This window comes from Juglans microcarpa x Juglans regia, chromosome 4D, assembly GCF_004785595.1.
Source record: "Juglans microcarpa x Juglans regia isolate MS1-56 chromosome 4D, Jm3101_v1.0, whole genome shotgun sequence".
NCBI lineage: Eukaryota > Viridiplantae > Streptophyta > Magnoliopsida > Fagales > Juglandaceae > Juglans > Juglans microcarpa x Juglans regia.
Genome location: NC_054600.1, coordinates 31,768,489 through 31,834,749, shown reverse-complemented (window position 1 = coordinate 31,834,749; position 66,261 = coordinate 31,768,489). Strand labels below are relative to the sequence as shown.

The window sequence follows — 66,261 nt, the reverse complement described above, 5'->3', positions numbered from 1 at the left end:
CGAGCACAAAAGTAAAGGTTCACAGTCTATTATAAATAATATACCTCGTGAAATAAAAAGAGAAAACTAATGGTCTAACAAAATATAATCTCTTATTCAAAAGAAAGTATAACGACAAAATCAATGTTTTTAACTTTTGATAAGCAAAAGATTCTCCAATCCCATCATTGTGGGATACTACAAAGTAGCTATCCATGCAACAAATACCAAAAAAGATGGAACAAATTAATTTAAACAATTAATTTGTACTAAGTTGGAAACTCCATACATGCATGAGAGCGGCCACTTTATTTAAGTTATATTACATGAACACTTGTGAATAACCCAAAAAGACAACACCAAGATGCAGCCTGAGTCAAGCGTCTTCGTGTGATAGGAGGGTGAACTTGGGGACTAGTTGTTGGGAGAGAGCTATCCAAAGTTGGAGGTAGAGTGCTATCCAAATGAATCATATTGGGCATTGATTTAGACCCAGATGAAGGCATAGCAGCATTAGGTTCCATAGGGTTCAACTGCAATTTGAGATAAATTATGTTACATGAACACCAACATATTTAGATAAAAGATAGAGAAATAGAACTTTGCAAAAAACATCCTACGAGGATGCAACAATGATGGAAAGTTTGGCATGGATACAAAACTAACTTGAATATAAATGGAAAATCTCTCCCTCTCTCTCTATTTTTAATTTTTTTGGGGAGTAAAGATAATGGCATGTATCGTGGTGGGAGATTTATGCCAAGAATATGTGAGTGAATCTGATGAAAGGTATCTCTGGAGGCATGATGATGCTAAGAAAAATTACATGCCAAGACCAAAACCGAAAAGGACCGGCTACAAGGGCCTATATGAATCGAGTATAATAACAGTGAGAAAATCATTGGATACGAAGCTTTCACAGGATGCGTCTTTGAATGTCTGTAACTCAAGATACTGCTAACAACTTCGAATTTAAGGTCACAATCTTTGAAAGTGGTCTAGTTAGATCTTTGTTTTTTACCACTTCTTGGACCTAACTACAATGAACAATGAACATGGCCTTTAATTCTGAGTGCATTATTCTCAAAACTATAAGTCTATAACAAATCAATAGGTAAAATAAAAAACAGGAAAAAAACACAGTCTGATCTATCTTCTATTTTTGGTCGTTGGAAGGTTGAAAGAATACTCTCCCCTGTAGAAAATGTCATTTTTTTAGAGGTTCATGCTGATCTTAAATTAGGCTGTCTCCTCCCTTCAGCTTCTTTTATTTGTCGTGACAATAACAACATGGACCAATATCCATGGAACTATAATTTCAATTCCTCGGTATCACCTCCCAAAGTTATCCCAAACACCATACCCTTATTCAATCAATAAAGACTCAAAATCTTCAGACCACTAAAGAAGCCAAAACGGTATCACACATAGTGCAGCATATTGAAACATAGAGGAGAAAATGTGTATAACAATACATAAGTAAAGCAGTGGGTTGAACTCTTTTTTGGTGTCAAGGTAATGGCTATAAATAGCCAGAGACTCTAGAGAAAGGATAGAACAATGGGACCTATTACAGACATAATGTAGTAGGTATGTCAGATGATTTAAGCTTCGAGTGAGTTATTCTATTAAGATCATTACGCTCACTTGAGTTATTCTACTAACCTCTAGAAAGAAAGAGCTTAAATCAAAATACTTGATAGTGTGGTAAAATTGATACCTGCCAGAGGTATAACGTTGAGGATGTAACGAACTTTTGACAGCGAATTATTGGTTTTTGTATAGGGTTTTGTGGCAGTAAACACTTCGTCACAATAAGGTTTTGTTAGAGTCATCACCTGATTGAAGTATGGCAGTGTGAACTTCTTAGCTTCCTGTCACAACAGGAAAGCACGTCATTGTAAGTAAGAATTCCAATTGAATACCAGTAAATCAAATAGGTTCACCCCAATGCAATTTTACCTGAATGTAAGGATCCACCATCTTTTGTAATTTGATGAAATGTGGTCTTACAGAACTCTTAGATGCATGGCAGTCCTCGAATTTTCTAACAGTTATTGATTAAATATGTGATTTAAGTGGGGTTATAAATGCCAACCATTATGGCATCAACCTTGGCAGCCATTTCTTCACAATAAAAAACAAGTCTATTGCAAAATTATCCCCATTTTAATTAGAACGTTAACAGATCAAACATGTCCAGCAGAGAAGAAAATTACATTGTAGGGATGCATTCAGATCCAAAAATTAGATTTTGGGAAACCCTTGTAGAAAACTCCCACATATTTCACCTTTCCTTGAGACAACCTATTATTCAGCTACAATAGAAAGGAAGAAGGCACAACTCTCCATGAGACTAAATCCCTTCCACTACCGATTTTCCTACTCTGACATGCCAGCAAAGCAACTGCAAGACTAGGCACATACCAAGAGACGCCAAAGAATACAAGTTACTGAAGCAATGTACCAACAACTAGTGACAAATTATGTATGCTTCCCAAATTTTCCTCAGTCAGGATAAACTTCAGAGCTGCAAACAACATAAAGAATGCAGGCTAGGGAAGAAACATAACTAGTGATAAATTCTGTATGCTTCACCAAATTCTCTTCAGTCAGGTTACAATTCATGGTGCAAACTACACAATGAACAGAACCCTTAAAGGAATTCCTACACGCCAAGTGCTCCAAGGAAAGCTACCCTACTCTGGATCATATAGTACCGGAAAGAAGTTTTCACCTCAGACTTATGGCCCCTACTTGACCTTCAACACAATATATTCTCTCAAACAGCCCACCCACGAATGTTATATAAGGGGAACACATGTTCGACTCCAGTTCCCAAACATATCTTAGGAGGTTTCTCTTATTGCTTCATTGATTGCTTTCTAAAATGGGCATAGACCATGTCGGCATAGTAAGATTTCCTACAATTTCTCACCAACTGAACATAGGAGAAATAAACCCAAAGCACCTTTTGAAACTATTATATGGTGTTCCACATTCATTTCAAATCTTAGTATTGAACCTAGTAAGGATTAACGTAGACATCCAAAATTCAAAAGTTCAGTACGTTTTTCCACCAAGCTTTATATAAACGAATACATATCCATATATAAATGAGAGAAATAGAGAGAGATTAAGGCACAAAGGGACCTACAATTGAGATCTTGGACTTGAGGTGGTCGAGAAGAAGAGGAGCTTCTGGTTTTTGATGCTGCGGCTTGGCATGAATCCTGCTTAAAAATGGGGGTAAGGATATGGAAACGGAGAACTAGAAGAAGAGGAGCTTCTGGCCAGCATGGGGTGTTTGCATTGGATTGTGCAATGCAAATTTAATGGGGGTGTTTGATGGTTACTCTAGCATGGTAAAGGGAAAAAAAAAAATTTTTCTTCCTTACTTTCTACCATGACTTGGTTGCAGCAGTTTTTTAAAGATTATAATATTATTAATAATTAATATATAATCAGTAGAATGATAAAATATAATAAAATTAAATAATTTTTAAATTTTTTAAAAATAAATTAATATTATTTTATTATTATATAAAAAATATATAGATAATTTAATGTGAAAATTTAATGTGAATAGAATAGATAAAAATAAATTCATGTAATATTTGTTAAAACTTGAGTTTAAATTTAGCTATTTCAGTAATATTACTCTTAAGAGAGTCATTACGTGTATGATCAGCTCTCAAATTTATATGAGAGAGAGAGAGAGAGAGAGAGAGAGCACGGGTCGGGAAATTGCGGGTCTTTGTATCTTCAGATTTGAGTGCATCCGTTGGACCGTTCGAAAACAACTAATAAGCCTTAAGCCTGAAATCCGATCCGAACGGTTTAACCCAATAAAAATTTTAAGATTTTATAATTTGTTGAGATATATTTTAATCATAATTTTTGTTATAAAAATAAATTTATAAATTAACGTTAAAATTATTTTTATTATAAAATATATATATCCTATTACATGAATTATGTCAATTTATTGAATTTAGATTTGTAATTTTTTGTTTTTAGCTTACCATGCATTTCTCTTCAAATAAAATCATATTCTTTTACACAATCATCAAGGAAAAGTACAAAAGGCTAGAGCTTAGGTCAAAGTACTGAATATTGTTTTTGATGATTTAGACATGAACATTATCATTGTCGTATGAGAAACACTACTCCATAGAAATTTTCTTTCGAAATTTTCTCTTTATTTTTTTATTTGGTTAAGAAAGTATTTTATAATGATTTTATAAATTTTTTTAAATGTTTAAAATGATTAAAAAAATGTGTGAAACTAAAATAAGAGAAAAATAAAAAAAAAAATGATTTACACTACTTCGTACCTAGCTATTCCGTACCTAATTTTCGATGGACGTAGCAGTGCTCTTGTTCTCTCTATATATAATTGTACTAAATTGAATTTCTTTGTCAATATTTAATCTATATATATATATACATATGATCTTCCATATAAATTTATTTATACTCTTTTATCAATATTATTGAATCAAATATTTGTTTAACACGTATATAACGCAAATATTTTGAAAGGCAATTTTTGTAGAAAACATATAATTTCGGAGGCCGGTATTAAGTGTAAGTATACAGTTGCCAAGTTTTCTACTAGCTATTGTCCAAAAACAAAATGTCATTAATGCGAATGCATGGTACTCACGGTAAAAAAAAAAAAAAGTGATAGTTACAGTCGTAAATGTGTAAGCGCCGCATAATTATTTTGAAAAATAAATAAATACGGAACTCACATGAAAAAATTAATTAATTTTTTAATTATAGATCTCACTCTTTTTTAAAATAACTACACGATATTTGCGTAATCTACGACTGTACGTATCATTACTATAAAAAAAAATATCTATTCGAGGATGATTATTTTTCATATAAACATTTTCTATTAATTGATGTATAACATATTATTTAAACTTGACCGATATCATTAAGGAGGCGCGTAGCCGGGCGGCCGGGCGGCCATGGCCCAAGAACACTCCCTAGTACTTGAATTCCGAAAGGGCATGACCAGGAAGGGGCCGGAGGATTATGGCCTTTCCTTTCGGGCCCTCCGTCCATCTCTAATTACTCATTTCTTTAACAGCGGAATTTGCATGACTTGATAAATCGTTGGCAGCAACGTATAGAAACTAACGAGCTCAGTATATATATGTTGATGATCTGAATGTATTCTTACGCTTCTCAAACATATTCGACCAATTAATTCTGTCAGATGTAGAGCATACTGATCTTAATGATGTATTCGGTACGTACGTTGTAATCATGGTAGGCATCACATGAAACGAAGACAGTTCAACGTAGCCAAAAATGAATTGCCGAGAGGCTATACATGCAAACGACTATTGCAATATTGCATGCATGCTAACCATTCGCATGAGTAACGCTAAGCTAGCAGCCGGCAATTCATCCTTGGCTTCATTCTACTATCTTCCTTTGCATGTTATGCCCTACTCATCACATGATCTGATCTTTTGCTTGGCTCTGCATTATTTTGCAGCGCATATTGTCTCATATATAGCCAGAGAAAGTTGAAGAATATTTTTATCGAAAGAACATATTCTCACCCAAGATATGAGCATGCATGAGAGAGAGAGAGAGAGAGAGAGAGAGGGAGAGATTTATATGCCATGCATGCTATCCGGAGGACTTAAAGACTAGTACAATTTATAAACTTCATTGACTTTGTTTCTTATCGAACTAATTTCCTTTTTCGGTCAGCTCATTTGTGGACCCGAAACTCTGATCTGCATGGAATCGTTGACATGCATGTTGGGCGATAATTATGGAATGCAGAATATTGAATTTCGACACACGCAAAGCACAGATCATGATCATAGAGATCAGCAGTAGTACTGGGAGATCAGGAGCTAGCTAGGGGAAAGGAGTGGAGTGGAGTGGAGTGGAGGGGGGACGTAGTACTTTTTCCTGCAAAGCATACGATGCGGAATGATATTGATCATCAGTAGTTCTGCCTTTCCAGGAAAGGTATGGGCGATTGGTTTTTTACTTTCTAGAGGCTAAATTCCATGGGTCATCTGATCACGTACGTGCCAAAGTTAAAGATTTCAAGCTTAGGTTTTGGATTTTGGCCTGGGGCTTTCAAATTATCTTTTGGAAGTGTAAATTATAACTGGAAAAAAAAAAGATGGAAAGACTACTTGAAAAGAAATTTGTTGGTGTTTTAAGGATATGTTTTGAAGTTTACTCGTTTGTTTTTACAACTTCTCACAACTCATCTTATTTCATCTCATCTCGTCTAATCATTACAATTTTTTTAAATTCTTACACAAAATAAAACAAATAATTCAAATTTTTCACATTTTAAAATAACAATAATATTAAAAAATATATTTTAATAATATTTTATTTAATTTTTAATTTTAATATTAACTCATCTGATTTTACCGGCAAAAACAAACCAACCCTAAGCGATTACGTTAAAGATTGGTTAATTTTAATTTGTGCATAAAATTGAAGCTCGCATGGAAGTAATTAGGCCTTTCTTTCCAGAACTGCTAGAGACAGGCACAGACTGTGCGTGTATGCGAACTCCTTTGACCATGTCAGCAATTATATTAAATAAAAAATAAAAAAACAAAAAAGAGGAAAAGGAAAACGGGAAGAAATATCATTCAAGCTTGGAAGGTGAAAACACAGATCTCATGCATCCTCTTTCAGATTTCATAGATATTTTCTCAGTTCTCTTCCTCGGCGTCGCAGAGTTCTCATAATAGATACATAATAGATAATCACAAGCATAACACACTTTCTCCACCCAAGAATCCTTGTACTCCACGATAAATGGATTTCGTAATTTAGAAATAAGCTCCATCTACAAAACCAGAAAATGGATCAGTCCATGTATAGTCTAAAATATACATCCAGAATAACTAACATCAGAGATTCAATTGTAGTCCAACCAGCCAAAATCCCTTCTCCACAATCTGGTCCAGAATTTATAGTTAGTGAGTTCTCAGATGTACTACAACCAGAAGCCGTAATAAGAGAGAATGAGAGGGAGAGCGTCGAAGTTTTTGCAAAATCCTCCTGCCTCCAAGCATATAGGGTCTGTCGCGTTAGGGTTAGGGTTGGGGAACGAGATCGCACAGAGAGAGGGAAGGGGAGGGAGAGCCTGGGGAGAGAAACCGAAATGTAAAACGCACCGTTTCATCTAGTGTATTAGTATAATTTCAACTTCAATCAAACGCACCGTTTTATTTACTCCAAAACAGTGCGTTTGACTCCACGTAGGATACCGTTCGCGGTGCCTTCTCCCTTCTCCCTTCATGCCTGCAAATAGACTTTTTCCTTTCCAAATGTTGGGAGGACCCGAATTTTGACGCCCAAAACTAACACCGCAAAGCATTTTGGGCCAGGCCGTTTCACATCAAATTAGCACGAAACTAGCCACTTTTCCACGTAGGAGTGTAGCTGTCGCCGCAAAACGTCAGATATGCGTGCATGGTTGCTTCATATGTTCATTCACTCTTAGATTTTATTTTATTTTTTAAAAAAATAAATATAAAAGTTGGTGTACAATACCATCTCATCATGTTGAGATGAAAGTAGGATGATACTATGATATATAGAATTCTCTAAATATGATCTATGTATCAAGTACTGTAGTTATTATTTAGCACAAGAAGGAATTTTGGACTGCGAGTAATTATTATATTTTTAATATCTGAAGATTTCATTCGGAAATTACTTGTAAGAAGGTAATTTATAAGTACAAGAAGTAAAAATTAACAAAAAGTTATAGTACTATACAAATTACAATGATACGAAGGACTACTGTAATTACTCAGTTTAGGCTAAGATGGAATATAGTAACAGTCTTATAATATTTAATGATGTTTAGCGTAGATAAACATGAATATTTTAGAGCTTAGGTCACGTTTAGTTACACAAACTATCTCATCTCATATCATCTAATTATTATAACTTTTCTAAATTCTCATATAAAATAAAATAAACATTAATTCAATTTTTTGAAATCCTAAAACAAAAATAATATTAAAAAAAAATATTATAACAATATTACTTTTAATTTTTAATTTTCATCTCATCTCATCTGAGTAATCAAATGAGGCCTAAAGCTCATGTACGTACATTGTGACATCTACTACATCATAGTACTTGAAAAAATAAAAATAAAAACAACTCTGTTCTAGGCAAATGGGTTTAGTATTTAGGAATCGGATTAGAATTTCTGCTGACTTTAAAATGATCTAGAATGAGAAAGTTGGATGCATAATTCGAATAAATTGAAGATAAGATTCTTTCTCAAAAGTAATTATATAATTATATTGGGATGAGCTTGAAGTCACGTCTTGAAACTTTTTTTTTTAGATGGCTTGAATTATATATATATATATTAGAACATAACCCATTGGCATTCAGCTTACAGCTTATAATTAATTAATTATATTAGAAGATATATTGATTAATCCTAATTAATGAATGTTTCCAAATTAATGTTTATCTTCTAAAGAAAGGGAAAACAGAAAAACTCTTTTGAAGTTATGGTGATTTGAAGTTCAATCATGACTTCTAGTGGTAAGCCTTATAAATTAAACTTAGTCGAATTGATCGATTTTCTTTCTTTTCGGTTCTTTTGAGGCGATTGGAGATTCTTGATCGATAAGTTTTGTGTTGTACCGATTCCTTCGTAGACATGGGAAAAAGATTGGAGCATCGGGTTCTTTTATCTCTTATACGTGCAATATAAGTTAAAGGTTGACCTTTGAAATCTATAGGAAGCTGATTCTTTCCTTAATTTCTGTACATGGTCGGCCTGCTGGCTGCTATATTGTACGTTGCTCATCATGATCTTCTCACGTTGCATATTACACATTATATTTATTTTTATTATATTTTTTTATTTTTTTATTTTTTAATTAATTGAATTTTTTTATTTATTATCTATATATTACATATTTAATAAGAGAAAAAAGTTAAAAAAAAACGTGTGATATATAATATATAAAAATGATAAATTGAATATATAAAAATGATAAATAGAATTTTTCATATCACGTTATATGATCATCCCGGTACTATACTTAAAACTTGCACTTGAATTGATGATGATTATGACCAGCTAGCCAGTTATAGGATTTTGTTTTAGATTTTTACTGATCTTTAATTAAGGTACTAAAAAAATTTAGGTGAAAAGACCAATATATGAAAATTCAGGGGTTTGATATTTGATATTCAGGTTTTTTTTTTTTTGTTCTGCATAAAACATTAAAACTGATGGCCAGAGTGAATTTCAGCTAACTAATTATGGAGATAGTTACAATCGTAAGAATAGAAACGTCACGTAATTATTTAAAAAAAAATTAAATAAAGAATCTATATAAAAAAAGTTAACTTTTTTAATAATACATTTTATTATTTTTTTAAAATAATTATACGATATTAATACATTTCATGATTATATATAATATTATAATAGTATTATAATATCCATCTCTAGGACAATGCATATATAACATTATCCATCTCTAGGACAATGCATGCATCTTAAATATGAAGGAAATCGGCCTGATCATCAGGACGCGTTTAGTACGCGTAACAATTATTATTCCATTAGGAAAAGAAACATTAGTACTACTGATCATCATTACTGAGATAAATAGTTATTATATCTTGTTCATTAATGGCGTGGTTGTAAGAATATTAATTAGAATATATATCCTGAATAATTTGTAGTATATATATTCAACGAAGTATACTTTAGGGCATTAATATAAAGATTTTTGTTATATATAAATAAGTTTGTGTACTAATTTGTATATTAATATTGTTGCATTTATATTTTAAAATCTACTTTCTAACCAATTATATTAAATAAATATGCGTATTAATACGTATAATTACTTACAATTAAATTTTTTCTAATGCAAATTTATACGTTGGTCCATCTAATTACCATATTATTATAATGAACGTTCAATTAAATTTCTTAAATTAAAACATCTTAGTAATATGTACAATTCTATTAAGATTTTTATAATGTTATAAATATATATTTTTCTCCACTCCTCACCTAGAAAAACCCTGATCTCTTTTTGGTGAAAATTCATCTAAGAAGATCATCAAACTAATTTAGAGATCATGAATGGTGTACGTAGATGATATATGGTAATGGAATCATCTCATGAGAAGTACTAGATCTATCGAGGTCTCTTTTATCGATGTGCCCAACCCATTTGGTCAGTAGTTGGATCATGGCCGGCTTTGTCGGGATCTCCGATCCTCTAGCTCGTTAGCGACCGGGATGAGCACGTTAGAGTATTAATATTGATCTATACATATATATATATATATAAAAAATTATCTTTTTTGCATAACCACTTTATCATTTAAGGAAAATTTTAACATTGAGTACTTATGCATATTTGAGACAAAATAATAATATTATTTTATTATTATTAATTTTTTGCTAAAATTAATTTTTTATATATATTTTACAATTAGTATCCACTACATACATTTGACATTAATAATACAAATGTAATAATAAAAATTATAATTTTTTTTATATATTAGATTAAAAATATAATAAAATGAAAAAAATATATAATATATTATAATAATAAAATGAATGTGCAGGTGAAGATTTGTTGTGTTGTTGAAAGAGTGAGAAAAGGAAATGATTGAGAGAGAGAGAGTGGGAGGAGAGAGAAATAATGATTAAAATATATTTTGTGGAGTGAATAGTAGTTATCCAAATTTAGATAAATACTGTTCATAACTAGCTAAATATTTGGATATGCATAAGTCAATGTAGAGAATTTTAAGATCATATTATGCAAATATGACTTTGCATATACATATACATAGACCAATATGGATACTCTTAGACTTGCCATGAAACGGTGGACGTCTTTACTCTTTATCTTTTACTTAAAAAGAAAAAAAAATACTTTTTTGTGAGTATTATTAATGTTAAATAAGAAATAATATTTGCAGTTATAAAATGCGTACTAATTTTAAAAAAAAAATGAGTAAATATAAAATTGACATGAGATTTTTTTTTTTAAAAGCCTGCAGTACTTATACAATTCATAACTATATCCAATATTACTGATTTTTGGTCAGTTAAGATGAACTGAAAGTTCGAGAAATATTGACACATGATATAATCACTAAATAATAAATATATATATATATATTCCTAGTGTCGTAATTAACCTGATCTTGGAATTATTATATATGCAAACATACATATATACACTTTAAACTTGTATATCATTAATATCTATCTCATCTTGTTTAAAATTATAAACAATATTCCATCATATTCAATCAATTGATGATGCATGTGTCCGGAAAGTACTGCACAATTAAATATGACAGTATCCTCATTAATACTAATACGTACAATTAGGGGCTATTAATATTAATATTATATACATCCACAATGTCAATACTAATAAAGTAGTACTCAAAGACTCCCGCTTGCAACTTGCAAGCTTATGAACAATTTCATGATCTGCTTGTTGCTTAACATGACCAACCATATATGCATGATATATCCATATATTGTTGCATCTCGGCAAGGAAACTCCAATTGGCCGCGCGCGTATAATCCTCAATAAGATACATGCAGATGCAACTCCAGATCGTTTCTTCAGCCATCAACGGATTTGTGCATGCAGCAAACTGTTCGAGGTGCCCTCATGGAAACCAAGACCTGTATCTTAATTCATTCCCACAGATCGAGCTAGCTAGGAACCAATTAAGCGATCGGTGGTTTATGCTTGATCAATTAGGCCATCAGTACGCAGCCCTCCACATCAATATATAATACCTTAATTGTTCTGATTAACGTCATCATCGGAGTTTTGTAAATCACTCATTCGGTTCTTCTTCTTCCGCAATACGTGTATAGATTAAAACCTTGCAATTCCTTATACCGTGCGAAGAACATGATACCTGCATTAACCATTGCAGTAAGGTATTTTTATAGAGAAAAGGGTCCTAGCTAGAATATGTTCAACAAATTAAAAGAGCTAGAATACTACAACGTTGCAATATTAATAACTGAAAGAGAGACACGATCGATCTGTTTTCTTTTTTGTACAGTAACCGAAACAATATTTATCAAGGACAACTCTGCTGTACACTCTGCAGACATATCATGATGAGGCTCTTATGCCGGCTGATCCGATGATCTGGTTGTAATAACGTTGCGATGATCTGAGTCTCAAATGAGAGAAAAGACAGCGAAGGTGGGCCAAGGATAACACCGGCGTACGTGCAAAATTGCTTTAATTTGTAGCAAATGGATGCCGGCAAGTCATCCTTGGCTCAAATCCACTATCCACTTCTCCTTCATGCAAGACACCCCGACCTGAAAGAAGTCAACTCTGATCGTGAAGTACATATTTTCTTGTAATTCATTCATGTTTCAAATTCCACATAGCTAGCTAGCATATTTATATATAGCAGATCGAGATGCTCATTGACTGGCATATATGCATATTGCATGGGTTTGGGTAAGATGAAGGTGCTGGCCGCCTGATGACATGAGCTTACTGCACGTGGCCCCACCAAATTAAACAAAGCACTGAATCTGATTTTCAATTTCCATGCAATTTGGCATGCATGTGTACGTCTAGTGCAAAAAGGTAACTTGCAATTGCCCCATGCCACTTTGATCTCTTCAAAATTCCAATAATGCAAAAAGGCAGTTGGATTGTTCAGGGAATCGAACATTAATATGTAGAGAAAGGGGAGGAGTGGTACCGTTCTTATAAATTAGTGGCGCCTAGCTAATTGCATGCGATAAATATATATCATTTGTCAACGGGAATTTTTTTTTTTTTTTTTTTAGAATTTTAGGGTTAAGGAGGACAGAAGATCTTGACTCATGTGCATGGTTAAGGATTCTGTATTAATGATCGCAAGAAAATTGTTCCTTTTTTTTTCTGTACACATGATGAATGCAATATTAATCTATTATTATCCGATTACTGATCAGTGGAGAGGTTGCAAATATTGGTCATCAAAAAGAAAGTAAAAACATACGTTTTGTCGAGATAAAGGTTCCATCTTGGTTTTGTATATAGCATTTGAAATAAAGTAAGTTTGAAAAGTTGGATTGGCATTAAATTTAACTTTATAATTTAACATACCACATCAAGTCACATCAGTTTGTGAATTTATTTTTATGTAATTTTTTTGTGGTTCAAATATTTTCTATTATATAATTAATTCCGTTAGATATCCAACATGCATGCAATTAACCAATTATACATCATGATGATAATTTCATCTAAGGTATAATTGATCGCATTTTTATATCTAATGTGTGAATTAATACAATCTCCAATTAATATCATTAAAATTCTCACGTTGTACCCACTACCCACTCTCAAATAACCAAAAATTGATAGAAAACATTATTGTCCAATTTTTAATACTGTTGATATGGATAGAAAGTAGTTGATAGTAAAATGCTAAAATGTACTAAAAAAAATTATAAAAAACTTACTTTTTCACGTATCAGTATTAATTGATTTGCTGAAAATCATGAAATTTGAATTTAAAAAAAAAAACTGACAAAATGTATATTATAAGTAAAATTGTAAGTACATATACATATATATAGTACTTATATAAGTGAAATTTGAATTTTAATAGTTGAGGCCGGTGCGATATAATTCAAGCTTTGAGGGTGGAAAATTTTCTCTCTCCTAATCTGAAACATTAATATTCTTTTCGAATAGATCACGTGAAGAGATCATATAAATCAGTTTCAAAATGACTGTGAGGGAGATTAATGGATATATAGATATATATCCATATATATATATATATATATATATATATATTATACGCAATTGAAGCTTCTAAGAAATTGGCCTGCCGCCCTGCTTTTCCTAAATTGATTAAAACGTGAAGGCCTAACAGGCCAACATACACCGAATCTCTTTAATTATACACACACACACACACACACACACACACACACACACATATATATATATATATATAGTCTTTTTCTTTTCAAACGATTCAAGTTGAAACTTGAGTTGAGTTGATTTTACTGTGCATTTTTCTTACGTTGAATTAATTGTTGGCGAATGATCTCATATATACCGGAGCGCGCGCACACAATTATATATAATGAATTGATGCATTTCAAACGTTGAAACTCACGTACGTACGTGGAAGATTCTTTAGTGAGTTGCTGTAGGATCGAATCAGTCATGATCCTGGAATGCATGCATATATATATATATAGGATAATAGGTTGGGCTACATTCTTGATCCAATTAAGATGATAGTCGTGGCCGGGTGATAAGAATAATCTTATCGATGGCAATTGAGCCTACTTATCGAAAAGCAAAAGGATATAAAGAATAAGGGGGGCCTAGGGGAGGGGAGGGGAGGGGAGGCGGGGCGGACGAGAGAGAATTAAAGATCTATAAGAAAGTACACGATCGAGGAGAATAAAAGAAAGAAATTGGAGCTTAGCTAGCTAGTATTATCCTAAAGCAATTGCAGCTAGCCAGTATTATCCTTTTTCCATTCTTCTTTTTACTTTGTTTTTGTTTTTGTTTCGAAAGTTGGTTTATATTCCTCTTTTTTATCCGTATGCAGTATCTATCTAAGAGATATTGTCCTTTTCCTCGATCCACTTGCAGAGGATAGAGCATATATGACTTCCCTACTGTTTGGTTTTGATTCTTAAAACCCCACTATATATATGCATGGCTTTTATCGAGAGAATATTCATCCAAAAATAGTAAAGAAGATATAGATTAATCAATTTCTTGTAATTTCATCGTAAGAAGTATACGGAATGTAGGCAAGGAGATGATCAATATCTTCTTATAACGTAAAATAAATAATAAAATCTACATATTCTTATCGGTTTAAAGTTTTGAAATAAATAGTGATTTCATATAGTATCAGAGCAGATATCCGAAGGCCAATCGAGCCAATTAAAGTATATAATTTGTTTCATATATATATATATATAGCAAAATGCCGGCAAATCATAACTAGTGATTCAACTCCACTCTCTGTCTGATCTTGATCATGCCAATCACTTAATACATGATGATATTCAACATGCCATGCATTCATCAATATGTCTCATACATATATATATATATATATGTATGTGCCTACATATACTGCCATTTTCATCTACTAAGAGTATTGGTAATGGCTTTTGCATTTTCATATTCATCTTCATAGTTGTATAATATCTTATGCATTTTCAAAATTTTGTATAGTTATGAATAGTATTTCTTCAAATTTGAATAAATACTATTCACTCTAAAAATATTATTTTACTATTTTTTCTCTCTCCTACCATTAAAATCAACTTTGTGAAATTTGTATTAAGATGGTTTTGATATATGAAATTTGTATTAAGTTGATGATATAAAGTGTTTTTTAGTACATATATAATAATATTTATTGATAAAATTGGTTATTTTGATATATGAAATTGGTAATATTTAGATATATATATATATATGTGGAATTAGTATTTTTTTAGCACATGGTACTATTTGTAAATTATATAAAAATAATAATTTTAAGAAAAAATAAAATAAAATAATAATAATATTATTATTTGGTTCAAAGATACATAGTCCAATGTGAAAGTTTTTCTTGATATGCAAAATTAATTTTTAAAAGATGTAATTTTAAAGATAAATATGAAGATGCATGCATAAGTCATTGCCCATGCTCTTTATATATATATATATATATATATATATATATATATATATATATATATATCTATATATATATAAAATTTAATTACATCATGCGCCTGCGGCGCATGTGTCGTGTGTAGGCATATATAATATATGGGTACGGCTACTATGCAGGCCCATCTTGATCGTTTGGCATATATATACCGCCCAATGTAAAAAAAAAAAAAAATTCTCTTTTTTTTTTCACATTTTTTTAACATATTTAAATATATTTAAAAAATAAAAAAATATATCAATACATTTAAAATCACTTTCTTAATCATTAAGTAAAAAAAAAAAATTTGACCAACGATTAAATGGAGGTGTCAAGAGGAGTGGGCATAATAGTATTTTACATAATATATAACTGCATGCAGAAACTTTTCCTTCCCATAAAATAGAGAGCTAGCCTCGATGGATCGGTCATGCTCCTAACTCTTTACCCTTTAGCGCTCTAAACAATCTCACCGCCCCCCATGCATGACTTCCGTTAATTCCCGTGGATCGGGAAAATTCGATCGTTTTGATTAGTCGTTGATCATCGGGAATAGAATCTGGAAGGACGACATTATCAACGGGGATGGGCCACATAATTTGTGACATATATATGTCATCGGGAAATTGTTCATAGAATCTAAAGGATGATATCATTTTGACACAATTTGTAAGAGTAATATTATATATAATCGTTAAGTATGTAAGTATCGTGCAATCGTTTTAAAAAAATATGAGATTTATTATTAAAAAATTAATTTTTTTTATGTAAATTATGTATATATATATATATTTTTTAAATAATTGTGTAGTACTTGTACTTTTATGACTGCGACTATCATTTTTCATATTAAAAGTATACAAAATGACTCAGCTTACATATTTTCCTGGAAGATTAGTTTGACTTTAACATCGTTCCTTATCATGAGGCGTTACGACAACGTAATTCACGCATTGTTAAAGACCATTAATTTCTTGCATACTACAGGAGAATTAATATGCAATGAAATTACTGGTTGACGTACGTACGTATTCATTCTGAATTATATAACTTAATAAATTACTATCTCCCGCCTTCAACATGCAAATTAAATATATCTCTGACCATTCAAGAATTTCTGATTCGTTTGTTGTGAGAATATTATAGGAATCTGAAAATCATAGTGGCAGGCAGGTAGCTAGCTAGCAGTAGTACTGCTTAATTGGGATACGAAATGTACGTACGCCATTAATATATATTGGGGATTTGTTCATGATAAGATTTTGATTCACGCGGTACGTATGTCGAGGCATCTGCATTGATTAATGAAAAAAGCTATTTTTGCCGGCTCAAGCTTACCACTCTACCGTTTGGGAATTTTTTTTTAATTTTTAATTTTTATTTAATAATTAAGAAAATAATTTTAAATATATTAATATATTTTTTTTTACAGAAAATTTTAAATATATTAATATTTTTTTTTATAAAAAATATTTAAATATATTAAATAAATATAAATAAATAATTTTTTTTTACAAAACACACTATCAATGACAATGAGCTCTGCCTTAATTAATGTATACAATTGACAGAGAGATTTGTTTCCTGCCCAGTTCCGTGCATGGCAATATTAGATTTTTTAGATTTTTTTTACGACTTTAGGTATGGTAAGAGAGATCAACATATAAAATAAGGCACATAATATTTATTGATTATTTAGTGTTGTGCAAAAAAATTCACTCGAGAGGGTGTGTCACCATGTGTGTTCTACGAGGACTTTGTAATTATAATTTGTCAATATGAAATTAAAACTCTCTACTCATCATCCTTACATCATATATTATATATAACTTTTTAATTTTTTTATTCTCACCAAATGTGTAGTATATGGATGATGAATAGAAGAATTCAATTAATTTAAGAAGAATAAAATAAATAAAAATAAATAAGTGTGATGTGGAAATGATGAATAGCAAATTAAAGCTCTATCAATATACATTCCCTTATCTTCTGACCACCATAGACTTTAGCGCGGTAGTAGGTCAGTTAGGATTTGTTTGGAGTTACGGTATGAGTCTTAAAAAGTGCTTAAATAACTTAAAAGCTCTTTAATGAAAAAATTATATTATTTGAGTGTTACGTATTAAAGCAGTAAGAGTCTCAAGTAAGCTAAAAATTAGCATGTTTGAGTAAAATCATTATTTTGATACTTTTATTCAAATATGTTTTTTTAAATATTGCGGAATGCAATTCAAATTTTAAAAAGATTGTCAATGGACGGTTCATATAATTAAAACTTTCAAAATTTTAAGCATCTGGTCATAATTTTTAAAAATTAAAATAATCGTCATTTCTATCTCAAAAAATACATTTTTAATTTGTTTTCAAATAAACGTAGTATGTTTGAAAATGCTTTAAATATATGTTTACCAAACAGTAAATAACTTTTTAATAGTAAAACTTATTACTTAAATTATAAATTATAAATTTTAAAGCTATAAAGTATATTTATCACAGCAAAACATGTACTTAGGGAGGGTCAGATATTTTATTATGGATCAGCTTATCTTGTAATTGACTAAGTAATGAGTCGAGGGCCCGCGTTATTTATAGTGTTCTTCCATCATCATTCTCAGCAAAGAGGTGGTGTTTGACTCAGGATTGATTTGGTTGAACAAAATCAAATTATTTTACGTAACTATTATAATTTTTTTAAATTTTTACATAAATTATAAAAATAATTTAATTTTTTAAATTTAAAAATAAAAATTTATATTATAATAATATTTTATTCAATCCGAGCCCAAAAACGAAACAACGGGGGCGGGTTGCCCCCATTTTAGGTATTGCGAAGAACCCTATGTGTCCACTTCCTGGTAATGCTTGCATGTGTGTGTAATCTCCAATTTCTGGTAATGTTTGCGGATCCCATTTTCTTTCAAAATTTTCAGTGGGCTTTTGACGTTGTTAAGAGAGTGGTTGGATGATCAGTGGGCTGTATGAAATGAGTTTAAAAACCTGATAAGAAGGGGGTTCTGAGAATGTTATTAGTGTTGGTTTGGTGAAATATAAGGCTTTGTTTTTAGGAAAGTGTTAGGTCTGTTTGAGGTTGCATTAAGAGTTTTAAAAAGTACTTAAATAGTATTAAAAGCTCTTTAATAGAAAATTAGATTGTTTGTATGTTACATATTAGCTAAAAAGTTCGTTTGAAAAAAAATATCAAATTCAAACGTGCTTTTCCATGTAATTCAAATTTTAAAAAGATTATCAATTGGCAAAAATATCCATACAACTTTTAGATAATTATAACTTTTGATCACAGTCTTTAAAAAATCAAATGATCGCCATTTCTACCTCCGAAAGTACTTTTTTAATTTGTTTCCAAATAAATGTAACATATTTGAAAGTGTTTTAAATATATGATTACTAAATAGTGAATAACTTTTTAATACTAAAACTTATTATTTAAGCCATAAGTTATAAGCCTTAAATTTATAAATTATATTGCTTACTGCAATCTCAAACATGCACTAAATGTACTTACGAAAAAATTGCAAAAAACTTATTTCTCTACCTGTGAATTATTGATATGCTGAAGGTCATGATATTTAAAATTTAAAATTTGAATTTCAAAAAAAAAAATAACTAACAAAATGCATGTTATAAGTAAATTAGTAAGTAAAATTATTAGTACATATAGCACTACTCTTGTTTTGAATTGTGCAACATCAAAGAAGTTGTGTGAAATTGCTACTGTGAGTATGCGTACGTGTTTCAGCCAGAGAAACTTGGGGAAATTTCAGTGAATTTAGTTATTAACCGGAGCATTATTGTTGAATGATAATCGGTTTTTCGATGTGATCCTTTGCATGTAAGTAATGATTTTAAAACTCTACCTTTTGAGTGCGCTTCAGCCAGAGAAGGTTTTTTTTTTTTTTTTCTTTGGGTCATTTTAAATTGAGGTGATTTCTGAATTCGGGTGTTGATGTTGGCATGGGTCTGTTCTGTTGGGTTGAAAATTGTCGGTGATTTGCATTTAGTAAGTATGTATTATCTGGAAGGGTTCTTACAAATGTCCAGGCTTTTCATCAAAATTTCCAGAATTTATGTCGCAGAAGATCATAAAAGCATGTAGCGATCTTTGTAATGTACCCCAATTGAAAATTTTTGAGTAACTTTGAGGCATTATTCAGTGATGATTTCTGATAATCCTCCACCAAAGCTGGCCCCAAGATGTCCGTGCTTGCCACAACATTCCTTCATGTAGCTTTTGCAACAACCACCAATTTCTCTGCTCTCCAAACTGATACAAGCATGCATAGCCGCTGATTCCGTGTCTTTCTTGCTATGGCCCTTGCAACACCCACCAGTTTCTTTCTTCTTCAAAGCATGCGAATTGATTGATTCCACATTGTCAGTACATGGCACAATATCGATGGTGGTGTGAACTGGTGCATTGTGATCTTTGCCTTGCTTGTACAAGTCAAGATGAACTTCTGGAATTTGATGCTCATGATGGTTGCAACAAGACACTTCCATTTTTCCTTCTCCTCCATTGTCAATGTGGTTCTCAACATGGTTGTTTCCACAGTTGTTTGAGTGGCAGTGGTCATCATTTGTCACTATTTGGTTTCCTTCCAAAGTAGTAGAATGGTTGCAGTGTTTTGCGTCACGATGACCATCAGATTCTACATGATCAGCTTTCCTTCCTATTGGATTTGAGCGTTTATCTTCTGTACATGAGTCCAGGTTGTGAGGGCCTGAACAACCTTGGTTGTGCATTTTGCGCGACTCCAGACAATGATTGGACAGGTTATAACTTCCGTGATTGCAGTGCTTCACCTCATGAACTTCATCACTGTCTATAGATCCAACATTACTCTTAGCTGAGTCCGCACACTTCTTATTTCCACATGAGTTTGAATTTAAAAGGCGAGACTGACAATTTGCTTCACACTTCTTGGAAGGAAGATTTTGAGACTGAGAAACCATTCGAGTTTTGCTTTCAGAGCAACAATGGTGATGGGTATCATGTACATCATGATGATGATGATGATGATGATGATGAGAAGAGTCACCATTACTGGCATTGCACGCATGTTTATGGGTATGCTGTGCACGGTGACATTTGCTTGATGTCCCTCTTGGTTTCTGGGTTCCTCGCAAAAGCAGCATACTGTTGAGGATGACTAACAAGCATGTCCCAACATCAGCGAGAACTGCTGCCCAAACAAGTGGATGGCCAGCAAAGGCCAAGGCGAGGATAGCAGACTTTGTTGTGAATGACAAAATAATGTTCAGAATTACTTTCCTCTGAGCTTTTCTTGCCAATTGGATGGCTTCTGGTATCTTTCTAATGTCATTTGACATAAGAATCACTTGCCCAGTTTCAGTTGCTAGAGCGGAGCCTGAAATGCCCATCGAGATGCCAATATCCGCCATAGCCAATGCAGGGGCGTCATTAACACCATCTCCGACCATGGCTGTTGGTCCTTCCTCTTTGAATTCTTTGATAATCCTTGCCTTATCTTCAGGTAGAAGCTCTGCATGAACTACCTCTAGACGATGATCCAACTGCTCATAATAAAGCATGATGTCATCATTAATGAGTCTTTTCTTGTCTAGTTTTCAATAACAACTGGAATGAGATCATTCTGATTTTCAAAGAATCTGAATTAAGTCAATTTTCTTTCTCACAGCATGCCTCGAGTTGACAGTTATCGCAGTTGACTCTAAAATAGTCGACTCTCAAAAATTTAGGAGAACAAAGGATGTGGCAACCAGAGGGAATATATTTAGAGCTAGAAAGTGCACCTGTTCTTGTACATGCATGGCTGCTGCATGCCTATCTCCGGTAAGCATTGCTGTTTTAATGCCCAACAACTTCATCTCCCTGATCGCCTCTGCTACGCCAGGTCGACAAGCATCGGAGAGACAAAAGATTCCTACCGGGGTTGCGCCGGAGTATATGTACCCAATCGTCTTTCCTTCCTTCATATTGCCTTCTAAGGCTGGGACTAGAAAGTTGAATATCAGTGAATTAGAACTAGGAAAGCACCTTATCCAGCCTACTTAATTACACCGAAATGAAGATGTTCTAATAATATTATTTTCATGGAAAAGGAGGTGAAGGATCGCACCTGTTTCAGACCCAGCTCTCAGAGCAATTTTTCTGTTTCCAATGTAAATATCATCCCCATCAATTTTTCCATGAATGCCTTCTCCAGGAAAATTTTGAAATTCCATCACATTTTCAGGCTTTGGCTCGACCGAAAGTGACCTTGCATGGTCAACGAGTGCGGCTGCCATTGGATGACTCGACTTGCTCTCAATGCTTGAAACCCTTTAAGAAAGATATTCAAACAACTATTTTATAACCAATCAATGTTATAAGTCTACTTCATTAAAGAGAGAGAGAGAGAGTGTTGTCCTAATTACCAGTAAATCAATGTGTTCAAGCTGATATCATCACGAAGAGATTGAAAGTCGGTCACCACAAATTCACCTCTAGTGATTGTGCCAGTTTTGTCAAATGCGACAATCTTAATTTTGGCAAGAGTTTCAAGATAGTCACCCCCTTTGATTAGAAGTCCGGATGTTGCCGCCTTCGTAAGCGCACAGAAAGTTGCAACTGGTGTAGACAGGATAAGTGAACACGGACACGCACTCACCAGAACAACCAATGCCAAGTGAAACCAGTGATTACGATTTTTTACTTTTAATGCAGCTGGTACCACCGCAAATCCAATTGATATTATCAGGATTGCTGCAAATTATTAATTCAAAGTTATCAAGATATTAGAAAATCAATCAAACAAAACAAGAAAGGAAAACAATACTATAGGCAACTATTATAATATCTAGATATATGCTTAACCTGGGGTATAAAACTTGGTGCATTTATCAATGATTCTCTGAGTACTGGATTTGCTGTTCTGAGCCTCTTCTACAAGCTTTGCCATTTTAGCCACTACACTTTCTTCAGCTAGAGCGGTGGTTTTGACACTAATATAACCTGATCAAAACGTCGACGCAGATTCTTAGAAATAATGAGGTACTACTAGTATTTAGTCATATGCAAATGGTGCAAGAGAGAAAGGGGGTGGTACGTACCATCTAGATTGATGGTACCCGCCCAAACAATAGATTCCTTTTGTTTGGCAACTGGGAAAGATTCTCCTGTTAGAGTTTTTTCATCGACTTCACATTGACCTTCCACAACAATTCCGTCAATGGGTATAACTTCACCGGCCTTAACAGCTAGAACGGTGCTCAACTTCACCTCATCTGCGTCTACCTCTTCTCCGGTTTCTGCAATGACTGCCTTCTGAGGAGCCATGCTCATCAACGACGACATTACTGCATTCGCCTGAATGCATTTAAAATAAAAAATAAAAAAATTATTATTAGAATAGTGAGTTAAGATGAAATGAATTAAAATTAAAATTAAATATTATTATAATATTTTTTTTAATAATATTTTTTTTTTTAATTTTAAAAAATTAAATTATTTATTATATTTTGTATTTATTATATTATGTGATAAGCATGAGAGATAAGAAAGTGGGAACCTTGTAGCTTGCCCTTGACTCGAGCCATTCCGCAACGGTGAAGAGAAAGACAATGGTGCCGGCTTCCAAATAATCATTCAGAGCTAGGGTCCCTATCACTGTAAAAAATAATAACTTTTTGTGTTAGACAGCATGTCTATAATTTTGTGAAATTTTACTAAAAACCAATAAAAAACATGAATTCGATAACTAAAGATATGGGCATGACAATATCGCACGTGGCTTTTAGTGATGGGTCAATTACTAATCGACATCCTTTCGGTTTTCGCATCATTTATAAATGATATCTACACAATATAATTTATAATATATATTATAAAATTAGAATATTTTTATAAAATAATATTAATTTTATAAGATATTTCATATCTCTCCTTTTGTGTTAAACATATTTCATAATTATGTAAAATGTTGTGAAAACTGATATTATTCTTTATAAATTCTGCATATGATTCCAAGAATATCATGTCGAGAAAAAAAAAATTTTTGAAAGGACGAGAATTAATTTAGTAGCTTGGCAGGAATCTCTCTGTATTCTTTTGGTCGCATTCATGTACTAGGAAGATAGCAATTACCAAACTAAAGGGAGAAAAAACAGAGGAAGTCGAATAAAAAAAAAAAAAAAAAAAAAAAAAAAGGCGGCTGCTGGGTACCTATATAATGCATGCTGCGTAAGATTCACCCAACGAAGATCCAATTTTGAGTTTGGTTCTTGGTGCTACGGTGAGTTGGAATAATATATTGTCAATAAATCAATTTCTTTTAAAGGAAGTACCTAGATTTATAAAAATTAATTAATTAATTAACTTAATAATACGTCTATCTATTTATAACAAATTAAAAATATTTTACAATTATCACAAATCAAAATAAGTTAATTAATAAATTTATTTTTAGAATAATTATTTCTATCTTCTAAGCTTTTGCCAGTACTCGCACTAAGCTTTTGGCTTCCATTTTGATTTTTCCTTTCCTAATTTCAGGATTAATGTTTAGCTAAACGACAAGGCGCGCAACTGAGTCATGGGGCGCAAAGAGGTTTTATTTTAGGTTGATGGAATGGCATCCATCTTTGAAATTATGAGTGCTACCAACAAAATTAACTTTGTGGAGGAAAACAAAAATAATAAATTTACATCTGAATCCACACAAAAAAAAAAAAAAAAGGGCATGAAAAGGTCACCATCTTAGGCCTTAGCATACTTTAGTGACAACCCAAACACTTAAAAGACATGATTTTTACGTAACTCAATTGATAAGCATGATCAGCTGGATCCAATGGACATGAATAGTAAAAGTTATGGCTTGAGAAAAAGCTAGTTATATATAATAAACTAAAACCAGTTTATCAATATTAAAGGAAAAAGGGGGCAATTAATTTATACCTGCAACGAGGACGAGAATGTTGATGTCAAGTCTAAGATTCCGAATGGCCACGAGCCCCTTCAACGTAATTGGAAAGATGCCTACAGCTGCCGCTCCAACTGCCAGCCACTGGAGTGGTTGATAGGCATATTTCAAGAATGATAGCAAAAGCAATGCCCCACAAGCAACTGCAAATGGACTTGGCCATTTTTTCTTGTAATTCTCCTTCCCATATATTTTAACGTTTGCTTCCAGCCTTGCTTGGTTTAGAGCCTTGACTGTCATACAGCAAATTATGCAAAGAAAAAGATCACAAAACATATGATCTTATGAAATCACGATTAAGAGATTCTGTCCAATGAAATGTATGTTCCACGCCAGTACTACAGTTCTAGCAGGAAAAGATCTTAAGAGATTAATTAATTAGTACTTCCTGAAGGTTATCTTATATCTTTCAGGAAAGGTAAGAAGAAGGATAAGCAGAGTTAGCTGGCCTTCTAGCTTTCTGCATTTTAAAACTACTGCAGTACTACTCTTTCATTCATCAACACCACCAAACCATAGGTCCACCTAATAACTCTCATGCACCTGTTCGATACACTTTTTCCCTTGATGTCACGTTTATCATTGTCCAAGTGATAGGTCAGTAGCATCAAGAAAGTTTTTTTTTTTCCTTTCCTTTCCTTCTTTCCAAGCAGATCACAGAGATATGCAGGAGGATTATTGAAGCAAAAGTTCAATTGATCGACGAGCATCAGCTTCTAAAATCGTGAAAAACTTTTAAGGCAAAGAGATCAATGATTTTGCAGGCCAGTTGCCAGCCTATCTCTGCCGCATGGGGCATGGCAGGGCTAAATATTATTATAGTGGAGCTAGGACAAGTTATGGATTATTAATTACCAATTTGAATCTGGGAAATGAGGAGATTGTCATGAACGACAACGACTGTTCTTGATGGCACGATCACCGATACCTCCTTGACACCATCGAGCGGCTTGAGAATGTTCACAATTAAAGGCACCTCAGAAGAACAGCACAGACCCAGCACATCAAAGTAGCTTTTCTGCAACTTTTTCTGTGTCTTGCTTTTTTCCTGGGAATCCATAGTTTCCTCCGAAGTTCTGCTAAAACAAGGAAAAGTTTCAGTTTTGAATAATATCTGTTGTTCAAAAACCGGATCGGATAAATGCTTCCCTTGTTTGGGGGTTGTGATGACAGTTTGTATCTGAAAGTTTCGGATTTGCTCAGATGCTGTCTAACAAAGGAGTATTGTGATACTATGTGTGCTGTGTGCGTGAGAGAGAGAGAGAGGAAGAGACACGAAAACCAACAACCAAAATCAAGACGTACTGGAAAAAGTAAATAAAAGCTACCTGTATGTACGCATGCAGGTAGCACTGGGAATTAACACAGTCGAAATTAAAAAGGACCCAGATCGAAGAGCTTAGCTAGAGAAAAACCAACGTCTAGAGCTAGAGATCAGTAAAAAGGGACGGTCATGGATCGCGTATAGCGTACTGGAATAACAAGAAGATCAGGGTACAGCGCCTTAAGTCGAAGAAAGGGAGGTGTTAAGAAGGGAATTTATAACCAGGACGCAATGTGATTGAAACGATCGACTTTTGGAAAAGGAGATTAATGCTTCATGAAATATCCAAAATTTCCAAAGTAGCAATTAAAATTTCAAGCGGGGATAGTGGGGTAGCGGACGAGACACAGACTCAGTAGTAGTGGAGAATCAGGTTGATGCATGCATACATACATATAATATATATATATATATATATTGCGGTAATGGGATTCCAAATATGAATCCATATTGCATGCCACTTATATTAATATATCTACATAATGCACTAGCTCCAGCTTCGAAGGCCCGTTTGGTTGACAGACACAGTTGAGATCAATTCAGTTAAGTCTAATTTTAATTAAGTTAAGTCTAACATTCAAATATTAAAATTATTAAACTCATCTCAACTCAAAATTTCTTTACACGTGAGACTTACAACATTTTTTAATTCAACACTTCTTTACACGCGAGACCCACAACCTTTTAATATATCTAAACTCATTTTAATATCCAAACACATTGGGTACATTTGGATGATAAACTCATCTCAACTCATCATTACAACTTTTTTAAATTCCAACATAAAATATAATAAATAATTCAATTTTTTTAAATCCTAAAATAATAATAATATTAAAAAATAATATTCTAACAATATTTTATCATCTCAACTCAATTCAATTCACTATTATTCATAAATAACTCAACTCAACTCAATTCGATTAAATAACTTAACATTCAAATGCAGCCAAAGTGTTTATATTATATTATATTATATTATATTATATATATATATATATATATATATATATATATCTCAGTGCCTTACGTAGTGGGAGAAAAGTTATAGCTTTTGCCTTTTAGCGAGAATATTTAATTATAGTAATGATAGGTTTACTATCCTATTACTATCTATTTACTATTCAAATATATTTTAAATTTCTTTATTTTTTTATTATTTTCTTTTAAGTATTTTTTTTAACATCATTAATCATTAAGAAAAAAAATTTAAAAAAATATAACTTTATTAATACTCATTTCCTTAATCATTAAGTAAAATAAAAAATTAAATACAAAAAGAATAATAGATGAGTAGTAACCATATCTTATTCATTTAATTAACTGCTGCAGATTCGAATGCCATGTGTCTCTTATTAACTAATTAATTAATTCGTTGCATGTGTTTCAAACATTAATCATGTAATTAATGCACAGCAATGCATGCAAGGAAAATTACATATTATCTTTCTGATAAATGTGCGTAACAGTCACATATTTTTTTATACTAGTAGCCTGGAGTTAATATTATTCACCTTCGAGGATACACTATAGGAAAAACGGATTTTTATGGTCATTTAATTACGGCAAAAAGAGTATTTGTGACTAAAATAGACTCATTTTAACTGTAAATAATCATTTTGCTAGAATTAACTGACCACAAATAAGTAATTTTTTTGTAGTGAAATATATATGAGTATATATAAACATGGATTTTGTTTTTTTTTTTAAATATTTTTATTGGGAGCGTTGATCGGATTTAATTTTCATCTCTCAATTTCCCGACGTTTCATAAACTCTTTCTCGACGTTTTTTTCACATCTTTTTTAGTAATCCTATTATTTTGGCCGTCATTAATTAATTAAGGTCACAATTAATTAATGAATCTAGCTACAACTCTATACTGATCGCAAACAGACGGTACCGATCGATCACAACTCCAAATTTGACCCAATAGATATTCATGATCAGTAAGGATCATATGCTAATTTACATGTGTGTGTGTGTGTATATATATATATATAGATGCAGTAACATACCTATTAATATTTCGTAATTTTTATATATGATGCGGATTTTAATTAGAACTTACGTACGCACTATTTTTCATTTGTGATAATAATCTTATTAATGCACAGTACTAGGATGTACAAAATAATTGCTCGACTTATAATAATCATAATAATTTTGTTACGATCACTGATCATTCTTCTTCCTATATATATATATATATATATATATATATATATATATATGCAATAATTAATTAATATATTGCATGTGCCACTTAAAAAGTATACATAAACAACCCATGCCAGCTGGTTTAAACGATTCTATATATCTCCAATATTATTTGCCTTGATCACTAAATTTTGTTAATTCCAATATTATTAGTACGCTGGCCGCCATGTTCTTAATTTATTTGACAGGGTTGTATATGTGTGTGTATTGTCTTCATTTTTCATTTTTTTTTTAAAAAAAAAAAGAGCTACACATTCACTTTTTTTAGTCGAAAATTAATCATGGTTATAATCAACATTATATATATATATAAGAACTGTTACAGACATAAAGAGATTACACAAAATAAATTCATAAATTTACGTGAACTGTTATATCTACTTTACAATAAAAGTAAATTTACAATCTAACGTATTGTATCAAGTTACGTCAGTTTGTGAATTTACTTTTGTATAATCTTTTTATAACTAAAATATTTCTATATATATCTAATTGTTCTAAAATTTTATTAAACTAGATCTTTGAGTTTTAATTTTTTTTTTTCATTTGTATATATATTCGAGAGGGGAGTCCTAAAAGTGAGAACTTGCGTCGACGACCCCATGCATGCATATATGCTCATCAGTTACTTTTTTTAAAAAAAAAATCAACTGCTCATCAGTTACTTAGTTAGCAACTAGTGTATATATTTAATTTTGTTTTCTCGAGTTTCCGCAATGCTCATGATCGAGTTAGCGCCGTTTCCATTGTTTTCGTCAATTTCGGGACATTAATTCATTTAAAATGCAAGATTTTGTCTCCTAGGCTGGAACACTACTGTGTTTCTAAAAGACATCAATCTCTGTGCGTTGTCCAATCCACTTTGTTTGTAAAGACGTTATTATATACAAACATATATTTAGTCAAAAAGTACATATTTTTTCCACCACCTTATGAAAGTGATGACCCAAAAGCTCAACCTTTTGTGAACACTACTTTAGTGATTATCAATTCTTTACTTTTGAATTTATTTTAATAAATATTATTTTTTTTAGATGTCTTTTCTATCATGTTATAATTGATATATAAATAAATAAATAAGTTCGAAAAAAAACTGCATCATCTAATTTATTACGTTAGAGATTTTCAAGAATATCTCAAAGAAATGCATTTTATTAATATTTAAAATAATATTGAGAGGGTAATGAAAGAAATATTTCTTTTCCCCAAAAATTAATTAATTAAACTTGTTAATACGTAAACGTAATGCCGCGGCCGGGAAAGGTCGATCGATAAGGTTTTTCTCGTGAGCAAAGGAAAGCGTAACGTAAAGTTGAGGGTGCATCATCATGTTTAAAACAACGTGCCCGAACTGCCGATTAGGTTTATTAATTTAGCTCTCTCTCTCTCTCTCTCTGATCTCTCTCTCTGTGCGTTCACTCTCAAATTAAACGTACCTGAGTGGCAGGCCAGCCCCTCATACAGACTTTTCGGCAGGTTCCCATGCATTACTTCGAATTGACATAGCACATAAAATATCGGTTTTCGAATGGCCAAAGGAATGAAGAATGATGAGAACGTGAACTACATCACCATAAGACCCAACCTGAAGCTAGCAGACGAGAGACTGATCAGCAGAATATTTAAATTTGCTCATTGCAGTAATGGAGAATATTACTGATCATGAAGAATCATGTTGCAATATCACGAAAGATATTAAATAGAAGATCAAAGATGTCTTTGATTACAGACATAGCTATTACTGATCATCATGATTATTTATAAAACTATAATCGATAGACCACGCATGCATGCATGCAGTAACAATTAATTATTAATATTTGCATATGTATGTATGTATGTATATATATATATATATATAAACATGTCAATTTCATTTTTTAGGCAGAGGAATCATTACATGAACATTTTTGGATAAGTTAATTGTTATAGGCCAGGTTCTCATCAGATGCCCATGAAGAAAGAAAATTCCGGCCGATCGAATCATGACATGATTTTATAATCACATCCAGATTCTAGCTAGCTATATCAGTTCTTGATCTATTGTCATGTATTTCTTCTTAATTTCTCTCTTTCTAGATTCTTAATTCCATACATGTACCAAGCGACGCCAACGCCACGGGCACTAGCGCTAATTAGCTTGATCAATGACTTTTGGCAAAAGAGCATGCAGTGTTTTATTTATCTACGTGCAGCTTATAGTACTATTAGTACATCGATCCCTGTAGCTCTATATATATATATATATATATATTTTTTTTTTTCTAAGCTAGCAAATATATCATTAGATGGTGAAAAACGAAATACATGAGGAGGGGGCCAGTGGGGTTCCTCAACAAACACTCCATTATATATAACACTCTCTACAGCTCTATATTTTATTTATACGAAGCATTACTTTAATTAACCGATCATTGATCCACCAGTTGGATCAAGAGTATTAGATCATTTGTAGAGCCTGATTTATTCTTTTGGCTGTCTAATTTGATAACCTGGCTCGACAAATATGTATTACGATTTTTTTTTTTTTTTTTTTAGGATTTTCAATGAGACTTAGCTAGGCCATGGAGTGCAGGCTTGGGACGTTAGGGTTTTTGCCGTACAACCCTATAAATATGTATTTAATGAACAATATGACCATTTGGAATAGTATATTTCATCCCAAAATGTATTTTGTCATTTCTCAAAAGAATAAAATTCTCTACGATTCCATGAACACACACGTTATTGAACAACATAAATATTTTGTGTCGTGATTATTTTCTTGTTTTACTTCAATGTTCTTGCATCATTTTGCACAAGAGGGAGATCAAATCAGATATATGGGAGAGCGAGACGTTTGGCCGGCAATCTGGCGTGGATGACAAAGTCGATCGATAGCTAGCTATATTTGGCCATAATAATTAATCTTAACATCGCGTACGTCAATTCTGCAACCTTTGCGCGCATGCACTACTTTATGCCGGAACTGTATTTATATAAACTCATCTTATCTTAGTCTTGAACACCATGACTAAATCATATATATATATATATATATATATATATATTTCCTATTTGCAAGTAATATTTATGAGGATTAATAATTGAAGAGAGAGAGAGAGAGAGAGTACTACTCTTGTGCATTGTTGTGCAAGTAAGTTTTTTGTAAGTTTTTCTTAAATACATTTTAGTATTTTTCTTAAAAAATTAAGAACAATGCTACATGCAGTTGTGAAGTGTGCAAGCGTCGTGCAGTCGTTTTAAAAAAGAGTGAGATCCATTATTAAAAATTTTTTTTTTTTTCATGTGAGTCTCATATATATTCACTTTCTTCAAAGTGATTGTACGGCACTTACACACTCACAACTACAACTATCATTTCTTATATATAAATATATGGTGTCTGTATGTCCAATCATAATCATCAAGGAAATGTTGATCGAAGACAATGGGCTCCAGACAAAATATTATGCAGACTGACTAATCCCATGACTTTAATCGACAGGAAAATATTCTTCGAGTGCATGGTGGTTTGCAAGCTGAGACCTCCATAGATGGTCTTGCGTTAACATTGCAATATGCATGGTGGAATCCAAGTCATGTACATGTTGTAGCCATGAAAATTTTGGAAAGCTTTGGGTTTCTGGTATAATTTGATCGATGCTGGGGCCACATGTATAGAATATGATCGGGTAATTAGCAAGTTTGAAAGGTGGTTCAAATTACTGAGCCATATATTTCAAATTAAATCATGCAGGTTTCACAGAAATGGCACTAATTATCGATCTTTGTTTTGTAGTCATATCATGGAAGAATTGGTGGTCGTGTCAAGTCACAAAAGAGTACTGGCCCCCTGGGGTATAGAGGATGATAAAAGTCTTGTAGTGGACATGTGTCAGCAATCCACAATCTTGGCATCCCATGTAGCAAAGGTGCATGTAAGGATGATTGCTCGACAATAAAGTCAACATCAAGGAAAAATGATTTAGGTACAACATTTTATATTTTTAAATCTGGGTGTTTTTGTAAAAACCAACGATAATAGAAAATTTTAAATAAGTTCTGATCAGAGAATTGCAAGCCTGAATTTGATTGGAAGGGATTAGAGATAATGGAAATGGCACCACATTGTTTGGCTTTTTTTTTCCTTCTTTTTTTGGGGAAAGGTTCATGTACGTACTGTCGTTGCCTGTGATCAGATTGGCAGGGATAGTACTACTAGTACTGTTTTGAAAATTGAGTTTTTATGTTATTTTCAAAGGACAAAGATAACTTTCAGCCCTCGCAAATCTTGAACCCATTCGTAACTTAATTCATTCCAAACCTGGTTACAATTACAACTCGCGTTTTAATAAGCCAAAAAAAAAAACAGACATGTTTTGACAGTAACGAATTACCCGGCATAGCTGTTTAACATTAAAAAAAATAAAACTTAATGAATAAATTATGAAATGAATTTTGGGAGTGGGTTTTTGTAAAAAAAAAAAAAAGAAGTCGCATAGCTCTCTCTCTCTCTCTCTCTCTCTCTCTCTCTCTAACATATTATAATATTGCAATACCATATAAAATAGCATTCCTATTTATTTCCTAAATTGAGATGGCGTACGTTCTATTTGGTTTGTCAAGAAATATGGCAAAATGGAGTTATCAATATATTAATGTGACATGTGCCTCTGGTTCTTGTCACAGTCATTAAAGATTCTCTTTCAACTTCTAAACTACATACCATAGTCGCTTACATCACTTTTGAAAGCTCTAGCTGATCATCCTATCGCTTCTTAATCTGTTATTATCTTCTTTCTTTTGTTAGTAAAACTAAACGAGAATTTCCTTAATTTGAATAAAAAAAAAATACAAGAAAATATAATTCGAAATCTGTTAGAGAAATGCTTGATCTATGTATAAATCTTACAAACTGACTCTATCTTATCGTCATACTTCAAATTTAGTTTATCCTTAACCTAAATTTGATATTTTCTTCCAATTTTTACCCTCTGAAGAGATCGATTAATATCGCTACAAAATAAAAATTGCCTTTAGACCGTTATCTTCTGGCATCAAACCCACAAAGCATTAGCAAACAACCTACCTGGCTCAACCCCATATATTTCTATTTCTAGCCCAGCCTAAACCATACCCAACTTGCCCACCATTCTTATTCCTTCCCCCACAAACCAAAATCCCCTGAATGACATCAACATTTGAACCACTAAAGTTTCCACAATAAATACCTCTTACCATCCAAGAATGGCGAGGGACTAGAGCATAATGCATAAAACAATGGATATAGTTTCTTTGTTTTCTATATTCTTTGGAGCATAGTTACAAGAAAGTATCAGAAGAATTACCAGTAACATCATGAAAGAACTCAGAGAAGATTGGAAGAAACGTTTATTTCTCATTATAGGATAATCCGGTTGATGTGACATCCTGTGAAGTTTGCCACTCTTCACAGGAGTTGGCTGGCTCCATTTCTCCTTCAGATACCGCCCTTGAAAGGATTGAACCATGCATGTTCCTCAACTTCCACAGATGGCATACATTGTTCAATTCAATGCCTTATGTCTAGAGAATTATATTCTAAAATTCTCGACGTGTGATCCACTTGACTTGCAGATCTGCTTCTCAAACTCTTTGCACTCCTATAGCACGATTGTCACTTGAGTTTTTCCCTGTTCTTCACTCGTGAGTCATCAGTTTTCCTCGCTTGGAAACCCTTCCAGAATGGATAGGTGAGCCAGAGCCTCACTCAAGAAGAAACTGACAACAAAAGTTAAGCCTTAAGTCCTATCTTTTTTCATCATTTCTCCAGGAAAACCGTAGCAAACGATTCACTAGAACCATGCATGGAGAACAGGAGGGTTAATTCAAATTCAAAGAAAGGGGAAATCAGGGAAACAAATGAAAAAGAAAAGTAGAGATGAATTGAATAGGGAAAAAAAAAAGTTAAAAGAAAGTTAGAGAATCAATGATGCAGAAATGAAAGAATCTGTGAAGAACAAATAAAATTGAAAAGAAAAATTGAGCAAAACAATCATAGAAATCCATGAATATTGAGGACTGATGAAGGATTGGTGAAAGATTAAAACAGGATCAAAGAAATCATGCAAGATTTACACAAGTTTGAGGTAATCCAAAGCAAACTAAAGAGAGATAGAGCAACACCCAAGAAAGTTTTATAGGCGCACATCAGCAAGCAGACCTTGCTATTGAGCACTGAAGAAAATTTCTTCCTTCTAGATTCTATAATTTGTTTTACAAAGAAAGATCAACTCATTTACAGAGAACATGTGCAAGCTGCTGTACCAAACAGAGGAAATTATGTAAGCAATCCATAAGGAATAACATGCATACAATGCAAGTTAAACAAGACCCTGGTCTGAGACTATTGTGTAGGCGGAATGTGCACCTTAGAGTGGAAGGCTTTACTAATGGTGATTGAGCACGCTCCTCTTCAATTGGAAGATTTACTCCAAGGTACTATAACCTTACAAGTGGTCATTTGGCTAGTGGAAGAGTAAGAAACAAATGATAATAGTGCAATCTAGTATAGAAGTTGAGTACAAAAACAACTTGCACTTCTATTGAGCTAACATGGTTACCAAAATTTTTTAAGCAGATTGGTCTTCTGGTTCCAATTCCTACTCCATTATTTTGCAATAATCAAGCCACTGCCATATTGCCTCCAATCCTATATTTCATAAAAGGAAAAAAAATATTGATAATCTGATCATGTGACAGTCTTGCAATGTTGACAAGTTGCCTAAGGTTTTATCTTCAAGAATATGTGTTAAAAGGTAAAGAGACAAAATTTAAGATCAGAAACACATTCACTGCTAGCATGACAAAACATGCCCTTTCTCAAGAACTAACACTAATATATTGTTGGTTGAGAAGACGACTAAGTAAAGCAAGTTTTGAACTCATCAGTCCTCAGTAAAAAACCTTGCCTCTTCAACCCCTTGTTTGGCAGATTCATCAATCTTTGGAATGTAACCTTCCCTCCACAGCTCCTCGTAGAGCAGACCAAGTACTTCATAAAGCTTGGCTGAATCATGGAGCAAGATGTCACCAGCATGAAATTCATAAAGTTTGGTCTCAATCTCAATCCAGCTACAGCCAGGAGTCTTATTTACACCCCTATGTCTCATCAACAATCTCATCCTTGCTGAATCATCCCACCTTTTCAAGTTTGCAAAAATTTTTGATGAGATAACATAATTTCCAGAATTTGACGGCTCCAGCTCCAGCAGCCGCTGCATAACCCGCTCACTAACATCTATGTTTCTGCACTTCTGGCAGGCACCAAGCAAAGCCCCCAATAAAACTTCATCAGGTTTTTCAGGCATCTTCTCAACGAAGTCCCAAGCTTCATAGAGATGGCCCGCACGTGCCAAAAGGTCAACCATGCAAGAGTAATGCTCAACTTTTGGGACCAAACCAAAAGAAGAGCTCATCATATCAAACAATCTACGGCCCTCATCAATCAATCCTACGTGGACGCATGCAGAAAGCACTCCAACAAATGTGATGTCATTTGGGTGGACAACCCCTCCCTCCTTTGACATGCGCTCAAATAATGATAGGGCTTCCTGTGCTTGGCCATGAAAAGCAAGTGCAGAAATCATTACATTCCAAGATACGTCATTTTTCAGGGGAATGCCTTCAAAAACTCTTCGTGCATTGTCTAAACTCCCACACTTTGCATACATATCAACTAATGCAGTAGCAACATATATGTCATGCTGCAAGCCTCTTTCTGATGCATATGTATTGACCCATTTCCCTACGTCAAGGGCCCCAATTGAGGCACAAGAAGACAGCACTCCGACCAATGTGATTTTATCTGGATTAACACCTGCGTCTCTCATGCGATTAAATAGCCTGATTGCTTCATCTGACATTCCATTTTGTGAATATCTGTCATTTATAAACTTATAAGCTAACATCGAACCTCAATAACACATCTGACTTCCAAAGGTGAGAAAATTACATGAAAAGTAATGCAAAGCGTACATTTCATGTTCATATGTTTATGTATGCATGCATGTATGTGTGTATAGATGACATTGAATTTGCTTTGCTCATCCAAGCATCATACATGACACAACTACCCTAGATTATGGTAATTTTCTGTGTGGAAAGGGGTAGAAGCAAGCCCAGTAACGAATCAATGATGAATGGTGAAATGTGGATTTAATTGAGATGTACAAAAACTCTTGGTTTAAAAAAGTTATTAATCAAGATTATTAATGAGGTTGTGCTCTGAAAACGTCATACCGATTGAAGATAAAATTATTAACAATTTAATAACAATATGTCAGGACTCGGAAAGGGATTAAAAGATCATATATTAGGCGGACTTTTTTTTTTATCACTCATGTTAGGTGGAAATTTAATAGACAGTCCTGGTGAAGAAAGCTTAATTTTCAGAGACTATGATACGATGAATCTCCTCATAATTTTCAATCAAGGGCAGAACTTCCGTGTCCAAATGACAAATAAGCCAACAATGAGCCCGTTATATCGCATATCCCAAATGATCTGAGAAAAAACTGACTAAACTATCTCCATTGAGATTATCAAGTATATGGAAAAAAATATCGAATCTCAATAAATTTCCAGTTTAAGATGAGTCCTATTGTCAAGTATAAAGAAAGAACAACTTGCCCCGTAATCATGGCATTCCAGGCGATGACATCTTTCTTCACCATACCATCAAAGACCCTCCTTGCTGCCAACAAATCCCCGCACTTCCCATACATATCAATTAATGCAGAACCCACATAACAGTTCAGCTCTATCTTATTCTCCTGAACAAACCGCTCAACCCACCTCCCCAAACTCAAATCTCCTAGGTCCTTACATGCCCCAAGAACACTCACTAAAGTCATTTCATCTGGCTCAAAGCCCACTTCCATCATTTCTCGAAACAGCCCCACTGCATCCGCAGCATATCCCATCTTTGAGTACCCTGATAACATCGAGTTCCAGGAAACCAAGTCCTTCGCAGTAATTTCGTCGAACACTTTCCGAGCACAATCCAGTTGACCACACCGCGAATACATTGTCAGCAACGAATGATATGTGTGGTCGTCACCATCCAATCCAAATTTAAATATGGAAGAGTGTGCAGTCCGGCCATGATTCAACGCTAAAATATTCGCACATGCAATGAACAAAAAGGGGTACGTAAAATTATTCGGCTTTAGGCCCAAAAACTTCATTTGGTAATAGAATTGAAGAGCAAGAGAGTAGTCATGCCATGTGTTGGTGAGGCCACGGATCATGACATTGAAAGCGTAGTCGTTGGGATGGGGGATGTGGGAGAAGAGAAGGGAGGCATAGGAGAAGTCCTTGAGGTCGATGATTTTGGAGAGAAGGAAATTAGGTTTGCGTATGGAGTTGACGAGCATTTGGACGTGTATTTGTTGCAACTGTTTGGTAGATGAGCATTTTCTCAAGAGAGACAAGAGGGTTTCTGTCAGAGGTTGGTGTTCCTGTTGCTTCGGTAGTGTGTGACCAGTATCTGCATGATTGTATGTAAAAACGAGACGGCAGGAAATGAAGCGTGAAGAGACTCTGTTCCTAAGCATTGTCCGGAGATGCGATGCTGCATAGGAGCAGGTATATAGTGCATTGAGAAACGTTAGGAAAGAGCCTCATTGATCTTACTAAAACAGAGAGTGAATTTTTTAAATTTTTTCAATGTGGGTCTATTTTTTTATAAATGAATTATTCAGAACTTGTCAAGTTATTGACTATTATGACTCATATAAATATAATTTTAATTATAAATATAATTTCTCTTATGATGATTTTTAAGTAATCTTAAATACGGATATTTATATTATTAAAATATCAATATAAATAATTTAAATGGTATATTTAAACTTCAACGCATGTGCAACTGCAATAAATGCCGTAACCGAGGTATCTGCCGCTATAAATGGACCAGGTTCCTCTCTTTTGCTTTACAACCGACTTTTCTTTTGCTTTTTTAGCGATAGGATTACTTTTTTTTATTATCTATTTATTATCTATCTATCTATATTTATTGAAGAGTTTTACTATATACAAACAAGTTTACATACCAATCTGCGTACTAATATTATTACCTTCATATTCTAAATTCAAATTAGTACTGTTTTTAATAAAATTTACTTTCTAACCAATCATATTGAATAAGTACGCGTATTAGTGCGAAGAATCGCTTACAATTAGATTTTTCCTTTATTGAAAGTCATCTTTACACTATATATTAATTATTACTATGATTTATTATTTTTATTATTTTATTTAAATACATATATTTACGTATTAATATGTACATATTTAAATTAAAAATAAAAATAAAAAATTATATATTAATGTATAGTGTAAAAGATGATAAGTATAATTTTTCTTATTCAACTATTGTGTAAAAGACGGATAGGATTAATTGTAATAAATAGAAATAATTTTTATTTATTTACTCCCTAGCTAGTATATTTAATACTTTTTTTTTAATTTAATTTCAATTCAAAGTAAAATTCGAATAGATAGGTGTTCAATTGATCAAACAGTGGCACTTATTTGACTGTGGCCGATAAGTTTACCCAATTAATCTCATCGCCTAATTGAAAAATAATAAACTTACAATTAGTCTATAACTATTTTATAATTATAATTAAGATGAAGGATAATCATGTGGAATTGTAATTATTTTTTAATAAAGTGGCACAATTATATTTATTGATTTAAAATGAGTTCTAAAATATTTGCAGACAAATCATTACCCATATAAATTAAGATGGAAAATGATAACGTTACAATTATTTTATAAACTTTACATGAAATAGAGGACAGTAATATTAAAATTTATTTGTAATGCAGTGTCGTGATTTCGTTGATTATTTAATAATAAGTTGTAAAATAATAGTAAAGAGTTGTAAGTGTGTTTTACTCAATTAAGATAGGATCCTCATACTCTGCCACCCATCATGTACTACTGGGTGTGCACCATAATGCAATTTCATTTTTTTTTTTTCTTTCAAAACATTTTTTAAACGCATTTAAATATTTAATATATATATATATATAAATATACTAGTAATAACTTATTTAAGTATTTAAAAAAAATAAAATTCATTAACAGTCCAAGAAGCAAACCCGGGCCAAAGTAGCATTTCCATTAAAATATACGGCTAAAACTAAAGATTGTGTTTTTTTTTAATAATTATACAACGAATTATTGCATTAAATATTAACCATTTTCTCCATTTAAAATTAAATTATGATACGAGATCTTTGGGGTTGTCCGTGTAAATTATTAACCATTTTCCTTCAGAAAATAGATAATTTTGAGAGAGTGGCACTCTAGGAAATTTCACGGAAGCATGAAGGGCAAAAAGCATGAGGAGTCATATTCTCTGTTCCTCGTTCTGCGCTCTCTTTTATTAGCTCTCCTACCTCGAACTAAATTTTGTTACTTTAGTTGTTTTCAAATCTTCCACTTGAGTTTCGACCGTTGCTTTTCTCAACGTCTCTCTCTCTCTCTCTCTCTCTCTCTCTGTAATCAAGCTCCATCGTCTTATTCCCCGCCCGCAATAAACTAGGTATGCTTCTCCACTGTAGTCCATTAAGCCTCAAATTAGTCTCAATTCCCTGTACAAGTTCCCAATCATTTGAAAAAGTCCTTGTCCTAAAAATTCTTACATTTTGAAATTTGTTTTCTGCTTTGATGTTACATTCTTCGTGTTTTTTTATTTAATTTCAAAGATAAATTTTCTGTTAAAATTTTGTTTGAATCTCTCCCCCCAATGGGCTTGATGGGGTTAAATTTCCACCAGTTTCCAGTGGGACAGTTGCAGAGTTCACCATGTGACCTCTGTAAATTATTCTTCTCTTTTCGTTTTCTCATCCCTCTTTTTGTATGCATTTTTTTTCTCTCTACTTTAACCCTTTATCTTCTTTTGGTGTGATCTCTCTCCGTTAGTCATACTACCAAATGATTTTTTTTTTTTTTTTCCTTTTCTCAATTCCTTCTTTCCTTTGCTAAAATTATTTTCTCAAATGATTTTCTTTTTCTTTTTGCATTAACGGTCAGGTTTCTGCAAACTAGCTGCTTTGACCATGATTCACATTAAATATTTTCCAGTTCTGCTTCTGTTTCTTGCACTCTACATATTTAGAGTTACTAAACTTTCTTTCCCTTTAAACAGCCCAGGATTCCTTATGATTCTGGTGAGGAAAACGGAAGGATACCGTTGTGATCTCCATTTCAGTTTGAGCCTAAAGAATTCGTAGAGGGAAGAGGGAAAGGGAAAGCAAAAGTGGGAGATGGGATGTTCCACATCAAAGCTGGATGATGAAGAGGCAGTTCAGCTTTGTAAAGATCGCAAGAGATTCATCAAACAGGCTGTTGAGGAGAGAAGCCGATTTGCTTCTGGACACATAGCCTATATCCAGTCCTTAAAAAGAGTTTCGGCTGCTCTTCGTGATTATATCGATGGAGATGAGCCTCGTGAGTTCCTATTAGATTCATTCATCACCCCACCTTTCACACCTGCACAGAAATCCAGTCCCAGTTTCATCACGTTTTCATCCAAGTCCTTACCATCAACAACAATTCAGTCTCAGCCTAATTCATGCGCGAACGTAAGTTATCTGAGATCAGGTGGGGAGCCAGCTGTGTTGGTTGAGGAGAGACCTCAGTCACCAGAGACTGTCCGAGTTGAAACTTACTCACCAATGCACCATTTTGGCGTTGATGGCTTTTTTGAGATGCAATCCTCACAGTTAAGTTCTTCATTCTTTTCTTATTCCCCGATCAACAGACCCAATATTCCTCCACCTTCGCCCCAAGCATCCCAATGGGATTTCTTCTGGAATCCATTTTCATCAGTTGATTACTATGGCTACCCTACACGTAGTAGTTTCGGTCATTCAGTCATGGATGATGACATTAGAGGTCTAAGGCATGTCCGAGAAGAAGAAGGGATTCCGGAATTAGAAGAGGAAACCGAACAAGAAAAATCTGATGACAAGGTAAATCTGACAGAAGAAAGAGCTAAAATTGACCTAAACTGCACCAGAGAAGGAATCGTTGAAGATATCGATGAAGAGGAGAATGGGGTGGAAGAAACGGATAGCGGAACTGAAACTGAGCACCAGATGACAGGCTTACGATCGCATCATGCAAGCATAGAAATATCAAAAGGTCAAACCTTTGAAAAAGTTGAAACTTATAATCAAGAAATGGCAGTAGGTGATCAAGAAGCCAAGGAAGAAACACCAGGTTTTACTGTTTATGTTAATCGCAGGCCAACGAGCATGGCAGAAGTGGTCAAGGATCTTGAGTCTCAATTCATGATTGTTTGCAATTCAGCCAATGAGGTTTCAGCGTTATTAGAAGCTAGCAGACCTCAGTATGCATCAACCACCAGTGAACTCACACGTATGGAATAATTCCACAGATAGTCTTCTTTGCTCTGCCTGTACTCTGTTCAAATTCCTGTCCAGCCCTTTGCATCTATGCACATCTTTTTTTCGATATGCAATCTAATATTTAAGAAATTCTAGTGATATTACGTTAAAATGACTATGAAATATCGTGGACCCTAGTTTCCTTTTAGGCCAAATGAAGCTTTCGGTTATGCAGATATAGGCTTGTTGGAATTGTCCCAATTATTTATTGAATCCCAAAAATGAGAATTGAATAGGTGAGTGTCCATTAGATATTATAATTTATTTTGATTTTTCTTTACAGTTGTTAGTCTCAATTGCTTTCTTGTATGTTGGACTTGTGTAATCTTCATCAAAGGATGTACTTTTCTCTGGTTTTGCTTTATATCTGCTTAAATTTTCAGGAGACCAACTAAGGGTATTTTTTGCAGCCATGAAAATGTTGAACCCAGTAGCTTTATTCCGCTCAGCTTCATCTTGCAAGACCTCATCAACATTTTTAATTAATTCCTCAAGCTCGAGAGATGAAGGTTATGAAAGCGGTAGTAACTATTTGGAGGAACCATGCATGTATTCAGGCAGTCACCAGTCGACATTGGAAAGGTTATACGCTTGGGAGAAGAAACTCTATGAGGAAGTCAGAGTAATACTTCTTAACTCCCACCCACTGACTTTTAACAGTCGCTAATTTCTGACTCTCAGATGACATTTTCTGAGAAGAAACACATGCAAAATGTAACAAAAGCCTAACCTCCTAGACAAGACTTCCTTTCAATGAACAAAATTACCGATACATATATGTGTCGAGTATATGTATGTGTTTCTGCTTGTGTGTGCGTGTAACCAAGCAGTAGCAGGTGCTACATGAGGCTATAGCAATAATTTTATTGAATGGTCGAACGCATGATTTAATACTTGGACGAGACATCTAAGTAACTTAAGGAAAGTTAGTAGGTAGAAACCAGAAGTCAAACCTGACTTTGGAGAAGTATATAGCAATCTCTTTGAAAAATGATTTTCTTTTCTGATTTTCCACTAGATCTGAGTTGCTTGCTTGTTTTGAAAATTACTTGTTAGATGATACTGTTGAACGCAAAATTGTGTTTTCATTGATTTATCTTTATCTTTTTTATTTTCTTCAAGAATTTTAGGCAAAACAAACACTGGTAAGAATAACAATGTAATCTGACCGCTGTCTTTGTTACCTTCATAAACAGTCTGGCGAAAAGGTTCGAATTGCCTATAAGAAGAAATGTATGCAACTCAGGAACCAAGAGACAAAAGAAGAGGACCCCATTTCAGTTGATAAAACAAGGGCAGCCATTAGAGATCTGCATACCCAGATGAAAGTTTCAATACACTCAGTTGAAGCTATTTCAAAGAGGATCGAAACTCTCAGGGATGAAGAATTGCAGCCTCAACTTCTTGAATTAGTACGAGGGTAATCTTGAAGTCATTTGTGTACCATTTGGAATCATTCCCTCCAACTCAAATCAACTGTTTACCAACTTGGAGATTCCACTATTTTCTCCTTGAGTTGTCATTTTTTAGCTAAAGTTTATTATCATGAATGGAGCCATTATATAAAAATTTTAAGTCGTTATTGAAACAAACTACGTTGACAGATAAAACTACTTCCATTTTTGAAACTTTGAAGCCCGTATCCATGTATCATCGTTTTCAATGATGGCTCCTATTTCCTATCAAAGGTCTCTTCTTGTTGGTGATGATGTGTGCATCCACTTTTATCCATGATGAAATGGTCCCCCCCCCCCCCCCCCCTCTCTAACTCTTAACAAATTATGAAACAATTTTCTAATTGTTGACCTTGGCTTCTGGATTCATACTACGAATCCGGCACATTAAATTTTTCTGACAAGGTGAATATTGGGAAACTTACAGGTTGGAAAGGATGTGGAAGGAAATGGCAGAGTGTCATCAGTCACAGAAGCGGACATCAGACGAAGCCAAGCTTTTACTAGCTGGAATGCCTTCAAAAATAGATGCAAGAAAACCCTCTTCCACGTCAATAACTGAGCCGCACAGGTTAGCAACTTCAGCTGCCAATCTTCAAACAGAACTCAGGAATTGGCAAGTCTGTTTCGGGTCATGGATCACTTCTCAACGATCCTATGCACGTATACTAACTGGCTGGCTACTCCGGTGTGTCCAGTCCGGTCCCGACACTTCAAAAGTACCTTTTTCTCCTCGCTGTTCCAGTGGAACCCTACCAATATTTGGACTCTGCATCCAATGGTCAAAGGTTCTTGATGCCATCATAGAAACGCCAGTGCTTGATGGACTAGACTTTTTTGCAGCTGGGATGGGCTCTATCTATGCTCAACAGCTAAGAGAGGATTCTCCCCATGCACCAGTTGGATCAAAGAGATATGGAGGTGGGTCATCAGAGGAATTCGGTGGAAATTATATGAAAATGGAGGAGGCTGGTCAGGTAGAAGAAGAGGTAAAGAAGACTGCAGAGAAAATGGCTGAAGTTGCAATAAGGGTGCTTTGTGCTGGAATGTCAGTTGCCATGAGCTCATTGACAGAATTTGCATCTAGTTCTGCTGAAGGATACGCTGTACTTGTTAAGCAATGGGAGAGGACAGAATGACTGCACAGTTCAAGTGGCGATAAAATGCAACATGGTATTCTGTTGTGTACTTTAGCAATTAATGGGCGTCAATGTAATGACAAATATAACAACCTGTTACTCTCAGTAACAACATTCTTGTATCAGAAATTACGGCAGGTGATTTGCAGCTCCTGACTTATAAAGCTGCATGTGTAACACGTCTTTATGGACAAGAGTTCAAATAAGTTGTGGAAGCTTATAATTGTTTGGAAAAGCAAAATGAGAGGGATTTGTTCATATTCTTGCAAAATCACATGCAGAATTCAATCGGAATATACTCAAACGCAAACTCACGTGCAGAACTCATTCGGCATATACTCAAACTTTCTCTACAAAAATAGATAATATCATCTTCCATTTTGAAAGGCACAAAAGTTCATTTTCTTGATTGGTGGATTATAATAATTTTCTCTACATTCACCATATCCTCCTTCTTAAATGATGGATTCTATAAAAGTAGGAAGGTTGAACCATTGAGTTATACAATTCCTTGGTCACTTGGCATTTCCAAGCAGCCCTTCTGTATGGTGATTGTGCATTATTGTCAAACAGGAAGAGGGATAAGATGGAAAGTAGTTACTAGTGCATTTCATTCTAATTGATTTCACCCAGGATGGGAGGACATTACTGTTTAGGCAGCAATATACTTCTCTTTCTCAAGGCAATCTAGCTTGGTCGATAAGATTGATGCACTGTTTTATTCATTCTGCACATATTATGGTTCAGAAGATATAGAAATGTCAGTCAAAGTCATTACACTTTGTGACTGGGCTGGATTTGAACACCTGAAATGATAGGCAGTTGGAATGATAGTTACCTCCTGATTTTGCGACTGGAAACTGTGTTGTGGCTGGGCAGCAAAATCTGTGTTTTGTATGTGGTTGTGTTTTGTGGAATGACGTGTTGTGCAATTAGCTACTGCCGTGTATTGTGAAATTATGGAATGACGTATTATGAAATTATTGGGCATGTAATGTGGAAATTACGGATGTATTGTAGAATGTTTTGTGTAATTATTTGATTATTAATTAACATATCATTAATAGAATTGTAAAATATGACAAGATTAAATTAGAAAAAAAAAATTATTAAATTATTATTATTTTATTATTATTTTAACTAATAGATGAATAATCTGGAAATCTCTTTTGAATGAAATAGGCAAAATGCAAAATATGTAATATTAGCTAAATTTTAGCTTTACCTTTGCCTATTCCAAGCCTATTCCAATGCCAATGCTCCTAGTTGCTGGCCTGAAGCTACTTCGCATTGAAATCGGATTTCCATTCAAGTGTTTTTTTCCAATGCCACGTGTGTGCAATGTTCAGACAAATTGTTAGAATTTGGAACAATACAGACCCATTACTTTTCTGGGACAAGAATTTTAGCAAAAAACCTTTGACAAGGATCCTTCAAAAATCAAATATCAGAACCCAACAACATGGAGAACATTTCTTCTGAACCGCACAACATACAGCTCAATCTAATGCACATCATATCCTTCGATTTGTATGGCTATTTATTTCCCAAAATTCTCATAGAACCTGTAACAAAAGAACAGTAAGGAAACTCATCCTTACCACGGCGCAAAACTTGGCTGGTAAAAAAGGGAAATATGCGAGAATGCAAGTCTGTCTATAAGTGAATGAATGCTTTCTAGTCATCAAAACCATAGCCTTCATCTTCGTCAAGCTCCACTTCGTCATCAGATCTAGTAACGAAAGAGAGAAAGAGTAAAATTGCAACAACCTGTGTTGCCAAAAAATATTTGGCCCTTCTCCTAAAAGTTTTCTCCTCCTTTGTCTTTTGCCTCTTGGGTTTGCTCCTAGGCTTTGAACCTGTGATTAGAACATAATTTATTATGATGGTTTAAAATTGTTTGATAGAAAGAAATTATCAGCCAAAATAACAATACAGCAGAGACAAGAAATCCATGAGATAGGAATAAATGTAACTCAAGCATAAATTATTTGTGTATTGGTTATGGAACTTTGCAATAGAATCTATTCGAGGCTATAAATACTATTTTAACTATACTGATCGGTCACATGAAACCAAAAGCAACCATGGTCTGGCCATTGATACAACAAAAAGCACAAGACATGTTTTATGTACATATGAATCATAAAACAAGGACGTTGAAGTAGCCATGCAGTTGTATGGTAACCACCACTACCAGACAATCTTGTTTTTTGATTAAGATAAATTGATTAATGATAAAAAAAAAAAAGCCCCATCCAAGTACATAGGAAACAATATACAGTAGATAAACCTACCTAGAGAAAGAAACCTAAAGCTAGAGAAACGTAAGCGGACAACCATCCAGTGGTAAAGTGCATTAAAAGAGAGTGTTGAGTTCTTCCATTGTCCTCGTATTATCTTCGAAGCTCCAGCATAATACATTATTACTATATAAGTTTCTATTTTTTATGTGTACATGAGATAAAATCGTTTAAATTCCATCTACTCCTCATCCAAACTATGTTCATCCCCTTGCAATAAGTTCTACTAGTGCACAAAATGTTCTGGGGAAATGATCACACCAAAGAGAGTCTTCTGTGAGAATGAACTGGCCTTTCCAGTAAAAATTAAAAAGGAGAAAGGGCTAAAAAAGGAAAAAAGAAGAAAATTTGATTTTTTTTTCATGAGTAAAAGATATTTGTAGTAATATGAAGAGTAATTCTATTTATCATCCCCACACACCACGCACTTCACTTATTTTAATTTTTTTTTTCATTTTTCTTATAACAAGTATATGGTGTATGGATGATAAGTAGAACAACTCAATTAGTTTAACAAGAATAAAATAAAATAAAAAATAATAAAAATAAAAATAATTTTAAAATATGTAAAGTGTGTTGTGTGGGATGGTGGGTCATCCCTCTAATATGAATAGGCATAGTCCAAGTACACAGGGGGGCATACAGGAGTTTACACCTAGCTGAGAGGAAGGGATAGAAAGAAGAAAATCATGAAAATTTAAGCCATTACAATCTACAACACTCACCCATAGGAAAAGTGAATATCATTCACTTTGATACGGTCCAAGGCATATTATTCATATAGTCCAACTGATTGAACTTCGTCAAAGTTCCTATAATTTTCATTTAGATGCTCCTTTTTTCTTTTCAGCTATGCATATAGGTGTGCCATTTAGGCTTTTGGGCAAGGAGAGAAGAGAGAAGGGATAGGCAAGGATCATGTCCGACTCAACCCTTTCCCACACTCCTCTCTTCAGAAAAACTTCTCAAATTCACAAATTTTCCTTATGGAAGTAACTTCCCTTCAATTTGAATATAAAAGGTCATCATGAATCCATTCCAAGAAACAATGCTTCAAGTCTAAAAAAAAAAATAGGGAGTTTTGGTAAAGGTTTCGGCAGATCTGGAAGAAGGAATTTGCATATAAACTGGGAAATTCCAAAACACTAGTGAGATCCTGATGTAATTCTAACAATCTCTTTTCAACAATTATTTCATTTGAAGTATCTTAATACCAATACAAAACATAATCTACTATAAATTCGAAAATCTAGTCCAAATATGAAAGGCACTCATCAAAGAAAAACCACTTAAAAACATTTTGATGAAAAAAAAAAGTATCTAGAATTGAAAAGCATTGTTTTTTTTTTTATATGTAAGAATTGAAAAGCATCTTACTCCAGTTCGGAGGACCCCTTCTTGAAGTTGATGATGGTGGATCTGACTGAAAATATGGGACAGAAGAAGACGAAGAACCTGCCTCTATCAACTCTATCTTAAGCTTTTCAGCATACTTTACAAGATTAGCATGCTCTAAAAGTTTGCTCCGCATCACTGACGTTTCCTGATAGCACATAATTGCAGGAAACATGATCCTTCCCTTAATAAGAAGACTAGAAAAATATTTACTACTCTCCCTACCAAAATATGTTTGAAACAAAAGGATTATTAATAAAAATGTAAAGATGTAGTAAGCTTCTTAAATGTTGGGTGCTTTATATTATAGTTGACATGATTTTTTTTTATAGGTAAAAAGAAGAAAGTTGGCATGACTTTTAATAAGAAACTTGCTAATTTTTTGAAGCTAAGGAAATATGAACTATTTTAAGAAACTTCACAGGAAGTGCATAGAAAAATCTACTGAGCACAAGATTTCTACCAACAGCAACATCAAACTACAACCTAACACACGATTATAGGTATAAGCCCGCCCCCCCCCCCCCCCCCCCACCACAAAAAAAAAGGGCGGGGGCGTATACAGATGCATGTCAAAAGAAACAGAAGGTGAATTTTGCATGTAGAGATTCATGTGCATGTAAGGTGAGTTTATATACAAGAGGGTAGAGGAGAGAAATTGGGCTTAAGGATGGGCTGGTTCATGGGTAAAAGTTTTCATAACAGTAAAGTAAGTATAAATAAGAAAGCACCTTTCCACACAGTTAAACTATGAGATATGCAGTTAAAAAATGTGAGGTCCTGTCAGTAGCCAGATGCATGGTTCTTGAGAACAGAGTTAGCCCTACTACAAATTTGTTTATGCGTGACTTTTTACTAAAATTAAATTTGTTGATGACTCACAGATAATGCTTGTAGAGTCAAAAGTGCATGCGCGAGAAAAACTGCATCCACGCTAGATGGCCTACATGAAAGGAATAACTCGTTCAATTACAGAAACATCAATGTGTTATAGCTAATTGCACTTCATATTAAAAAAAAATCTACACTTTGTTGTTAAAGGACATAAATATCTCGGATTGGATATCCAAAAGAGTCACCTGTTCTCGAAGAGAAAGTTCTGCTCCCCTAACTTAGTTGACAGGGCAGAATATGCAATGTTGGCTCTCTTGTAAATCTGTCCAACAAAACATAATACCAAAAAAAAATCACGTTAATAAAGCAAGGCAAACAAAACACAACCCCCCCTCCTCCTCTAAACTACTACTCAAATTGCAATCACCCCCAAACTATCAATTTTAGCAATCACCCCCCAACCACCAAAAAATTCTAGTATACGCCTTCTTAAAATATTTGACATAAGCACCCTTAATAAAAAAGAAAATCAAAGAAACAATAAAATTTAAAAATAATAAAAATTAAAAAAATTATTCTTAAAACTAAAACATAACAATTGAGAATTAATTTAAAAAATAAACAAAACTATAAAAACTTTAAAAAAATGAATAATTTTTCTCAACAAAATTTAAGACAAAAATATCAAAAGCATGAAAAAAATTTAAAATAATAAAAATAAGTTATCTACTTTTAAAAAATTAAATTTTTTAAATATTCTTAATTTTTTAAAAAAATTTCGGTAAAAATGATTTTTTTTAATTTATTAGGATATTTTATATTTTTTAAAGGTAATTTTTTCTTTTTTAAGGGAAAAAGAGTACATTTCAATTTCTTTATAGTTTGAGATGTGATTGCCAATATTGCTAGTTTGAGAAGTGATTGCAAGTTGGGTTATATTTTTTTTTTTTTTTTTTATAAGTAAGTTGGGTTGTAATTTTGAGGGGATTTGCATATTTTCCCTTAAAAAATATATGACACGCTGCATAAAGAAGACTACCAACATTTAGTTGAAAGAAAGAGAACGTATTAAATCTGAAACAACAAAGTTAATGAAGATATAGGACCTCTTGTTCCTTTTGCTCGGCATTGTCCTTAGTTATTCCAAGTCGTTGCTTGACTGAGTGAACTTGCTTCAAGAACAGAACCTTTCCCATTGCCCATGGAAGATCCGAATAATAGATATTCTTGGCAGGAGTACCATCAGAACCCACCCAGAGTTCATACAAAAGTGCATCTTCAATCCAAGAATTAACCATCGCTTTTGTTGATAACCATTCTGGGACTGAGTAGAACTCAGAATCCAAATCAACAATACCATCTTTTTTTAAACTTTCAATCACCCCACCATTCTCATTATTGTAGGCCACGTAATCACCACACTCAATATAAGGAATTTGATCTAAGAAAGAAAGCAACAAAGAGTGTGTTGATGAGTATGCTAATTTACTTAAATGCGAACACATTGAACATAAACCTAATGTCTTTCTTTTTTGGGTAAGTGTCGGAAAAAGGTCTTGACCACATAGATCGTATACATCAGTTTTGCACCTATGCAGCCGCATAAATCTACACACAAAAGTAAAATCGTGAACAGATGTAATGTAAATAGCGGAAGAACCGAGCTCCAAATATCACCATTATAAGTAGCCCCAATCAGCTAGAATATCTCACTACTGACACGTTAAATCAAAATAAACTGGAGACAGAGAAAGAAGAATAATTGTGAGCAAAAGAATCTAAGCAAAAACACCAAAATATGGAAATTTACCAAAAGAAAACTTAATTATATGTAAGCCAGAAAGCAACCACGGAACCCAGAAATACGCACTGATTTACTTTATTATAAATAATTAATTTGAACAATAAAAGAAGCAAACTAGTGACACTCGGCAATCCAGGGCCTCGAACACAAAGCTAACCAATCGAAAGGCAAAATCTCTCATTTAACTTCCAATTAACAGGCAATCCAGGGCCCCGAACACAAAGCTAACCAATCGAAAGGCAAAATCTCTCATTTAACTTCCAATTAACAGGAACAAAGAAAGGGAGAAAACATGCGCACAAAAGAGAAGGGGGGAGAGGATTTTACCAGAATCGGGGTAGGTAGAGTTGAAATCCAAACGAAAAGGGAGCTGAGCAAACTTCAGATAGATGTAAACAGGGAGGCTTGAAGGACATGTGGTGGGGAGACCAAAATAGGGCTTCCTTACCACCAGAGTGTACTCTTGTCTCTCATTATCCACTCCCTCGTCCATAATTCCAAAATCGAAAGCAATAACCAGGAGGGGGAAACCTCTTGGGAGGTTTTGCAAGGGTTTCAATTGGGGTTTAGCAGAAGTTGGGTTTTCCGTTTTCTATGGAGGCCGAAACATTTACGGGTTCCCCGAAGAAGGCCTTTTGAGTTTGGTTTGAGGCATTCGGGCCTGTCCGTGTTCGAGCTTTGGACAGACGGGCTGGTTTTTGTCCTTGGATGCATTCTCTCGTCCCTGATATGAATAAAAAATAATAATATATATAATCATACAGTCCGTTGTACATATATTTTTTAAAATAAATAAATATAAAATTTAAATAAAAATAGTTAGTTTTTTAATAATAAATTTCAGTCTTTTTTAAAATAAATATACAGTACTTACATAACTTATAACTGTATCTTCTTTTACTCAAATTAGCAAGAGAAACAAACCTATATTTATACTTTTATTGGTCATTGGTTTGTAATTTAGACCATATGTCACATGAAAGATCCACTAAGGTATAAGATATACAGGTATAAATTGAGAACCATATTGGCAGTCTCTTGTGGGTAAACCATAATAGAATAATTGGTAATAAAAAAGTGTTAGATATGTTGACTTGTTGTAAATCGCAATATAAGAAAGAAAAAGTCTAGGGAACAGCCCAAGTAAATTAGCCCCGCGGCGCACTATGAGATGACGTCCCATGTTTTTTTCTTTCTTCTGATAGTGTAAAACATGTTTCTTTCCTTCTCTTTTTCAAAATTTTAAATAGATAAAAAATCAAATGCTTTAGAATTAAAAAACTCTGTTCAGTTTAGCGTAATTCTGTACCTTTAAAATAGCTTTTATTTTGGTGTAATTATCTTACTTTTTATGGTGCAATTAAACTTGGATAATGAAATAAAATTTGGACAATACTAGAGTGACTGCCAAATATGCATACTAGTACAAATGAGTTTTTTATTTTTGTATTATTTTTCTTTAATGATTTTTTAAACATTCTTAATCATTAAGAAAAAAGTTAAAAAAATATAAACTTACTGATAGTCACTTACTTAACTATTAAGAAAAAATAAAACAATACAAAATATGAGTGGACACATTTGGTAGGCATATTATCATTTTCCATAAGATTTTGTTATGGCGTTAACTTGTGCAATTAGCTTTATTACATTTTTTTCCACGTTCATTGAGTTTCTATGTTTCCTTCATTTATGGCTTGGTTCCTGAATAAATAAATTAGTCAAAGTCAGTAGAGGGGCAAGGCTAAGACTGATGTGGCACATGACGATAATGTGAGTAGCATTTTTCTGGTAGAAGAAAATATAAAGATAAAGAAAGGTGAAAAATCAATTGTACTAATGAAAAAAAACAAAAAATCTAAACTAAAAAAAAAAAAATCTAAATTTCAACAAAGCATGAGCATTGGTCTCCATACCGAATAACTATAAAGCAAAATATGGTCCATCATGATTTTGATTCATGAATACTTGTATTCATTAGTACTAATTTGGAATTCATTAGCATTGGTCTGCATCATGAATATGGAATATGCCAAAGCATGAGCATCAGTATGCATCATCATGGTCATTTTACAAAATACAACAACTTGCCCAATGACTTAAGCAATTTACATGTTCCTATAATATCTTAAATTCAACCAATGTGTCAAACATTACATCAAAATTCAACTAATAACGAAGTGATACATTTAAACTTTCTCATAATCACTTCAATGCATAATTTTCTTAATATCTTCGATTTTTAGGACTTCCATCTTTGATATAGTGTATCTGTCATGAACGATACATATTATTAAATAACACAATGCACTGTAAATAACAAAATAACAAGTAAAATGTTGCTTTGTTGTGAGCATACACTTGAGTTATGATATTGTGTTGTGTTCCTATCATATAACCTTGTTGCAAGTTAGTTGCATTGAGAATCAAGTATTCGTTCATTCCACATCTTTCTGTTGTTTCATATGACTGATTTTTTTCCTTCATTCACACCACTAGTGTCCTTTGCCTTCTTGTTTCCCGTATTTGACCTATTGGAAATCTTTTCTATTGGAGGCAATCTCAACTTTGATGGTGGTTTGCTTTTACCTCGCACAACGTGATGACTGAACACTTTTGTTGAGCTCACTATTGTGGGATTAGTGGGATCATTACCTTTAAAATGTGTGGTCGAAAGTCTCGAGAAAAGATAATTGCCATCCATGACATCTAACCGCTTCAACATATCAATACAATGTTCTTCCATTGTAGAAGCATTTTTTGCTATCTCACAACATCGCCTCGTGATTCGATTATATCTTTGTGTCTCATTTTCACTCAAGCCATTGTAACTACTCTTGATAAGGGGTATACCTTCATTTTATATCTTTCCTCTATTGTTTTAAAATATATTTTTCAGATACAGTTTGAACATTTTGTGTATCTAATATATATATATTTTTAACTTAACTAAAATGAGAGCACATTCTTCACGAGACAAAATCGTTGCGTTCACGATGACAAAAAATTTTTCATGGCGTCTATTTACAACATCAGCTTCCTCACACCAAACTGAAAGAGAGAAAATCAGAAGAAGAGGGGAAAAATTGACTGAAATACATAAATTTTTTTTAAAAAAGGTATTTTAATTACAAAAAAAAGAAAGAACTGAAATGAAATGGAAAGAAGACAAAATAAAGCAAAAAGGAGATGTCAACTCATTGTGCGCCACGGTACTAGTTAATTGGGGCCGCTCCGTAGCAACTCTCTATAAGAAAATATGTGATATAAATAAAAGAAAATATATTTACAATTGTAAATTGTAAAAAGATATTTATAATTTTCACGTAATCGTTTTAAAAAAAGTAAATAAAATAAGAGATTCATATGAAAAAATTAATTTTTAAATAGCAGATCTTACTTTTTTTCAAAATAATTATACGATATTTACGCACTTCACAATTATATATAAAATTACTATATAAATAATGAAGATAAGCGATCACTTTATTATCGCATCATGGCTTGCAACTAAATGATCGCTTCTATACTTTATTCAGAATGCAAAGTATAATTTGAACACGTATGATTGGACTCCATACACCTTATCCACATTAGTCTCGAATGTCCTTCCTATCGCGTTAAGTGCATTTGCATTTCTTTCTAAGAATTATATCATCACAAATATTTTTTTCTCTCAACACTAACATGATTAGAATAACAAGTCAATTAAATCAGATAAATGCTATTCTTCATCTTACCCAAAATTAAAAGATATCGTATTAAAATATATTGAAAAGGATCATGAACATCATTTTTCATTAATAAATCAATTCAATTTAAGCTAAATGGACTCTACTCAAAGTCGAGATAAGTCTATTCCCACCAATCCGGTGCTCAAAATGTCTAGGTTGAGTTGGACTGAGAAATACTCGCAACCCATTCTATCTCATGATTATAACATTCATAAATTTATACATAAAATATAATAAACAATTTAATTTTTTTAAATCTTAAAACAATAATAATATTAAAAATAATATTTTATTCAATTTTTATTTCAACTCATATTATCTCAACTCATTATCCAAACCTAATCTAAAAGGCCAATTAGATCTTTAGTTGCTGCTTTATTTTTCTGATTCGAATTTATTTATAAGTAACAATTATAATTCAATTTCTTGGGACTAAGGTTTTTGGTACGAGTGTTGGATGCATGCATGATCGAGTCAGATCACTTAGATTGTATTTAGATATTGAGTTGTTAAGTTTTCTATAATTAGTAGTGAGTTGAAATGGTAGAGTGAATTCTGTAGAGTCAACCTAAAATGAATTTAAATATATTTAGATGTTAAGTTGAATTTAAATGTATTTATCAAAAGTTAAAAAGATTATGAATTCTATGTGTAAATATGTATCAAATTAAAAAAAATTATGTATATTATATATGAAAAAATTTTGAATTGAGATAAATTTAATAATTTGAAAATTAAATATTTAAATATTAAAAGGGCTATAAAACTGGATCGAATTCAACTCAACTGAGACAGAAAACCAAACCAGTCTCACAAACGACCAAAAAACCAAACCATACGTATCCATCTTGCCACTTTCCTATTTTGATTTTTGTCCTTTTCCTGCCCTTAAAAGACCAACAGCCACCAAGACTCGAAGACAAACCCATACATAACTGAAACATAGCAAAACCTTATCTGGAATTAGCACTTTCTCTCTTACTTTTATAGCAACCAAAGCTTTCATTATACCCTGACTCCGGGCCAAATAAATATTTCAGAGCCATCTCTCTCTCTCTCTCTCTCAAGAATCTAGGGTTTGAAACAGTGAATCTTTCCCCATCGGTTTTCTGGTAAGAGAAGAATCTTCACCATTCGCTCAAAATAATGTTCTGGAAAGTAGTGTAGCTAGGGTTTCATAGTTGCAACCTTTTGTCGTTCTGTCTGTTCTTCAACTATATCTTGGGTTTTTTTTTTTTGACCTTTTTGTGCATACGCGTGCTTGAATTTTAATGGGGGTTTCCCCATGTTTCTATGCGCTTGAATTGGTTTTGAAATTTGTGTGAAGGCTGGAAATCTTGTATTGAGGAGGGTTTCTCTCGATGATGTTTTTGGTATTTGACTGTTTGTGCTTTTTGGTTTTATTTTAGTTTTTTGTCTTGCCCCTTTTTTTGTTTGGGATTATCAGAAAAATGAGAAACTCATATTGCATAGACCGAGTGAAGTGTTTGTTTCTTCACGGGTTAGATTTTTCTAGCAATCAACCAGAGGGTCGAAGCTTATATATATTGCTAGTAGAGTGTTAAAGCTTATGTATTTACCTGGTGTGCATAATGGGATTGAGTTTATGTTGTTCTATTGGTCTCGACCCCTTTCAGTATTTAAAAACAAAAAACCACGCTACTGGCGTTTAATGAGTTTATTAGCTGGTGTTTATCCGGTCTATACTACTAAAATCCAGATACTGTTCTTTTGACAGCAGTACATATATGTTTCATTTTATTGCTGTATATTATGTTTTATTCTTTAATATGCTCTCTCTCATCTTTATTTGTAATTGTTCTTTTTCACTATAATTTAAAATGAATGGTGGGACTTTCAGGAGACGATGTGAGATTTCTTGATACTAGTAGGAAAAAAGTAGCTTATTAATCTTCTGTTAGCATGGCTACGGAAAGTCCTATTAGAATGTCAGAAACTAGTGGAAAATGGCCCTCCCATCAGGACGGTGCAACATTTGCGGCAGAGGAATTGGGATTGCTTCTGAAGGGCCATAAATTTCATGGCAGGGGGAGGGATGTGGTCCCTAATCGAAGTGGAAGTGCACCCCCAAGCATGGAAGGCTCGTTCTTGTCCATGGATAACATTTTGTCTCAGCAGCCTTTTAACTCAAATGCAAGCTTGGCAAGTCTAAACAGTGCTATGCAGAACTACGAGTCTGAGGAACAACTGCGAGCCGATCCAGCTTATTTGTCTTATTATTTATCCAATATCAACCTAAACCCTAGGCTTCCTCTCCCACTTATCTCGTCTGAGAATCGCCGAGTGGTACGCCATATTGGTAGTTTTGGCAACAACTGGCCATCGACTTCTGTGGATGTTAGCAGCAATGGTTCTTTGCATAGGTCTCGTGGAACCCTTTCTACGCAATATGAAGAGTCTGAAGATGATCAGTCACCTCAAAAGCCTCCTGATGATTGGGTAGATGAAACGGGTGGGTTTTGGTCTGGGCAGGAGGTGGCTTCATCATCATTTCAACACAGACATGTGGTGGATTCAGTACAGGTGAATACTTGGGTATTTGAATACTTCATTCCCTGAATTCAGACCAATTCTAATGTACGTTGATTTATTTTCTTTGTTAGTTAAAGTCTGAAATTAGAGGCTGTCCCCTGACACTGAAACTGAGGTTTTTTTTTTTTTTTTTTTTTTTTTTTTTTTCCCGGATGTAAAACTCTCCTAAGTTGTTTGGAAGTGATCAGAATTTGCTTCCAGTTTTGTCCCATCAAAATTGCATTGTTTGAAATGTGTAATCATCGCCTCAAATTTGCAGGAAGATTCTCCCCACATTCAATCATCTGAATATAGTCATTCTAACTTGTTAAGCCATGGAGTGTCAGAGGAAGCATTTGATCACGATGCTAACTCCCGTTCCTTGTGTGATCCCATTATCAGCACATCAAATGGTGTCACATCCACCTTTGGTGCAGATGATAGAAGGACACTATCAAGTTCTGATCCTTTGGGTGGCCCCGTTTCAAGCTCGTCTTCTCATGATCTTACAGGAAATAGGGATGTAAATGATTTGGGCGTTACCACCATTGAATCTGATTTGAAGGCTCTTAATATATCTAATCTTCCAAGTTCAGACAATCGAAAAAATCAAGAACATTGGCAACGTAGCAGTCAGAATAATTTGTTGCTACATCAGGTACACCAACAACAAAGCAATTTATCTCAATTTCAAACTGCGAAGTCTCAAGTGATATCTCAAGGTGTGAACAGCACATACATTGGTGTGGATCGGTTTCTCCATAATACCAGCAAGTTTACGGCAGAGGTACAACCAGTACTACAGTCATCGGGGTTCACTCCACCGTTTGCTACTGGTGCAGCCTACATGACTTCAGCAAATTCTTTATACCCTAATTTGCAGGCCCCAGGCTTATATTCCCAACAATATGTAGGTGGATATACTTTGAATCCCACAGTTGTTCCTCCATATATTGCTGGGTATCCTCCCCATGGTTCTGTTCCTGTTGTTGTTGATGGAACTGCTGGTCCAAGCTATACTGCCCAAACTTCTGGGGTTTCAACTGGGGGAAACATAGCTCACGGAGCTGATATGCAGCACTTAAATAAGTTCTATGGGCAACTTGGTTTTCCACTACAACCTTCTTTTGGTGATCCTGTATATATGCAATATCATCATCCACCTTATGGTGACGTATATGGTATTTCTGGTCAATTTGATCCATTGGTTTCTAGAGGTGGTGTTGATATTGGGGGCCAGGCCAGAGCTCTTGATTCGCAGAAGGGACCCAACATTGCTGTTTATTTGGATGACCACAAATTCCATCAGACAAATGGAGGGCTGAATAATATGAACCTAAGAAGAGGGGGGCCTATGAGTTCTAATTATTATGGAAGCCCGCCAAACATGGGTTTTCTGATGCAGTACCCGAACTCACCACTCGCTAGTCCAGTTTTACCGGCGTCGCCTGTTGGTGGGACTGGTGTTCCTGGGGGCAGAAATGAAATGAGATTTGCTCCAAGCTCTGGTAGAAATGCTGGTATATATCCAGGGTGGCAAGGTCCAAGAGGGTTTGAGAGTTTTGATGACCCTAAAATATATAATTTTCTTGAAGAGTTAAAATCAGGCAAAGGTCGTAGATTTGAGCTGTCTGATATTGTAGGACATATTGTTGAATTTAGGCAAGTTGTATTCTTTTCAATAGTCTTTCCATATACGATACTTCATTTATTTTCATTCATAATTAAGTCATTGTGATTTTCAAATCCAGTGCTGATCAACATGGGAGTCGGTTTATTCAGCAGAAGTTGGAAAATTGTAGTGTTGAAGAGAAGGTCTCTGTATTTAAAGAAGTTCTCCCTCAGGCTTCCAAACTAATGACTGATGTTTTTGGCAACTATGTTATTCAGAAGGTAAGTTTCGGATATGCAAAACACTCCGTAGACTCATTCCTAACATGCTTGTTCTCTTAATGTTGCTACTTCGTTTTTGCTTTCTTTTGTGATCTTTAGTTTTTTGAGTATGGAAGCCCCGAGCAGAGGAAGGAACTTGCTTATCAACTCACAGGTCAGGTTTTACCTTTAAGCCTGCAGATGTATGGCTGTCGTGTAATTCAAAAGGTATGTCTTCCTTTTGTATTCACTTATGTGATCCTGCTTTATTAATATAGATCTCGATGCATCCATGTTCTGTTTTTCACTCTTTATGTTCACATTCAATGCAAAATACCTGTTTTTGCTGTAAACAAATCTCTTTGATTAACAAATAAACATTAATATTTTTATTGCAAAAAATGATGAGGAAATATTGTTAGTTACAATCTGTAGTAAACTATAATTGGATATCATTTAAATTTATATGGCTTGATATGGATTATATGCACTCAAATGTTGTTAACCTGGCGTTAGGAATGAAATCAATTTTTGATACGTTAGTAAACTATAATTTGCTAATAAAATCAATTTTTGACTATCTTCTCGTGTTAATGGAAAAAGCCCCTTTTTCCCTATTGTGTTTTTCGTTCACAGCTGATGGCTGCCATTGGTAATTTGCAGTGGTGTTGGAATGAGCAATCTAATCTGAGTGGGAAAATCAGAGAGAACCACAGCTTTATAAGTGTGAGAATTAGAGGGAACCAACTAGATATCTATAATGAATTAAGTAGATGCAAATTCTTTAGTTTTTTCAAGAACTTATTTTATTGGCCTTATTTTACCCTTAGATTCCCACCTTTTTTTCCCAGTGTTTTGGTCTCAAATTGTAGCCCTCAACACGGATCTTAAGTGCCATCATGACTTTATTATTATTTTTTTTTTACCTTGGACCATATATCTGCTACTAAAGATATTTGGTGCTAAGTCCTGATCTGGTATTTAGTTTGGATAGAGAAGTTGGGTTATTTTTATGTGTAGCATGCAATTTTTTCTCCTTATGTTTCATTTTTCCGCTTGGCTGTACAGCTTCAGTGTTGCACATAGCTAAATCTAAATTATTGGATGTTACCAGCCATTCCTGCAATACACTTTTAACTCATCTTTGAGGAAAAAAAAAACTAGCCAACTTTGTGCATGCCCTCAATTATAAAAAAGAAGAGGGATTAATTTGAATAAATCTGGGCTAATTTAGACATTTTGGTCCCACTTGCAAAACTAAATGTCTCATGCATAATATAGCGGGCGTCCTTCCAGTGTCTTAAATGTCTTTTCCTTTTTCAATGGTTAGAGAAGATACTAATTCTGATTCTATGCTGTTACAGGCACTCGATGTCATTGATCTTGAACAGAAAGCACACCTTGTTCGAGAGCTGGATGGTCATGTTATGCGATGTGTTCGTGATCAAAATGGAAATCATGTAATACAAAAGTGCATTGAGAGCATTCCAACAGGGAAAATAGAGTTTATCATATCTGCTTTTTGTGGGCAAGTTACGACACTTTCTATGCATCCTTATGGTTGCCGTGTCATACAGGTAATGTTAAACTTGAGTGGTGGAAGCACTTCCTTGTTCCCTTCTTTCTTTGGTTGTCTGCACAACACTTAGAAGCTGTTTCATGATGGTCTTTTGCAGAGAGTTCTAGAGCATTGTACAGATGAGCTTCAATGTCAGTTTATAGTTGATGAAATCTTGGAGTCTGTTTGTACTCTTGCTCAGGATCAGTATGGAAATTATGTTACCCAGGTTAGTTTCTTTTGGTTGGGCTGCTATGCTTACAAGGCTTCTCATCTTTCTTTCATAGCTCTCCCTTTCTCCCTTTGTTTTGCTTGTAAGCTGCCTTTATGCTTGGTGGGGATTAAATCTAGTTCTTCAAGACAATGCTGTCCTTATGTGGTTAGCTAGTGTTAGTCTATCAGAGTGACTTTGAATGGAACATTCCAACAAAATCAAAGAATGAGCATGGAAATTAAGTTGTGTATGCGGTATTAGGTGGCTTTTAAAGATTATGAGTTCATTTTCTTTTAAAAATAACTTACTCCATTGATTGACATTTTCCTTTTAAAGTGGGAAGCTCTTTATTCTGATTTATTTATTTATTTATTTTTATATGCATAAAAATAATTTTTATCAATACTAATAAAAAAGGTATAGCCCAAGTAATACAGGACGTATTTAAGATAATACCAATGTAGGAGCATTGTATAAAAATATTAACGAACGATCTTGTAGTCATCAAATGGTAGCAAAAAGAAAATGGAAATAACTTGTTTGATTTTGGTCATTTTACTTTTAAATAATCTAGTTGATTTTAGATGTGGTGGTAGTTAAATGTTTTTAGATGTATATGAATTTATGTTTATTTATTTATGCATGTGCGTATATACCTATTGATGAAGGGATGTATGAATTTATTCATGCATGATCAATGTAGAATATTTGTACTTTGATAGAGACTAGAGAGAGAGAGAGAGAGAGAGAGAGAGAGTTTTGTTGTCCCTTTTGCTAGTGTATACCTGTCAATTGTTGGATGTTAACTCAATGCTTTGTTTGATTTATATCAGCATGTACTGGAGAGGGGAAAGCCTCATGAAAGGAGTCAGATTATAAGCAAGTTGTCAGGACATGTTGTACAACTTAGCCAGCATAAATTTGCTTCAAATGTTGTCGAGAAATGCTTGGAGTATGGTGGCTCTACTGAGCGGGAACTATTAATTGGAGAGATTTTCGGGCATAATGGAGGAACTGATAATTTATTGGTAAGTCAAGCTAAAGCATGGGTTAATCTTGGGCTTATTATTGATGTGAATCTCAGCCTGCTCAAATGAAGTGGGAAGAAAAGGAAAGAGCTATTTGAGTTATCCTTCTGGGGTTGTTTTGACTAAATTTTTTGTAGAAGCAATTAGATAAATTTTTACTTCATGAGTGTGAATTATATTATTTCCTTTTCATTATGGTAAATTCTTTGTTGCATAATCAGCATAAGGGCTGTCATTTTGTCATTAGGATGTTAGTAGTTGAACAATTCTAGATGGGATGTAATTTATGTGAATTATCAGGACTATCTTGCTTTTGATTTACTTGTATGAAACTTGTTTTTATTTATGATATTTTACTGCTTGTAGACAATGATGAAGGACCAATTTGCAAATTACGTGGTTCAGAAGATTCTTGAAATATGTTCTGATAATCAGCGGGCAATGTTGCTTGGTCGTGTTAGAGTTCATGCTCATGCTTTGAAGAAATACACTTACGGAAAACACATTGTTGCTCGATTTGAACAGCTATTTGGAGAAGGTGCGTACATATAGAGATAAAATAAACTAAAAGACACTTGTGTTGTCTTGGGAGTCTTTTGATAATCAATCCTGTATGTTTGTGGAAAACCACTGGCCAAAAAACTTTTGCTGTACCTTTCAGTCATTTCATCTTAATTGCCATTTACACACTTATCGCTGCTCCCTCAGAATTTTTGCTTTTGTCTTGAACGAATTATTCCTTTAGCTAACTACCTTCCAATTTGGATATGAAAGAGCTTCTGAAACATTTGAGGCACAGCAATAGCTGTCAAAAAAGACTGTAGACTAGATGCAGTGGTATATGATTATCTTTATGCATAGAAATCATGTTTAATGTTGGAGAAACAAGAAATCATGGACAATGTTTGAAGTGTCTTTTGCTCTGACTTAATGTTGTGCATTTTTTTTAATTAGAGTTACCACAGCACATTTGGTAGGAACCAAAGGAACTGGAAATTTGAGAGGAAATCAGGAAGCATTCTTTTTAGTCTTCTCTTAAGTCCTTGTGGGGAGTTCCACTCCATTGCATGGATATGGCACTTCTCAATTAATGAATAAAAAGACTTGTGTCGGTGACAACCCTTTTTTTTGGGAGTATGGGAGACTGAAAAAGTAAAAAAACTTCATGATTTATTAGTTGTTGTTTATTTTCCTTTTAGTTTTTAAAGGTAATCTTCTAATTCGAGTTAAGACTTGGGCGTGCATTGGTTTTGTGGGAAGTTTTACTACAATGACCATATAGTTGGAGTGTCTTTCATGCACTTAACTAACTTTGGGCCAGGAAATTTACTAAGGGAGTCTACGTGAAGATTTCATGTATGCATAGGCACTGGTTATGCAGGTTTTTTTGGAGGGAATGAAGTTTCAAATTTGATTATCTGTTTTCCTCTCGATCTTGAGCCCTATGGCTGGCAGGGTTACCTTTTCATAGACTGCAGAAAATCATATCTGCAACTCTTCTCTGCTTATGGGTACTATTCATGTTAGCCAAAACTTAGACCTAGTCTCTAAGTCATTTTTGAAGGTTTCAGTCAAATCACCTAATCAACTGTAAGCTATATGATTAAGTCCAATAATGATCTTGACTCTCAATTCATCAAGGTATTCTAATCTGTTTGAACTGTTTATAAAGTCTAATTGAATTGGGATAAGTTTAAATATTAACTCATCTTCTAATTAATTCAGTCTATTCCGAAGAGATAATCCAAAAGTCAGTTTCAATATTTCATGTAATAGTTGAAATTTCAGGATTAGTCTAGACTGAAAATGATCTAAATATTACACTCAATGACTTCTATGAAGTCTGTATTGTTGACATGATAGCATTGTAGGGGAACCAAATAGATATTAATTAAGGAATTTGGCTAAACCTTGTCCAATTGTGATCACAGTCTCTTGTAGCTGTTGAATTCCCTCCGGGCTAGATCACATCCTCAAAGGGCTGCATCTCACATTTTCCTTTGCTTCTTTCCTCGTGCAGAAACTCCTACATCTGGATCCTGATGCCAAATGTGTTGAATCATCCAGTATTGGCATGTATGTATTTCTCGCTTCAGTGGAAAGAAAGGAACATGATTAGATATGTATATGCTTCTCAAAAAGGCCGTACCATGGTTACATTTATGCAATTTGGTAATTTCCACCCAAGGAAGCTGCAACTAGTTCAATCATTGGAAAAATGGTCGATGTTGTAAACAATGTAAAGCAAGCGACAGAATAATGTGTACATTTTCAAACGGTATGTTTTTATGTTATTACTGCAGGGTGATTGGTTTAGATTGCAATTCAAAGGGTAATTATTTGGAAGGAAAATCCTGGGCTGTAAAGTTATTTACTGGATTTTCCATGCAGTGTGTGGCTTTCAACATTGGATATCATTCGAGTTAGAGATTGTGGTTTCTTTGCTAATTAAATCAATTTCATCAGAAGCAAAGAAACCAACTTACAAAGGACAAAGCCAGTCAATCATAGCCTAAGGCATATGGCTAACTGGTCTTTGAGCCTGTCAAGGTCAAGAATGAAATTTTCAGCATGATAATTTCCTACAGAAAATTATAGCGAGTATTATGAAGAAGTAAAACGTGGATGTTGTCATGTTGACATGGAAGCAAGTCTTTGAACTGATCACCAATTCCCTCTCGCCACTTCATCTTCATAGGCCAATTCTTCCAATCTTTGCATTGCCACTCCCATCAGCTTCAAACCCCATCCCATTACTTTTCACACTTCACTCCTTCCCTTTTTCACCACTTTTTAGGTACCTTCCTACCCATATAAAACCACACACTATCCTCCCTTAACGTAAATAATCAATCATATAAAGTCCCTCTCTAAAGTCTCTCCCTCTATCTTGCACACGTACGCATCAAATTGGCCAAGTTCTCCAATCTCAGCTGCGCCATTGTTGCATGATGACAATGCAGAAGGCCACTATCTTAAACATTGGGCGAAGAGAGAGATCAAAGAGGTCCAAGTGTCCCCCCGTCTTGTCTCAACAACCGTCCGCCCGAAGAAGAGTACCTAGGCTTCCTCATGCTACCAACCCCGTCCCACACTTTAGAAATGCACCCTTTGTAAGAAAGCCTCCCCATCATACCGAGCACTCGGAGAACACAAAGGCCATGCAGTCACCGAAAGGCAGTTGGACTCGAAGACTTACGGCCAATCCTCCATTGCAATTACAACCATTACAACCCCTACCTACCATCACCGCCAATTCTAACACAACCCCCTTGAACCCAAGTGGTAATATCCATAAATGCAGTATATGCCACAAGACTTTCCCGTCAGGGCATGCCTTGGGTGGACACAGGCTATCGTGACTTTGATATGAATTTTCGAGCCATTTCGGAGCTCTATGCAGGTTTTGGGACGAAGCTATGGCCATGCAACCAAGTTTTGGCATTGACTCTACACAAAATCTTAAATCATGGACCACGACTCACAAGCAATCTGCTAGAGTTACAAAATTTGTATAAAATTTTAATTACATTCAAGAATAGTTGCGTGGGCTTTTATAGCACATGTAAGTCTAGTTATACGTACGTTACACTGTTAACTTGTTCAAATTCTTATTATTTGGAAAATATATATAGTTGGATAAATAAATGGCCAACTGCAGTTCTACAAGTACAAGATATAAAGCAGTCTCAAAGGGCAAACAACGCTTGTGTCGGAAGGCGCACACAAGTGCGTTCTTCTAAGGGCAAACTCGGTCAACCTAAAGATATTCTGAAATTAGACGCTGCATGCTATATGGTGTGTCAACAGTTAACTACTTTGCAATTAACCTCGAGGTCTAATTTGAAAGACTAATTAAGTACCTTGTATTATACTCTTTGTCATGAGTAATGATACATTTTTAGAATGTACAAATCTCGTGCATTTTTTTTTTTAAAAAAAAAAGAAAGTGAGATTCATCATTAAAAAAAAAAAATTCATGCAAGTTTCAAATTTACTCTCTTTTTTCAAATGAAGTGTGCGGAAATTGTATATTCTAAAACTACAGATATTATTTCTCTTTTGTTATATAGTACTTTGTGGTTTCCCATATCGCAGCCAAAGTTGAAGTTCCCTAATTTTTTGGGTAGATATATTACACTCGTAACATATATATTGTTAGAATATTATTTTTTTATATTATTATTATTTTGAGATTTGAAAATTTTAACTTATTTATTATATTATATATAAAAAATTAAAAAAATATAATGATGAGATGAGACTTATTAAAAGACTTCTTTTATCCAAACCTCTCCTTATTCTAAAGATTCGATTCGCCTTTGATACTTCAATAGACCTTCAAAAATAATAATAATAAGGCTACTAATTCAATGCAGCCTTCACTACAACTACATTAGGCAAGCTCGTGCAAAAAAAGTACCAATGACGGTGACTTTATAGGTTAATGGATTCAGCCAGCTAAACATAAAATTCCTTAATAAATATCAACAAACAACATGTCGTGACCTTAGGCTTGGTTTACTTTTGTATTGAGTGCAAACTAAAATAGGCGGCGTTTATTCAAACAAAGTTTACCTTGCTGTTTCCTTTGTGCTTTTAGTAGTATCACAGTTGTTGTATTATTAATATTAGGTTGCTGCTACACCCACCAAGCTACCGAATGGCTAAATTGGCTAAATTTTTTTTCAAACATCTTTCTAAACTCTTTA

The 66,261-nt window shown here is 33.8% G+C and overlaps 5 protein-coding genes and 1 long non-coding RNA gene across 19 annotated transcripts; 3 read left to right on the top strand and 3 right to left on the bottom strand.

Moving 5' to 3' along the window:
* Positions 1-19,715: 19,715 nt before the first annotated feature.
* On the bottom strand, positions 19,716-26,354 carry LOC121261066 (putative inactive cadmium/zinc-transporting ATPase HMA3). 3 transcript variants are annotated; one of them, XM_041163220.1, is made up of 10 exons: positions 26,018-26,354; positions 25,545-25,768; positions 24,665-24,922; positions 23,280-23,377; positions 22,822-23,077; positions 22,586-22,723; positions 22,147-22,474; positions 21,849-22,051; positions 21,523-21,719; positions 19,716-21,282 (listed from the first exon to the last, which is right to left on the bottom strand). In XM_041163220.1, the coding sequence occupies exons 1-10, from the start codon at positions 26,029-26,031 to the stop codon at positions 19,894-19,896; spliced, it is 3,105 nt and encodes a 1,034-aa protein (XP_041019154.1). In that variant the 5' UTR covers positions 26,032-26,354; the 3' UTR covers positions 19,716-19,893. The 3 variants fall into 3 exon arrangements, with proteins under 3 accessions (XP_041019154.1, XP_041019152.1, XP_041019153.1); XM_041163218.1 differs by having other exon boundaries at positions 21,523-21,725; positions 26,018-26,353; XM_041163219.1 differs by having other exon boundaries at positions 21,523-21,725; positions 25,545-25,765; positions 26,018-26,352.
* On the top strand, positions 21,104-21,830 carry LOC121261067. The gene is made up of 2 exons (XR_005939824.1): positions 21,104-21,242; positions 21,469-21,830. It is a non-coding gene; the product is annotated as an uncharacterized LOC121261067 (long non-coding RNA).
* A 7,076-nt stretch (positions 26,355-33,430) lies between the features above and the next one.
* Positions 33,431-37,883, bottom strand: LOC121261065 (pentatricopeptide repeat-containing protein At2g34400). Of its 10 annotated transcripts, none has more exons than XR_005939822.1 (5): positions 36,886-37,883; positions 35,161-36,135; positions 34,820-34,906; positions 34,647-34,703; positions 33,431-33,977 (listed from the first exon to the last, which is right to left on the bottom strand). XR_005939822.1 is itself a non-coding variant. In XM_041163214.1 (4 exons), the coding sequence occupies exons 1-3, from the start codon at positions 37,809-37,811 to the stop codon at positions 34,865-34,867; spliced, it is 1,938 nt and encodes a 645-aa protein (XP_041019148.1). In that variant the 5' UTR covers positions 37,812-37,883; the 3' UTR covers positions 33,431-34,703; positions 34,820-34,864. The 10 variants fall into 10 exon arrangements, 4 of the variants coding, with proteins under 4 accessions (XP_041019148.1, XP_041019150.1, XP_041019151.1 ...); XR_005939823.1 differs by having other exon boundaries at positions 34,647-34,696; XR_005939818.1 differs by having other exon boundaries at positions 35,166-36,135.
* A 2,016-nt stretch (positions 37,884-39,899) lies between these two features.
* Positions 39,900-44,378, top strand: LOC121261064 (protein ROLLING AND ERECT LEAF 2-like). 2 transcript variants are annotated; one of them, XM_041163212.1, is made up of 5 exons: positions 40,564-40,720; positions 40,831-41,653; positions 42,093-42,304; positions 42,879-43,102; positions 43,564-44,378. In XM_041163212.1, the coding sequence occupies exons 1-5, from the start codon at positions 40,706-40,708 to the stop codon at positions 44,273-44,275; spliced, it is 1,986 nt and encodes a 661-aa protein (XP_041019146.1). In that variant the 5' UTR covers positions 40,564-40,705; the 3' UTR covers positions 44,276-44,378. The 2 variants fall into 2 exon arrangements, with proteins under 2 accessions (XP_041019145.1, XP_041019146.1); XM_041163211.1 differs by having other exon boundaries at positions 39,900-41,653.
* A 1,198-nt stretch (positions 44,379-45,576) lies between these two features.
* Positions 45,577-51,366, bottom strand: LOC121261062 (mitochondrial outer membrane import complex protein METAXIN-like). 2 transcript variants are annotated; one of them, XM_041163210.1, is made up of 7 exons: positions 50,939-51,204; positions 49,914-50,248; positions 49,053-49,129; positions 48,856-48,916; positions 47,956-48,121; positions 46,046-46,134; positions 45,577-45,840 (listed from the first exon to the last, which is right to left on the bottom strand). In XM_041163210.1, exons 1-7 carry the CDS (start codon positions 51,102-51,104, stop codon positions 45,832-45,834), a joined length of 903 nt encoding a protein of 300 aa, XP_041019144.1. In that variant the 5' UTR covers positions 51,105-51,204; the 3' UTR covers positions 45,577-45,831. The 2 variants fall into 2 exon arrangements, with proteins under 2 accessions (XP_041019144.1, XP_041019143.1); XM_041163209.1 differs by having other exon boundaries at positions 45,577-46,134; positions 50,939-51,366.
* Positions 51,367-55,263: 3,897 nt separating this feature from the next.
* On the top strand, positions 55,264-63,954 carry LOC121261061 (pumilio homolog 6, chloroplastic-like). The gene is made up of 10 exons (XM_041163208.1): positions 55,264-55,457; positions 56,207-56,889; positions 57,158-58,539; positions 58,629-58,770; positions 58,870-58,977; positions 60,114-60,326; positions 60,426-60,536; positions 61,355-61,549; positions 61,916-62,087; positions 63,570-63,954. Exons 2-10 carry the CDS (start codon positions 56,269-56,271, stop codon positions 63,590-63,592), a joined length of 2,967 nt encoding a protein of 988 aa, XP_041019142.1. The 5' UTR covers positions 55,264-55,457; positions 56,207-56,268; the 3' UTR covers positions 63,593-63,954.
* The last annotated feature ends 2,307 nt before the right edge of the window (positions 63,955-66,261 follow it).

Bases quoted from the DNA above. Each gene is read 5' to 3' on its own strand.
- LOC121261065 (XM_041163213.1), bottom strand. From the start codon at position 37,811: ATGCTTAGGAACAGAGTCTCTTCACGCTTCATTTCCTGCCGTCTCGTT. The intron at 36,136-36,885 runs GCAAGTTGTTCT...TATAAATGACAG, and splicing joins TGGAATGCCATGATTACGGG to ATATTCACAAAATGGAATGT. The intron at 34,907-35,165 runs GCAAGGTTTTTT...TATGAAATATAG, and splicing joins CCAAACAAGGGGTTGAAGAG to GATTGGAGGCAATATGGCAG.
- LOC121261062 (XM_041163209.1), bottom strand. From the start codon at position 51,104: ATGGACGAGGGAGTGGATAATGAGAGACAAGAGTACACTCTGGTGGTA. The intron at 49,130-49,913 runs GTCCTATATCTT...TTTGTTGGACAG, and splicing joins CCGAGCAAAAGGAACAAGAG to ATTTACAAGAGAGCCAACAT. The intron at 48,917-49,052 runs GTGACTCTTTTG...CCTTTCATGTAG, and splicing joins AACTTTCTCTTCGAGAACAG to GCCATCTAGCGTGGATGCAG.
- LOC121261064 (XM_041163211.1), top strand. From the start codon at position 40,537: ATGGGATGTTCCACATCAAAGCTGGATGATGAAGAGGCAGTTCAGCTT. The intron at 41,654-42,092 runs GTATGGAATAAT...TATTTTTTGCAG, and splicing joins AACCACCAGTGAACTCACAC to CCATGAAAATGTTGAACCCA. The intron at 42,305-42,878 runs GTAATACTTCTT...CTTCATAAACAG, and splicing joins AACTCTATGAGGAAGTCAGA to TCTGGCGAAAAGGTTCGAAT.
- LOC121261061 (XM_041163208.1), top strand. From the start codon at position 56,269: ATGGCTACGGAAAGTCCTATTAGAATGTCAGAAACTAGTGGAAAATGG. The intron at 58,540-58,628 runs GCAAGTTGTATT...TTTCAAATCCAG, and splicing joins GGACATATTGTTGAATTTAG to TGCTGATCAACATGGGAGTC. The intron at 61,550-61,915 runs GTAAGTCAAGCT...TACTGCTTGTAG, and splicing joins GAGGAACTGATAATTTATTG to ACAATGATGAAGGACCAATT.
- LOC121261066 (XM_041163218.1), bottom strand. The intron at 22,475-22,585 runs GTTAAGCATATA...AATAATTTGCAG, and splicing joins CACCAAGTTTTATACCCCAG to CAATCCTGATAATATCAATT. The intron at 22,052-22,146 runs GTAATTAGGACA...TCTTTCTTAAAG, and splicing joins TTGAACACATTGATTTACTG to GGTTTCAAGCATTGAGAGCA.